The following is a 71,897-nucleotide window of genomic DNA, read 5'->3' as shown; positions in this document are numbered from 1 at the left end:
GCAAGTTTAAGGCCAATCATAGTGACTTAGTAAGGTCCTCAGGAACTTAGCAAGACCCTGTCTCAAAATAAAAAATGTGGCTCAGTGTTTAAACACCCCTGGGTTCAGTACTAAACAAAAGAAAAGAAATATTGGTGCTAATTTTAAAAACTAATTTAAAAAACCCTTCATAACTGAAAACATGAGCTGCTTTAAAACTGTATACTACTTTGGGTTCACAGCAGGAAATTGAAATCATAAGAACTGTATGTATAGATAAGCAATACTGTCTGAATGAGGTAATTTTAACAAAGTGTTCTTTTTTTAACAGATTTAAAGAATTGTATTGCAAGCGCCACCCATACTATTGAGCAGATGTACTGTGATCCTCTCCTTCGTCAGGTAGAATGAAAATGGTGGGAAAAGATTCGTGGCTGTGCTAATGGTAGATACAAGAAAATATATTTCTCTCTGCAACCAAATGGGATTTTCCCTGAGATAAGAATAAACTTGAGCCAATGTGGTGGCACACAACTATTATCCCTGCTACTTAGGAGGCTGAGGCAGGAGGATTGCAAGTTTTAGGCCCACTTGGGTAACTTAGCAAGATGCTGTCTAAAAATAAAAAGAATGGGGCATGTGGCTTAGTGATAGAGTACCCTAGGTTCAGTCCTCAGCACCACACACACCAAAAAAAGAATGAACAAGATAGATACTGTTTCCCTTGATTAGGCTGAAGAAAGCAATGAAAGCAATGTATCTTTTACCTGCAGTAGAACCTAAAACATCCCTGTTTTGATTCTGCCATGTGGTATTTTTTCATCTAGTAGAAAGGTTTGCTATAAAAAAAATTAATAAACATTTCTCACAAAATTGTAATTTAAGGAGTTCAGTGGGGGAAAACTGACTTAGAGACAAGTTATCCATCCTTTTTAGAGTGCCATGGTCCTTTGAGAACCTTTTATAGCAGTGTGCTTTCAAGCTTTATATCTTGAATAACTTAAACTCCAAATGGGAGCCAGGCAGGACAGAAATTCTTATTGTCCACACAAATTTTTGTTCAGAATAGCATTCTGGGCATGGCCTTGCAGAGGCATCTGTGTGAATGGACCACGGGCAGAATGGCTGCAGGAGGAGAGCTCTGCTTCTAGAACGGCAGTGAGCCCAGTTCTGTTGCGTAACAGGAATGTACCATGTGAATCTCGGGGTTTCCCCGTTGTCTCTTTTGTGTTATGTCCAAAATCTTCGCCACCAATGAAAACATGTCAAGGTACTGATTAAGTGTAAGTTTAATTTGATTCTATGACTGACTTTTCTTTCTTTCACCAGTACTTCCTTATACTTTAAGTATTCCTCTGTTTTTTTCCATATTGAAAAAAAAAAATAAACACATACTTTTCAAATGTTGAAACAATCAAGTGAGCTTAGGTGGTATTTATTCATAAGAAGAAATATAAGGAGCATGTGACTAATTTATAATGAAATATGCTAACTTAAATTTTGGTACCAATAAAATAGGAATAGAATGAGATAGCTGCCGGATTTGTTTTTAAGTCCCAAATATGGTAAACATTTTCTCAATATGAATAGCTAAGGCTATTCTGTCTTTAAATAAACTGACTTTTGAATTGGAAGGGTAAATAAACCTAGGTTATCTTTGGTTTTAGATCTATAATCATGGTAGTTTAGAGTTAAAAGAGCTTTCAGAGGGAGGGCAGTTGTGGGGATGGGAAGGATGGTGGAATGAGACAGACATTATTACCCTACATACATGTATGATTGCACTACTGATGTGACTCTGTACCATGGTCAGCCAGAGGAAGGAGAAGTTGTGTTCCATTTGTGTACAATGTGTCAAAATGCATTCTATTGTCATGTATAACTAATTAGAACAAATTAAAAATTAAAGAGCTTTCAGAGAGGTCATCTAATTCAACTGTCTGGTTTTAAAGATTCTGGAACTGAGGTATACTTGATAGATTCCAAGACTATTTTTGTTAGTTTATCTGATAGTTGGAAACAGTTTTGCATTTTAATAATCTAAACTTTATCAGATTACTTTGCTTAATCTGACTGAGAAATTTCCTTTCTGATTTGCAGGTGCCTTATCGCTTACATGCAGTTCTTGTTCATGAAGGACAAGCAAATGCTGGGCACTACTGGGCCTATATCTATAATCAACCCCGGCAGATCTGGCTGAAGTACAATGATATCTCTGTTACTGAATCTTCCTGGGAAGAACTTGAAAGAGATTCCTATGGTGGCCTGAGAAATGTTAGTGCTTACTGTCTGATATATATTAATGACAAGCTACCCCACTTTAATGCAGGTAAAAAGATCTTTAACAGAACCCAAAGATTGGGGAAAATCTGTACCACCCAGGGAGGGGGATGGTCTCATATTTCTTTTGCAGACATTTAAACTATAATTTATTATTATGTAATAATGCATTTAAAAGATAAAAACTGAAAAGAGAATAAAAAGGAAAAAATGAATCTGCTTTCCTACTTCCATCCTTGACCAGTAGTCCCACTCCCCAACAAGTATACAGTGTAGATTTCCTATGTAGTCTTTAAGAAATGTTCTGTGTGTGTGCTAGATTTTGTTTATCTATCCTCTTTCCCTCATTGAACCTGCCATGGGTTATTTTTCTGTTCAGTTCTGCACCTGTTTCATTAATAGAGTATTTTGTGATCTCTATAGTTTAATAAATAGAACCTCATTCTTTTGCACAACTGCATAATAATTCCATTGCATCTAGTACAGTTTATTTGATCACCCTCTCATTGGTAGAGTTTTTAGATTATTTCTAGTTCCCTCCGTCTTTTTAGTGTTACCCTTACACATACTTTTTTGCACCTCCTGGAGAAGAGCTAAATTTTAAAGGCATATTTTCCTAAACAGTCTCATTTCTCATAATACCAAGAGCAGTAATAATTATCACTTAATACATTCTTTCAAATTTATATCTATAATGTCTTATAACTCTAAATGGAACGTAGAATGGAATCCTTATGATTCTCATTTTCCAGTTGGGTAACAAGCTTTCTGGGGGTCTATAATTGTTTAGATTCATGTAGCCATTAAATAAATGTCAGACCCTAGATTTAAATTCAGATCTGACTCCCAATTCAATTTATATTACTCTCTCTTCCTTTCACATCTTCTGTGAGTGGCCTTTATGACCAGCATTTTATGTGTAATATAATAAAAGGCTTTTTCTGGGAGACTGAGGCAGAAGTATGGCATGTTTGAAATAAGCCTGAGTAACTTAATAAAACCCTTTCTCAAAATAAAATAAAAAGGCAGGGGTTTGTAGCTCAGAGTGCTTGCCTAGCATGTGCAAGGCCTTGGATTCAGTCCCTGAACCACCACAGAAAAAAAGGGGTGGGGCAGTGTGGGGAGAAGTTCTTTCTTTTAGTACTCAAACTCTGTTATGTTGCCTAAGTAAGAAAACATGTAAGGCATTTTGTCCAGGCAGCATCATCTTTCTGATATGCTAGTGTGATGGAGGAAGATGGGATGAAGAGAATGTTTATTTAGTAATAACCAGTCTTCAGAATCACATGTTTACAGTGTAAGGGAACAAATAGCTTTTTGTTGGAGTTATTGTGCAAATGACTATGCTAGATATTGATTGTGTGTAGGAGCTTTGCAATTCCTTGCATTGTTCATTTTCATATTATAGAAACAAGCAAGCAGAAACTGTTGTTTGCTTAGTGAAAAAGCTAGTTAATCGTAATCAGTAAGGGAATGTGTTATTCTGCTATAGGTTTTGTTTCAGTTTGGCCACAGAATTAGAAAGAGATTTAATGTGACCTTGTTAAGCTTGCAATTTTTCATGATAGCTTTTTTTTCAGTTCTGGATGAACACAATACCCCCATCTTATTTATTTTATGTGGTGCTGAGTATTGAACCCAGTGTTTCACACACGATAGGCAAGCACTCTACCACTGAGCCACAACCTCAGCCCCTCATCATAGCTTTTAATGAGCCAGATGTTATAGGCCAACTGAACCATTGCTGCATATTTCTTTCTAATAGCAGTTTGATTGTGTGAAACTTGAGGAAATAGTAATGCCTTGAAATTCATATTTAACCCTCTTGAGGTAGGTGGTTGTTCTCATCAATAGTAAGTGCAATGAATGGTTCACCTGATAAAACTTTTTAGCTTGATGTTTCCATTGTATCTATTGGTTTCTTTTTTTTAATTTCCAAGAAACCTTTGTTATACCCAGTGATTGATCATGATTCCAAGTCCTTACTGTGTCATTCATTTCTTCATTCATTTAGCATGTGTTTAATAAGTGCCTACCTACTAATATGCCAGGCACTGTTAGTGATGTGCTGTGTTTTTTGGCCTTATATTGTCAGTATTTCTTTTTTTATCCCACCCACATTTTTTTGTTGGTGCATTATAGTTGTACATAAATGGTGGGATTTGTTGTTACATGAGCATACAAGCACATAGTATAATAATGCAGTTTGACTAGTATAACTCCCCAGCACTTCCCCCTTCTTCCCCTACTCTCGCCCCTTTTCTCAGTTACTCATCAACCTTTGGTTTTCATGAGATCCCCACCCCCAACATTTCTTTTCCTTTTTCCTCTATAGTTCGTGCATATGAGAGAAAACATAACTATCCTTGTCTTTCTGAGATTGACTTCTTTCATTTAACATAATGTTGTTTAGTTCCATTCATTTTCCTGCATGTGACATAATTTCATTTTTTTTTTATGGCTGAGTGAAACTCCATTGTGTGTATATACCACATTTTCCTTATCCATTCATCCATTGATAGGCACCTAGACTGGTTCCATAGTTTGACTGTTGTGAGTTGTGCTGCTACAAACATGGGTATACATGTATCACTGTAGTAGGATGACTTTAATTCTTTAGGATAAATACCGAGGAGTTGTATAGTTGGGTCATATGGTGGTTCCATACCTAGTCTTTTGAGGAGTCTCCATCCTGATTTACATAGTGGTTGTACTAATTTACAATCCCACCAACAGCTTAATGATGTTCCTTTTTTTCCACATTCTCTGCAGCATTTATTATTATTTGTATTCTTGATGTATTGTCAGTATTTTTGATTAATTACATACATATGTGTGGGTTTTTAGTTAGGGGCAAGTCAAAAGATGAAATGTTCTGCTTTCTTCCTTTCTGGAAAGGAACTTTTGATTCTTAGGGATGTTTTCTGGATGGCATTCCATTTAACTGTCTTTGGCTTTTCTCAGAGGCAGCCCCAAATGAAGCAGATCAGATGTTAGAAGAAGTGGAAGCACTGTCTGTTGAACTCAAGCATTACATTCAGGAAGATAACTGGAGGTTTGAGCAGGAAGTAGAAGAGTGGGAAGAAGAGCAGTCTTGTAAAATTCCTCAAATGGAATCCTCCACCAGCTCAACATCACAGGACTTCTCTACCTCACAAGGTATCTGAGAAGGTCTTATGTCTGTGTTCTAATAGCATGTAAGCTGCACACCAGATAGCCCTATATACCTCATCTGACCAAGTGATACCTCTGTCTTTACAATGTTTCATTTATAGTTGGCATTGCATAACCTGATAGAATAAATTGTGACTTTAGAATGTGATTTATGATGAATAGAAATAATATCCAAAAGACTTGCTATCCTTTTTGCGTATAGTTTTGCTAATTTCCCAGGTTGTGAGGGAAACTGTGATAGATTGATAGATAGACTTCTTGAAAACTGTCCTCCAAAGGAAATCTTCCTAACAGGTGGATTTTGGGGGAAGCCTTCTAGGCATAAAGAAATATGAGAAAGTTGGAAGCCCAGTAAATTTTACGGAATCATCAGTGGGTTCTTGCTGAAATAACCATTTCTTGTAATTGCTAGTTTCTTTATAAAAGGTGTGTTAGAGGTGTTGTGTATTAAACTGTGTATCCATTCTGCTTACCTGATATCAGAGTATCCTAGTCATTTTTTATCAGTGGAAGCTAATGTCTTTGTGTGATTCTTTGTCAGAGCCTCCAGCAGCCTCTTCTCATGGGGCCCGTTGCTTGTCATCTGAGCATGCTGTGATTGTGAAGGAACAAACTGCCCAGGCCATTGCAAACACAGCACATGCCTATGAGAAGAGTGGTGTGGAAGCAGCACTGAGTGAGGTGAGACTGATGAGGAGGTCAAGATTCAAGAGGGTCTGACTTTAAACAGTAATTGCCAGCTCTCTCACATTTCTGTTATTCTGTATCTCTTCTGCATTTAACCAACCCCTCTTTATTTCTTCTGTTTTTTTCTTACTCTTTTTCCCACTCTGCTGCCACAGCTTAAGGAAGCTGAACCCAAGAAGCCCATGCCCCAGGAAACAAACCTTGCAGAGCAGTCAGAGCAACCCCCAAAGGCTAATGATGCAAAGTCTGCTGTCCAGCCTAATTCTGAGGTCTCTGAAGTCGAAATTCCCAGTGTGGGAAGGATTCTGGTTAGATCTGATGCAGATGGATATGATGAGGAGGTACAGAGATGAGTGTAGGAATTAGCTGTTTGTTGTCAGTCTTTCTTATGTGACCGTATACTCTCAAAAGGTGTCTGATAGCCAGGCGCGATGGCACTCACCTAAAATCCCAGCAGCTCAGGAGGCTGAAGCAGGAGTATCACAGATTCAGGGCTAGTCTCAGCAACTTAGTGAAGCCCTAAGCAACTTATTAAGACCCTGTCTCATAGTAAAAAGTAAAAAACCACAACAACAACAAAAAAAACGGGGTGTGGCTCAGTGGTTAAGCACCTCTGGGTTTAATCCCTGGTACCAAAAAGAAAAAAAAAAGTGGAAATATAGCTAATATTTTTCATTGAATCAAATAATTAACAAGAAGGCTTATGTGGTTTTGACCTTAATTACTAATTTTTAAAAGAAAATTTTGTTTCTATTGTGCACTGTTTCTCTGTATGTGTACATATATACATGAATATATATATATATATATACATGAATATATATATATATATATATATATATATATATATATTCATACAGGATTATACCTGGGGGAACCATTTCAGAATCCAGATGACTCAGAAAGGTAGAATTTAATTCCTGTTTTGGTACTATGAACAAAAATTGCCTTCTAGGGAATTTTTGTGTTTATATTAGTCCATTGTTTTTCCTCAAAAAAGAAATTTGTCCAATGAGCAAAACAAATCTGGATTAAAGTTGTTTTTGCATTCAATTCTTTTATCAAGAAAACTGTTTGCAAATCTTTATTAAGCAACTGTAGAATCCCAAGGTATTCATTTTAACTACATATAAAACAGTCATGAATCCTGTCTCTTAGATTTCTGGGATTTTTTTTTCCCCTATGGGTGTTTTTGGGTTTTTTGATTTTTTTTTTTTTTGTTTGTTTTGTTTTGTTTTTTCTGAATCCTCATTGGAAGGTTTTCATTGAATAGTCATGTTTGTATAGCTCTTAGTTGCCAGACTGTTTTAATATGCCATTTGTCCTACTAAAACTTTAAAATATTTGTGTCTTTAAGCTATATACCCAAAGTTACAGAACTAAATCACAATTTGGGTCCTAGACAATTCCCCCCAAGAACTATAGTTTAATTCAATTCTTCAGCAGTGCCAAGTTGGAGATGATTTTAAACAATATGTCTTTCTTCATCTTGCTCAATTAGAAATGTGTAATAGAGGAATAGCTCACTTGGGCAAGGTGTTGATGTTCTATAAGGGGCAGAGGCTGTGCATGCACATAGGAATAAGGGTTTGAAACTTGTGTCAGTGCTGGCCAAGGAGCACACTGCTCTACTTTCCTTCAGCACTCTCTTCACCTAGCTTTCATACAGTCTTCTTTGAACCTTTCTTTCCTTTTTCTCTCTGTTTTGTGCCCTCTTGTGGTAGGTGATGCTGAGCCCTGCCATGCAAGGGGTCATCCTGGCCATAGCTAAAGCCCGTCAGACCTTTGACCGAGATGGGTCTGAAGCAGGGCTTATTAAGGTATCTTTTTAAAATTGTATTAATTAAACCAGCTATCATAATATTGGGGCAGTAACTCTATAAATGTGGAGAAATTTTTTTTTTTTTAATATACATCATTCAAGTGAAATACAAAGCTTCCTTTGCTGTCCAGCTAATGAACAAGCTGTCCCATAATAATGTTGGCTCTCTCCTCTTTGCACTAACTCAACCTGTTAGCAGTGCCACTCTCTGTTACACTAGCCTACAGGGGCTATTGCTTTTGTTAAGCGATGTCTATTACTAAAGTGTGGGCGATTCTGTGCCTTTGTGATTTGGGGACCTTATTGTAAGAAAGTATGTTATGGCTTTTTAAGGCATTTGAATAAAATTTAAGATTCTTGAATTAAGTTACATTTGCATGGATTTCTAAAAAAAAATTCAACTAAGTATTTTTTATTTTTTTTTAAGAACTTGGTAAAAATGAATTTCTTATAAGTACAATTTGTGGTGCCAGAATGCTAGGGAGTTTCATCCCTTACAATATGTGGACAACTTAAAAGATTCCCTAGTTGCTTTCATAATTCCTCAGTGAGAAGAATTCTGTAGAATCATCATGGGGTTATGAGACCCTCCAGCCCTTGGGCATCAGTATTTGTGTGCAGAAGTCCACATTGTACCCCTTTCTAACTATTAATTTTGTCTTTAATAGGCATTCCATGAAGAATACTCCAGGCTCTATCAGCTTTCCAAAGAGACACCCACCTCTCACAGTGACCCTCGACTTCAGCATGTCCTTGTCTACTTTTTCCAAAATGAAGCACCCAAAAGAGTAGTAGAACGAACCCTTTTGGAACAGTTTGCAGATAAAAATCTTAGTTATGATGAAAGGTGAGAAGGATACACTCAGGTGATTTGGCCTCCATCTAGATCAGGCCGAACTAATTTCTCTGTGAAGAGATTTGACCTGGCATCCTTTGATTACTTGCTTAACTTTCTCCCACATAGATCAATCAGCATTATGAAGGTGGCTCAGGCTAAACTGAAGGAAATTGGTCCTGATGACATGAACATGGATGAGTACAAGGTAAAGTCTTTTTTTTTTTCCCCCATAAATAAAGTAAAACTATTAATTCTGAATGCAAATGGTACCTGAGGCCAAATTAACAATTTTGTGTTATCACAGACTGACTTGTTCCTGTCCCATCCCCTCCCCTCCCCCAGGAAAGAATGGATAAATGGTCTTTACTTACCCTCAGAATAGCAGGTCTCTTTATATCCATGCTTCTGTTAGAATGATACATTTTCATTTCCTATAAGTACCTACTTGAGCCTTATCCTAGGTAATAAAATTCCTAAAATCACACTTTTGGGTTTTTTAAAAAATGATAGTGTTTTCTAATATGTATTAAAATACATAAGCTATAAATTTTTTTAAGCCATTGTATTCTAAGTAAAACTGTGTTCTACCACCAAGGTATGCTTGCCACACTAAGCATGAAGTGGTTCTGTGTGGCATATAACAGCCTTGTGCTACCATCCTCCCTATATCTGGATGGTCTTGTAAGGATTTAGGTTGTTGATGTAAGCTAGAGCGGAATGACTTTGACACAGCTGTTGAAAATTCAGAGAGTAAATTCTAAAGCTCATGTGAAATATTTCTGCTCCTCAGTGGAAGAAATAGAACATTAGAAACTAAGGTCAATGGTAGACTTATTCTCAATGTCAAATAGTTTTCTCTTTTTTCTTTATTATTATTATTATTTTATTTGTTTATTTATTTATTTTGCAGTACTAGGGATTGAACCCAGGTGTGCTCTGTCATTGAGCTATACCCCCAGTTCTTTTTTTAAATTTTTAAATTTTGAGACAGTGTGTCTCTGAGTTGCCCAGGCTCTCGTGAAACTTGCAATTCTCCTGCCTCAGCCTCCTTAATAGCTGGGATTTTGAGCATGTGCCACTGTGCCCAGCCTTGAATAGGATTTTATCTAAAAATTGTATTTATTGTTTGGGGCCTGGCCATATGTGCTCAGTAAATATTTGTACTGAATTTAAAACTCAGTTATGGGAAATGCAGTAGTAGAGTACTGAGATTAAATCATTAAAATGACTGTCCTTCCTTTTCAGAAGTGGCACGAAGATTATAGTTTGTTTCGAAAGGTGTCTGTGTATCTCCTAACAGGCTTGGAGCTCTATCAAAAAGGAAAGTACGTTGTTAGCCTAAAAAATTGATCAGGACACTGTTACTTACTGATGCTTACTTAGGGATACTAAGAGTCACAGCCATGCATCACCTTCCTTGTCACACAGTAGTACGGTGCTACACTTTTTCCAGTGCTTCACTTCAGTTTTGCTCTGAACATCACAGTTAATTTCCTTCTTCAAGTAATCATAAATTTACTAGTAAAGCAATTCATGGTGCCAGACTGTTTTGGTGGTGTTGGGGATTGAACCTAGGGCCTCCTGCATGCTAGGCAAGTACTGTACCATTGAACCACATTCCTACCTCCCCAGACTTTCTCTGTGATAAATAAAAATGTACTCAGAAAACAAACTTTTTTAGTTGTCATGGGCCCCAGTGAACATCCAGTTCCCTTCTTTGGTTTGAAAGAGGAAAAACTAAGGCCCAAAGAAGTTTCCTGATTTACCTTGGGTTTCTTGACAAATTTTTAAAAGAGCTGAAGATGGCTGTGGTTCTTGGCCCAAAGGCTGTTCCCAGTATGCCAAACTGACTCCATCTTTAAGATTTTTCCATAATTGCAACCAAGTAGATTCTCGTATTAAGGAACAGTTAGGTCTAAGCCCTAGATTTTGATGAAGGAAAACTCAACTGCGGTTTTATCTCCTGCTTTCTAAGGTACCAAGAAGCATTGTCCTACCTGGTGTATGCCTACCAGAGCAATGCTGCTCTGCTAATGAAGGGGCCCCGCAGGGGGGTGAAGGAGTCAGTGATTGCTTTATACCGAAGAAAATGCCTTCTGGTTTGTACTGTTTATGAAGCCTTAAGATGTATGTGTGTGTGTGTATGTGTGTTTATGTCTACTGTTGGAATCATGGTGAGATATAACTTAAAAGAATTATCTCAGACTAGGGTTGTAGCTCAATGGTAGAGTGCTTGCCTAGCATGTGTGAGGTACTGGGTTCAATTCTCAACACCACATATAAATAAATAAAAGTCCATCAACAACAACAACAAAAAGAATTATCTCTAGCAGATTTGCCCCCCCCCCCCAACTCTTGTGAGCAGTTTTACTTTGGGATGGGTTCTTTTACAATACCTTAAGTGAATATCATTCTTCAACCCCTAAGGGAAGTTAAGATGAGAGCCAGCCATTCCTTTCTGTGCCCTTCCTGTGTGCCTGCATTGTGGTTTTGATGGCCTTACTTCCCTGCTAGATGGTGAGTTCACTGAGCAGAGAGGCTTTTCTTATTGAGCTGTTTCCTTGGATCCTGGCAGATAGTGAGCATATGTAAACATGTGTTGAAGGACTGTGGTATTTTTTTCTACTGTTCTGTACTAAACTAACAGATGAAAGCTTTAGGGACTTATATGAAACTCCACTTTAAAAAAAAAAAAACAAAGGTAAGAACCATAAGAATTGGTCCTACTGTCATGTTAGCATTGTTGTCACACACTAGTTAAGACTGAACCTACTCTGGCCTGTTTTGCCTTTGGCAGCAACACAGAAAGGCAGACCTAATCCCTCTGCCTACCCAAAAGTGTAAACCATGCTTATCCTTCAGAGAACAATAGAGGGTCTTGCCTTTCCAATTGTGCTCATGTTCATTTTCCCTGATACCCGGCAGATTTGCCCTTGAGAGGAGTAGGCCATCATTCCTACCACTGCCTGGTCTTGTCAATAGCAAGTGGAGTATGCTAAATCATGACATGGTTATCTCAGCAGTTTCATTTTCTGATTTATACTTTGATTTCTGTATCGGTTATAAGTGTGGCAGGGCTACTTTGAAACTTGAAAAAGGGACACTGTACATGTGACAGATCTGAATTTTATTAGAGCCATGCTTTTATTGCTTTTATTAATCTCTAAATACAGATTGACATCTTGAATATCCTCTGCAGCTTAGAGAGTAGCATAGTAACAGGGATTTAGTCTTTTTCATCTCTGGCTTTCAACCCCTTACATATCAGGCCCCTCCCCAAACAGTTAAACCAAAATTCTCGGGAGGGGACCTGGGCATCTGTGTGTCTTCTGCAGATGATTCTGATGCTCAGTGGAGATTGAGAACTATTAATTCGGTTTTTTGTATAAGCAGATATTAACCATGACCTTGATGTGTAAGTTTAGGGTAGCAGGTCACAAACTAGGTTGCATTAGAATCACTTGAGGAACTTTTATAAAATTCGAATGCTCCAGTCATCTACACGCTAATGAAATCAGCATATTTGGCCTGGAAACCAGGCATCAGTGGTCCCTTTGTCCTAGTACTGGGGATTGAACCCAGGGGTGCTCTACCACAGAGCTACATCTCTGGCCTTTTAAAATTTTATTTTGAAACAGGATCTTGTTCAGTTGCCCAGGTTGCGCTCAAACTTGCGATCTTCATCTCAGCCTTCCCAGTAGCTGGGATTACAGGCATATACCTGCTTCTGTGCCTGGCGGCATTAGTCTCTTTTTTTAAAGATCCCCAGGTGTTTCCATTGTGTAATAAAATGTGGGAACCACTTTTTAAACTCTTATTAAATAGATATTTATCTTTTTCAGACTTTATCTCCCCCCACTCTGTATTTTATCTGTAGGAGCTGAACGCCAGAGCGGCTTCTCTCTTTGAAACAAATGATGACCACTCTGTAACAGAAGGCATTAATGTGATGAATGAATTGATAATTCCCTGTATTCATCTTATCATTAATAATGACATCTCCAAGGATGATTTGGATGCTATTGAGGTCATGAGAAACCATTGGTGCTCTTACCTTGGGCAAGATATTGCAGGTATGTTGTTGTTAGCACTTCTAATAATTTCTGTGGTTTGAGGAATTCTACAAATTACAGTGGTCTCAGGTTTTAGCACTGGTTGTCCAAACCTCTTAGGACATGGGAACTCACCAGTATGTGAGTTAAGTGAATCTGCTGTGTGGAAATAAGAGTCGTGAGCCTGGGCTGTACTCATCTTAGCTTCCCCTTACCTTCTCTGTGACTACTGAAGCACCTCTATAATCACTGCTCTCTGGATTGGTCAGACTTCCATTATTCTGTCATCTGCCCACATCTGAACTTTTTTTATGGTTTAAATTTTAAGATTTTATGCAGTGTGATTACTTGATGTTGCATTTGCTAAATTTTCCTGTGGCTTTAAGTTATAAGAATATCATTAACTGTGATGAATTCAAGATTAATTAGTACACAGAACATCCTTGCTTACCTAGAACTTCTTGGGGAGAGAGCTCAAAGCTAATTATTTTTAGGTGAGTTCAGTAGTCTTGGAAGGTCAGTATATATTCTTTTTTTTTTTTAATTTATTTTTATTGTAAACAAATGGGATACATGTTTTTTCTGTTTGTACATGGAGTAACAGCATACCATTTGCGCAATCATACATTTACATAGAGTAATGATGTTTGATTCATTCTGTTATTTTTTTCCTTCCCCCCCCACCCCTCCCCTCTTTTCCCTCTATACAGTCCCTCCTTCCTCCATTCTTGCCCCCCCCCCCCCACTCGGTCAGTATATATTCTGATACAAATCATCTTTGTTAGTTTCTCACTGATATAAAGATGTTTCAGTGACTTGTTCAAGTATTCAAGTTTGTAGTATTTATTGATGAATTCTGTAATAAGTTGTTACTATGTATTTCCTTTTAATGTTTTCAGTTTATTTAGACCATTTTTAAGCTTTACTTAATGCCACATATACACAATGGTATATTTCTAAGCATTTGAAAGAAAATAGTACCATTATCTGTTTGGTACAGAGTATCATATCCTCTTCCTCAAATATTAAAAGTATGCTTTATTAGAAGACATGTCCTCAATAAAGTGAACACATGCTATGACTGGCAGTATCACATAGCTTACAAGCAGTGACCTAAAGCTTTGGTATATTTGGCAGGTAGATACTTGTTCCTGATTGTCCTAAAGGAATCATTTGTTGTTAGCTTGCCAGCATAATGCTTTGAACTTTGAGATTGGGTAATGAGCTGTCTGAAGACCTTCCCATATAGTTGTAGGCTTATTAATTTTTACTTTGAGATGTATTTAACTCTATGTGTAACCATCCATTTTCCCTACCCAGAAAATCTACAGCTGTGCTTGGGGGAGTTTCTGCCTAGGCTTCTGGATCCTTCTACAGAAATCATCGTCTTAAAGGAGCCTCCAACTATTCGACCCAATTCTCCTTATGACCTTTGTAGCCGATTTGCAGCTGTCATGGAATCGATTCAAGGAGTTTCAACTGTGACAGTGAAATAATCTCCTGTATGTTTGAGGCTCACCTTAGTCTCTGGCTGTCTACCTGTTGCACAGCAGTCTGTTGTCACACTGTTCACCTGGGGAAAGGGATTAGGTGGTCAAGTAAGATTCGGTTTCACACCCCACCCATGTTGTGCATTTAAAGAAGGATTAAAGATAAAATTGCACTTTTTAGGTACAGAATCATGAAAGCTATTTTACTAAGAAAAGACAGGAACAAGTGTATTAAGGTATTGAGTTATGCCTGAAGACCTGAAATGCCTTTGAACCATAATGCTTGGGCTTTTCTAAGCCTCTTGCCTTTTTATCCTGCAGGCCTAAATATTTTTGACAGCAGAAATAAGAGTGATTCATCAGAACCTGAACCAAATGAATAGCTACCAGTTATTTTATCAAATCCAGATGACATTTAAAAATGCTAAATTACAGAATTACAGGAGAGAAGTAATGTTGCTTGGCTTTTGACAGGGGATGATAAAATGGGTGCTGATGAACCTCTCTGTCGTTTTACATGTAGGTAGAATACAAGGTCACATGGCAGTAAGATGCCAAAAAGTCAAAGGAAAACTGCCTTTCCTTCCTTTCTTCTCTCTTTTATATTTTTAAATAAACCAGAAAACCTCATACTTAGTCCTGAGAGAAAGAAAGAAAAGCAACTGAAGACTTTGACAGAATAGCATTGTGAAGCTCCACTAAAGATAGCATTTTAATAGTTGTTAACCATTTAGGCACAGTTTTCTAGTATCTGAAAATTGTCAAGAAGAGTTGTCTAAGGCTACTGCTTACCCAGTAGAACACTTTGATTCCTCTCTTTTTTTGCTTTTAAAATCCAAGGGATGTGGAATTGTAAAAAGAAAAAGAATATCTATCTATATATATATGTATGTGTATATGTAGAGAGAAAACTGTTTTTAAAGGACTTCTAATTGGTAATTATGTTTTAACCAAATTTTAAAGATTAGGGGAGGAATCATGGGAGGGAAGAACACTTAATACAACTATGCAGATTTTATAAATGTGCAATAAAAGTATTTGTTTTACCTTTGATGTGCAGTATGACCCTTATTTAAATACATGTTTCCATTTGAGAAATGGATGAACTCAGTAAGCATTTCAATTTTTTTTCTTTAAAAGAAAAGGGCAGATGGGTCAGAAGATGCCAGCATTTGAAAGAGCAAATGTAGTCAGTTCCCGAGCGGCACTTTCTCATGTCATTTGCCCATTTGCATCACATGTAAGCATATTCACTTGTCAAGTTATAGAATGAAAATACAATTTTTTTCCTTAAAACTGAATTTCTTGTGCCTGGTGTGGTGGTACATGAGCATCCCAAGTTCAAAGCCAGCCTCAGCAACTTAGCAAGGGCCTAAACAACTTAGTGAGACCCTGTCTCAAACTAAAAAATAAAAAGGACTCGGAATGTGACTTAGTGGTTAAGTGCCCCTGGGTTCAACCTACAATTCCAAAAGAACAAAATACTGAATTTCTTGTATTTTGCTTTAATTAGTAGTAGCCCATCTTTTACAGACATTCAGAAGAGCTTTTGTGTTTTAAAGTTCCTTGTAAAGGTTTGTTTTAAGAGAAGTTGTTTTACCCATTTAACTGTTTGAAATTCTATACACCATTTGCCTTTCACTTATTAATCCCTGTCATTATTGAGTACTGTACACAGTGCTTCAGTTATATTATTTAACTTAAAATAATATAGCCCTGGGCCAGGCATGGTGGTGCATATCTGTAATCCTAGTCATTCAGGGACTGAGGCAGGAGGATTCCAAGTTTGAGGCTAACCTTGGCAATTTTAGTGAGACTCAGCCTCAGAATAAAATATACAAAGGGCTTGGCATGTAGCTTAGTAGTGGCAACCCTGGATTCAATCTCCAGTACCATAAATATAAATACCTACATAAAACAACAACCCTGGGATGATGGTAGGAACCATGGTTTTCCAAGGTCAGAATGCGAGCATTGGTGTGTCCGTCTTCATCACCTGTGCTTTTAATGACTTAATTGTGCTTGACAATCTTATAAAATACTTTGTTTTGTCCCTTTTGTATGTTAATTATTTCCTGGTCAGCTATTGGAAATCTACATTTGGCCAAGAAAGGAAGACAGTGTAGTTTCTGTTGCTGTGTGTCTGTATCCTTTGGATCCACTCAGACCACCAGAGGGAGTGCTGAGAACTATTTTCTTTTCCCACATAGTTGGCTGTCTTTAGGTAGAGCATCATTTCCTACAGTGCTCCACAAATTAAGGTCTCAAACTGTTTTTTACTGTCCTCATGCAACCTTTACATTATTTAAGAAAAAAATGGAAAGAGGGAAGGAAAGCAGGAGGAGGATGAAGAAGCAATTTCAATTCCTTAACCTAAAATTGAAAAGTTTGAGCAAGATACTTGACCTCAACGTAAATACCCTTGAGACTAGATTTGCATTTTCCAGTTAACTGGGATTGCAATCCTCTTGTTTGGTTTTGCTGTCTTCAAGAAATAGGAGGCATTTAAACTAATTTTTAACCTACACATTTTAAAAAGTCCAGGTAGTAGGTACATAATAGTTGTTTTGGGTTTGATATGAGGTAACCCCAAAAGATCATTTATAAGACAAAACAGGAATTTTTTAAATGATTTGAATATGAGGTGTGACCTAAACCTGTATTAACCCACTGATATGGATTAACTGGGTGAAAACTGTAGGCAGGTAGGGTGTGGCTGGACCAGATAGGTCACTGGGGGCATGCCAGTGGGTTTATCTTTTGTCCCTGGTAAGCAGAGCCCTCTGCTTCCCTTTTGCCACATCCTGTTTTCCTTCACCATGCTCTTCTGCCATGATGTTCTGTTTCACCTCAGTGCCGAAGCTATAGAGTTAGCCAACAATGGACTGAACCTCTAAAACCAGGAGCCAAATAAACTTTTCTTCTGTGTTCTCATCAAGTCTTTGGTCATATCAATGAAAAAGCTAACTAAAACAGCAAAACAAATTAATAAGTGAACAAGAGGCAAGAATCAGATAGAAAGCCAGGCATATAAGTGCTGAGGTTGGCCTAGAACTTGTGATCGTCTTGCCTCAGGCTCCCAAGTCATGTGAAGCAAGAGGATCACAAGTTCTAGGCCAACCTCAACAACTTAGACCCAGTCTCAAAATTTAAAAAACAAAGAATTAGGGATATAACTCAGAAGTAGAGTACCCTGAGTGAATTCCCAGTGCTGTAAAAAGAAAAGAAAAAAATTGGAATTAGATGGAGAGTTGTGGATGTAGGAGTGGGGCTTAATTGTGCCAGGATTCATGAAGCTATAGTTTACTAATTTTCATTGTTCAATTTATTATATTTCATTGTATGAGTACATCTCACAATTTATTCTACAAATTGTCATTTGACTTATTACCAAATTTTGGCTATTATGCATAATGTTACCAAAAAACATTCATGTAAAAGTTTCATATATATATATGTTTTTTTTTTTTTTAAAGTTGTTGATGGGCCTTTATTTGTTTATATGCAATGCTGAGACACAAACCCAGTGCCTCATACATGCTAAGTGAGTGCTTATCTAGCCACAGCTCCAGCCCCAGGTAGATCTTTTGATGCACACAAAAATGTATTTTTGTTCATTTAAAATTAGTTAATAAAATTAACTAGGTCATAGGAATATCTGGATACAAATATAGATATCATTTTTAGGTACTGCCAGTTTTCCAAAGTGAATATACCAAATTAAGCTCCCACCAGCAGTTTTTGAGTTCCAGTTACTCAATATCCTTGTCAACATTTTGTCAGAAGTTTTAATATTAGCAATTCTGATATATGTTCAGCAATGTCTCATAGCTTTATTTTGCACTTTTCTGCATACCAATGATGTTGAGCATTTCTTTATTATTGTCCTTTGTCTATTGTCTTGTGAAGTACTTAGTTTTTTGCCTATTTTTTGTTACTGTTATGGAACTTATTGTCATTAACTTTTTTATTTGTATGCATTCTATATACTGGTTACAGAACTTTTATTGGTTTTACGTGGGTTGCATATATTTTCTCCCACTCTGTGGCTTTTAACTCTTGATGTCTTGATTAAAAACAAAGTTTTGATGTTAATGTAGCCCACTTTATTAGTCTTTTCCTTCATGATTAGTGCTTATCTTGTCATGTTGAAGAAATTATTGCCCAAGGTAATGAAGATATTCTCCTGGGTTATCCTTTTAAAGTATTACTTTTTGCCTTTCATATTTAATTCATTGACCCAGCATGAAAACATTTTCCTTTTCCCAGTGCTCTGCATTGCCACCTTTATCCTAAGTCTAATGTCTCTGTTCTTTTTTTGAGTTATTTTATCTATTTCATTGACCAATTTGTCTACCAATACAATGTCTTGATTTCCAATCTCATAAATTCTTCAGTTTTGTACTTCAAGATTGTTTTGACTAATGTTGATCCTTTGCATTTCCATGTAAATTTTAGGATTGATTTCACAACTGCACAAAGATCCAGGGATTTTGACAAGGTTTATAGTGACTAGATAATTTTGGAAGAACTGACATTCTAGTGTTGATGTCTGCTGATTTTTTTTTTTCCCCCCCAGTGCTGGGGATTGAACCTAGGGCCTTGTGCTTGCAAGGCAAGCACTCTACCAACTGAGCTATATCCCCAGCCCAGGGATTGGGGATTTGAAACCAGGTGTGCTCTACCACTGAGTTCACAAAATTGCCTAGGCTGACCTTGAACTTGTGATCCTCCTGGCTCAGTCTCCCAAGTAACTAGAATTATAGGTGTGTGCCACTGCACCTGACTAGGTTTTCTTAATTTCTACATAAAGGGCTTCCACATCTTCCAACAGGTTTACTCCTGGACTTTTGATTGTTTTCAAACTATTGTAAATGTCATTTTAAAAATTACTTTCCCTGGTCGTCTAGCGCCTCAATTTTTTTTTTTTTGTCCAGGGGATCAAACACATGGATCTTTTACAATGAGCTTCATCCCCAGCCCTTTTTTATTTTGAGACAGGGTCTAAGTTGCTTAGGGCCTCACTGAACTGCTGAGACTGGCCTTGAACTTATGATTCTGCCTCAGCCTTGCAAGCAGCTGGGATTACAGGCAAAAATTGCATTCTTTATTATTTTTTGCTGATATCTAGAAACAAATTGATGTTATTGTTATCAGCCCTGCAACCAATGATCTTGGTTAAGGATCTTGGTTAACCAATGATTATTAGAATTCACTTATTCTAATAATTTATCTGTAGACTTCTTAATATTTTATACACAAATTATGTTATTTGTGAATGATGACTTTTCTTTCTTTATTTGAATCTTTAAAACTTTTATTATTTTTCTTGCCTGATCTCACTTTGATACAATGCTGAATAGAAATGGTGATGTGAGCATCTTTGTCCCCCAGTATCAGGGGGACAGAAAGTTTTCAACATTAAATATGATGTAGGATTGTTGTAAATTCTACTTACTAGGTAAAGAAAGATCCATCTATTCCTAGTTTGCTAAGAGTGTTATTTTTAATCATGAGTTTTTAAAAAGTTGAAAAAAAGTCTTGAATTTTATCAAATACTTTATGTATATATAGATGTAGGTAAGATTAGTTTCCCAATATTTTGTTACTATTTGAATTACATTTATTGATTGCAAATTTTAAACCAACCATGCCTTGTCAAAATAACCTGATTTGATCATGATTGTTTTTATATGTAGGTAGAATTTTGTTTAGGACTTCTATATGTCTTGGGAGAGAGTGGACTTTAATTTTATTCTTATAATGTTCTTATCATGGTTTTGGTATTAAGATTATTTGAGTTGGGCGAGTTTGGATAAAATAGGGGTTATTTCTTCAGTGTTTGGGAACATTCATCATTGAAATCATCTCAGCCTAGAATAATTGTCATTGTGTGTTTTGTGGGAATGCAAAATTATTGATTCAGTTTCTTTGATATAATATATATTGGGGTTTTTGATTTTTTAAAATTACTACCTCATATCTGTTTTGGAAAATTATTAGAAATTATTTCATTTCATCAGAAATTAAAATTTTATTGACAAAGTTTATAATAGCATGGAGTTTATGTGTATGTGTGTGTGTTTTAATGACTAGTGTTTTTAGTGATGTCTCCCTTTCGTTGCTGATATTGGGTGACTTATATCTTCTTTCTTTTTGGTTAGTATTTTCAGGGGGTTATTAATCTTTTCAAAGAAAAAGTTTCTTTGTTTATTTTTCTCCTGAATACAATCCTGCTTTTTTTTTTTTTTTTTGCAGTGCTGGAGATTGAACCTAGGGCCTTAGTGCTTGCCAAGGCAAGCACTCTACCAACTGAGCTATCTCCCCAGCCCACAATCCTGGTTTTTTAATCCAGAACTCTTCAGCACTGGTTTTTAATCTTGGCTACAGGGCAGAATCAGCTGTGTCACTTTAAAAAACACAGCTGCCAAGGTCTCAACTCTACAGATTTGATATGTCTTGGATTTGTACTGGGCCCTTGACACAGTTAAGTTAAAAAAAAAAAAAATCGCAAGTGATGCTGATAATCACATTCAAGAACCACTCCTTCATAGAACTTTCGTGCCACTAAGAAAGTGACTTTTGTGTTGTCATCCATACTCTGAATTCTGTGGTTTTATGAAAGGTCTGCAGATCAGGTATGGTGACACATACCTGTAATCCTAGAAACTTGGGAGACTGAGGCAGGAGGATCCCAAGTTTGAGGCCAGCCTCAGCAACTTAGAGACCCTGTCTCAAAATGAAAGTGAAAAGAACTGTGGATGTTGCTCACTGGTAGAGCACTCCAGGGTTCAATCCCCAGTACAAGGAAAAAAAAAAGTCTGTAGAATCCCTTCAGGTTTTGTGTGTGTGTGTGTGTTTCTTTTTTTTTTTTTTTTTTTTTTTTTTTTTTGGGTTCTGGGAATTGATCCCAGAGGCACTACATCCCCAGTCCTTTGTATTTTCATTTTGTGACGGAGTCTCACTAAATTGCTGAGAAGGCCTTGAACTTTTGATCCTCCTGCCTCTACCTCTAAAGTAGTTAGAATTACAGTAGCGTTTTATAGTTTTTGATTTAATGTATTTTATCTATTGTACCTTCTTCATGTTAAACTCTGATGGAAACAAAAATGTATCATTTTTCTATATAATTAACCTTTGTAATTACCATAAATGTATCAGTTCTTTAATGTTTTCTCAAAGTCTAAACTATTCAGTCATATTACTTAGTCCTGAACCTGGAAAAAAATTCTCCACTTCTGCCCCTTCACCCCCAACCTCTGCATTCCTTTTTAAATTGTTGATCAATAAACTGACACATGGATCTTCAAGAGAGTATAGCTGGCTTAAGAGATATTTTAAGGACATTTCTAGGTTTTTTTTCCAGCATACTTGATTGCTGCATTGCCTATTAGATTGTTCACTGGTCATGACAACACTTAAGCTCTCTCTCTGTGACAAACAGATCAACAGAATCTGTTCAAGGACTCCAGGTCCCACATGTCAAGACCTGGTCTCTTCCCTATTCAAAATAAAATAAATAAACCTAATTTGTCCCTGATATACCAGCAGAACAAGAAATTGTGATGATAAACAATGAACAGGCATATTAACTCTGAATACCTTTAAGAGATAGAAGCAGTCTAAAGATTTTAGTGACTTGGAATTGGTAAGTGGACACAAGTGGTACCCAGAAGCTGCCAGAAGTGAGCTTTGAAAATTAAATGTGCTGATCCTAGTGTTAATAGCATTCATGGATGGCCAGTTTTCTATCTAGTCCTGATGGTGGACTGGAGGTTTCACTGCTTGCTGAAGGTAATCTTTCTAGCTTAGTATTTCGATTTTTACAGCGAGAATTCCAGTGATGACCTGAAAGTAGTACAGTCATTCATGAAGTCATCTTTTTGTTTTGTTTATTTGTTTTTGAAACAGGGTCTTCATATGCTGTCCAGGCTGGCTCTAAACTTCTGGTTTCAAGTTTTCTTCTTGTGTCAGCCTCCTGAGTAGCTGGCACTACAGGCGTGAGCCATCATGCCCAGCTATGAAGTCATCTTGACTCTACCTAAGGAACAGACAGAGCTGATTCATGAGTCAGGCAGTTGTATAGTTTTCCTGATTTATAAATCACTACTGGATCCATGTTTCTTTTAAGATGTGGCAGGTATAGTGACATTAGAATCTGAGATACCTTATACAGCTGAAACTTCCTGGTGTATCAAATAGTATACTTACAATGCAGTTTTTTTTTTTTTAAGGGTTAAAAGAAAGAATAGACATAAGAATGACTCAGTATAAAGCAGAGCTCCAGATGCAGTTCTCACAGGGAAATTTGTCATGGGGAAAGAATTTTAAGGGTTGTCCTGGCCTGCATAGGACATTATGCATGAATGATCAGGGCATAATGTAGGTATCCAGGGGATTATGGGTCTCTGGTAAATGGATGTGTTCATATTAATCAAACTGACTGGAAGACAGGGTTATTGAAAGGTTCAGGGCTCATGCTGGATATAAAAATTACGGAATCTCATCTGATTCCTTTTCTACATTAGATATATTTTTCTTTGATCATTTTATAAGTGGACTTGATAGAATATGATTCATCGCTGCTACCTTCAAGATGGTCTTTTTGATTTCCCTTCTCTGTCTTTTGACAGCATCTCAAGAAGATCTCATAGCTGTCTTCATGCATAAGTATGAAAACTGATTATTTTTGTGTATTATAGAGTTTAGACCAGGGTACATCCAAAGTTAACTCTCACTGATTTGTTTCAGAGGTTCTCCCCTGTCCCTAGTCCAGGACTCACCCTGAAGTTGAGACAAGAGCAGTAAGGAAGGAGCCATAGGATCTCCTACTTTCCTCCATTCCTTCTCACCCCCAATTTGGCTCCCCTAGACCTGGGGGAGGATATATATGTGATTAACCCTTGGTCCAATGTTCCAATGTCTTCTGGTAGGAATCCAGTGATTAGCTCTTGTATAGGATGTTTTGAGGACTCTTCAGAGAACCGTAGAAAACCTCCCCACTCCATTCCCTGACACCTTTGGCGTTTTCTGACTGGTTTTACATGGTCTCTTAGCTCTAGTTCTCCTCTGCTGCCACTGTCCTATGGGACAGTGTTGCTGGGACTCCCTTCTTCAGAGTCCACTTGGGCTATGGAATGCTCACCTTGCCTCAGTAAGAGGTCAAAGTGCAAGCACTGCCACTATTGTGCCCCAGCCAGCCTGCAGTGGTAGTGGTGCTCAGGCACCCATTTCTAGACCTTTACATCTCAAATCAGATGTTCCCAAGAACTTTGGTGTGCTCCATTCTGGTGGTAGTAGGAATGGGCCCACAGTTTCTGCAGTTTGGTGGCAGTGGGATGGGGTACCAGGCTTCCCACCTGGGAACAACACTGATACAAGTGGTTCTTTTGAGGTATGTCCACACCATTCCTCATAGGGAAGGGTACAGAACATCACAAGACTCTTAACTCATGAATCCCCTTCCTATAATTCTCCTCTATGGAACCTGGATGCATCTCTTCCATAGGCTATTGGGTTCGAGGTTGGCCATTTAGACACCTCTAAGTGGCAATGTGTTGAGCCCCTCTTGAGAGGGAGATGCAAATCACCAACAGCACATGACTTTGAGACTATTCAAAATCTAGGCAACTGAAAAGTCTATTCTACATCTTGTAAATGCAGACGAGGTAAGGAAAATGACTGGTTTGGGAAGATCCATCAATCAATTGGTAGAATGGAAAATGAACTCCAGCTTCTTTCAGCTTCCTGTTAAAGGCCAGTGCCTGCAAACCATCAATTTCCAAACTGAGTTTCTAATTGTGCTAACCCTGGCCAATATGACACACTTTGTAACCAGAAGCTTATGAAACCATTTCCAAGCTTCCTCCCATCCTACATGTATTTAACCGACATCAGATTCCTTCTTAGGGTCCTTTCCCTGGAGTTGGTCTCAGAGGCCCAGAGGGGTAACATGAATATTTTAATAGGGATCTTGTGAAACACCTTAACTACCAACAGTGAAATTTTCAGGCCCAAAGACAGGCTGGTGGGGAAGATAGCAGTGAATCACATAAAATTCTAATTGTATCAAATTTAATAAGTCCCTGAGTTGTTTGTGTTTTCTTTTTACAATATTTTGCACCTAATAAAGCTTTTGACTTGAAATGCTGATTGACTCACATTCCCTTATTTTTCTAGTACACGACTCCACATCTTTCTATGTATAATCACAATAAAAAAATATTTTCAACCTTAGAATAATTTGTCACAGATCTAAATGAGAAAATATGGTGCTGAAGATTGAATTATTTTTATTTTTATTTCTCATTATTTTCCCCTTCAAAGCAGATGAATAAAAACAGTAGCATTTTGCTGGGGAGTGGGGGGTGGGGAAGGCGGATCAGTGGTGCATGCCTGCAATCTCAGTCGGAGGATCATGAGTTCAAAGCCAGTCTCAGCAATTTAGCGAGGCCCTAAGCAACTCAGTAAGACCCTGTCTCTAAATAAAATATAAAAAGGGCTGGGGATGTGACTCAGTGGTTAATCACCCCAGGTTCAATCCCCAGTACCAATTAAAAAAAAAAAAAATGTGTTTTTTAGGTGAACAGTGTCTCCTTCCTCAAACTTTTTGTCTGAAAGTGCATTCTCCAGAATGCCAATAACATTCCCTCCTGGGATGGCGTGCTGTGAATCAGCAGTGCCTGCCACATGTCCATTAAAACAAAACAAAAACAAAACAACAAAAAGCTTTTGTGTCCTTTAGAAGGATAGTTGGGTTGGGAAAACAATATTTTCTTAACAAATCTTTAGTTTGTATTCATTTTTTTTTACAAAGAAAGCTATAATCAGATGCTGATGAAAAAAATGTCTTCGGCACCTGTGAACATGGAATTAATGGGATGATATAGTTTGGGGTAAGCCACCAGCAGGAGCAGGTGAGCCATCTGGCAACAAAGACCCTGATGGAACCTAAACATAAGCACAAAGAAGGTTTGTCTTTGTAGGACTTTGGTTTTTTGTTTTTTTTTTTTTTTTTTTCTACTGCTTCTGTGTTAGTTTTTCCTTTGTACTTGTGGATTTTCTAGATAACCCATCCAGCAAAGCGGTAAAGCAACTGGATGAGGGTGAAGAAAGGTGGCCTCCTGTGGCATCAAAACCTGGGTTCAAGTCCTAACCCAGCTAATTACTGCCTGCCGTGAACATGTTGCCTAAATCCCGAATCTCAATTTCCTCATTAGTAAAACAAATGCAGTAATATCTGCTCTCTTGGCATGAAAAACTTTTCAAGATATGTTAAATAAGATGACCAAGATTCATGAAAGTTAACCCCTACACAACTAAGTCTGTTTTAGGTTGCACAGGGACAAGCTCTTAGAAAACAGGGAGCAAGCCAGGTGTGGTGGCGCATGTCTGTATTCCCAGCAGCTCTGGAGGCTGAAGCAGAAGGATCGTGAGCCAGCCTTGGCAATTTATTGAGGTCCTAAGCAACTCAATGAGACCTTGCCTCTAAATAAAATATTAAAAGAGGCTGGGGGTTTTGCTCAGTGAAGTGCTGCTGAGTTCATTCCCTGGTACCGGGGAAAAAAAAACAGGGAGCAAGTTACTGTTGCAGTCAACTGGGGCTCAGCTCTTGTTCCCAGGTCACATGCTTGGCTTCCCATGATTCTGAGAATAAAGATGAGCATATTCTTTACTGTGGTCTACAGGGCCCCACAAGGTCTGTCTCCCTCCTACCTCACTAGTCTTACCTTATACATTTTCTTCTTTTCATTGGAAACTGCTTTCTACCGTTTACATTTTAAAAGTTACCACTTCCTTTGGGTCCCCACTCATGATTCCCTGACTAGGTCAAGTTCTTCCTATTGCATGGTCTTGTATAACCATGTACCTTTCCAACTTTGTGAAATTTGTTACAGTTATAATTTACACTTATTTGAGTGATTTTACATTAATATCTGTCTCCCCTGTTTGCCCAGATGAGGAGCAGAGATTCATTTTGTCTTATTTACCATTCTTGGTTTCCAACACCGTGCCTGGTATATGGTAGATTCTCAATAAACATTTGTTAAATGAGAGAATAAATGATCAGATGGGTGAGTGATAATTCCTTCTTGCAGACACTGTAGGAACAGGATATTTGAACCACACTCCTCATTGAAACTTGGTCCAAAGAGCTTTGTCATTATTGAGAAGGCATTGGAAGCAGTTTTCTGACAAGCCTTAATGCAGACTGGCCTTTGTACTTAGAGGTGTATTTACCTGGGATATTTGGATTTTTTAAGAAATAAATTTATTTATTTATTTATGGTACCAGGGATTGAACCCAGGGGCGCTTAACCACAGAGCCACATCCTTAGCCCTTTATATTTTTTATTTAGAGACAGGGTCTTGCTAAGTTGCTCAGTGCCTCACTACATTGCTGAGGTTGACTTTGAACTTGCGATTCTCCTGCCTTAGCCTCCGAAGCTGCTGGGATTACTGGTGTGTGCCACCATGTCTGGCTCTGGATTTGTATATGTCAAGTGGATGTACGCAAATGAACATTCTAAAGGGAAAAGAACCTTTCCAAAGAAAATATGAACCCCAGAGAAACCTGCTGTGGGTAGGAAGGTAAAAGTTGCTGAATACAAAGTTGTACCTATACAGACTCCATTTCCTCAGGGAAAAAGTGGTACTTTTCAAAGGAGGGTACCGACCTGGGCTACTTTGGCAAATTTGTTGATGTGTGTACTCCTTCTTGGGCAGTGGCTATCTTGCAATGCTGGGATTATTTTATTGAGAGTCAAAAGGCATCTTGAGGCTTCAGCTCCAGCTTGGGAAGGGAAGTCTCCACACTTCTTTACGGAATCTAGCGTGTATCTGAATGTAGAGAAGTGACCTATTTGGAGAGTCTGGGAACCATCACCTTTCACTGAATTGTCGGCGGTCAGTGGTGTCTTCTTCATGTGATTATGGGAGTGGGAGTTGGGCAATGGGAGCAGGGTGGATATGCAGGATGATTGCGGGAGACGGGTTCAGGAGCAACAGGAGGTTCCTCCTGCAGGATTTGCAGAGGCTCCAGGGTGGGGCAGTCAGGATACAGCCCATCTGTGCAGGTGGGGAAAGCAAAGGAACTGGGATTATTTTTAGGAAAGGGACTTCATTTGCAGACACAGCTTGGGTAGATCTGTTGACATTAGGTTAAATTTTAAGGGGTTTGTAAAGTGATTTTGCATATATTAAATATATTTTCAAGAAGCTGATAAATATGTGATAATGCATACCCACACTGGTTAGTAATGGTCACAGTCAATCTCAGATAAACAGTTGGTCCCAATGCACCCAAGTCTTTTCTCATTTTAGTAGTTAAATTAAGAAGTCCTGTAAAAATCAGAAGGGATTGGTCACCCTATCACTCACTCTGATTATTACCTTCAAGCAAGGAAAAGAGCAGAGCACTCATATAGCCTCATTATGTAGCAAAAACCAAAGTACATCTCCCCTTTGGGACATTAAGAATCTACAAGACAGCAAAGGTCTATTGTGAAGCTCCCTTTCAAATTGTGCACCTGAGGAAGATTGTTATCTAAGGTGCTATTCTGGGTCAAAAATTCATTTTCCTTTGCCAAAGCATCTTTGTCAACTTTTCAAGATATACACACAGTACCTCTTCACATTAGGTTTTCTCTGACGGATGCAACTTTAGTAATAAAATGATCAATCATATAACTAATGATTTTGAAAGCATACTTTTTGGTACCAGGGATTGAAGCCAAGGACACTTTATCTCACTGAGCCACATTCCCAGCCCTTTTTGAGACAGGATCCCTCTAAATTGTTGAGGACCTTGTTAAATTGTTGAGGCTGGCCTCAAAGTTGTGATCCTCCTGCCTCAGCCTCCTGAGTTGCTGGGATTACAGGCGTGTGCCATTGTGCTCTGTTGAAGTACTTTTGTATAAATAAAACTCTCGAATGAGATAAACTTTTGTTAGACACTGTGCCTTTAATTTTCCATTCTGAAGTAAAGATTGCTATATTACCAAGATAATCAAGTTATCAACAAACACTGTGGCAACCTCCCCCCAAAACTAGGTGAGCAAATAGAAAGTGATAAAGGATAAGAAAGAGAAGGGATTCTACTCACATTCGTTTATGGCAGAGATTCCTTGGCAGAAGTCAGTCCTAGATGAGCAGGCTCGTAGGTCTTGGGGTGAGGTGGAAGGAGCCATCAAATTCCTCTGGGAGAGTACAGGATGGTGGGGCTGTGGGATGGGCCATCCAGGGAGAAGGCACATCTTCTTTTCCCAGGCACACAGAGAAGATGAGGAGTAATCCACCAAAAGCCAGGAAAGTACCAGCAGCCCAGCCCAGGTAGAGGGCATCTCCAAACTCCCACCGTGGTACAATCTCAGGGATGCTGTCATCCCAGAAGTCTCGGACTGTGGCATAGGCCACCCAGGAGACGGGAAAGAGGGTAGTGGCTGAAGCTGATGCTTCCAATGACCCTCCCAAGAGGCAGAGCTGCCTCTTGAATTGGATCCTGTGAAACTGGAAGCATTCAGACCCACAGCCAGAAAGCAGAAGGCCCAACAGTCCCAGCCCATGGGAGGCTACCATGAGGATGCGAGATACCTGGAGCTCCTGGGGCAGAGACAAGAAGGACTCAAAGGCTTTGCACACAGTGCCAACTTCTTCCTGATTCACGCAGGCCTCCCAAAGCCCCATAATCCAGGTCTCCATTTCGTTCAATTCCAGATTGAGAGTCTTCCACTGGGGCAGGATAGTGGTGACACAGGAGCAGACCCAGCCAAGGAGAGAAAGGAGCAGTCCCCCAAGCTGGACTCTCCCACGTAAACTCCAGGCCATAACTGTTCCCTCTTCAGAGGCAGAGGAGGATAGGTGCCTCGAGGACTCCTTGGCAGGGACTATTTTCAGGAGGCTGGAGTGGAAAGTTTTGCACATTTGGAGAGGGTTCCTGTATTAGTTTTCTGGGCAGCAGCTGAGGCAGGTGTCAGGAAATTGGCAATGTTTGGGTTTAGGGGGGTGTCCAAGATTGGATGTAGGTGTGGATTCTGGAGGAGGTTCCCATGAAAGGTAAAAAGCCATACAGTAAGCCATCAATATATATTTGATGAATAGGTTCATAAACTTAAAATCACTCCCCATCTCTGAGATTCCAAAAACAATGTTCCAGGAATATACATTGATTTAATCTTTTTTTTTTTTCATTGTGGTGCTGAGGATTGAACCCAGGGCCTTGTACCTGTGAGGCAAGCACTCTACCAACTGAGCTATATCCCCAGTCCCTTGATTTAGTCTTTTTTGGAAGGTAATAGGACTGCATGTTTCATACTTTTAAATATGTGCAAGTTACGATCCAGCACCTTATCTTCAGGAAATTATCTAGTTTTTTTTTTTTTTTGTGAACACAAAGAATTATGAAATGTCTATTGAAATACTGTTAGTAATTATAAATTTTAATACCAGGCAGTCATTTAAAATTTTTTTTTAGTTGTCAATGGACCTTTATTTTATTTTTTATTTACTTATATGTGGTGCTGAGAATTGAACTCAGTGCCTCATATATGCTAGGCAAGCTCTACCACTGAGCCACAACCCTAGCCCCCAGGCAGTCATTTTAAAGTGATGCTGTAGGAGAAATTTTAATGACATGAAAAGATTTTTGATATGTTGTTCTTTTCTATATTTTACACATTTTAATTAAATGGATGTTTTGTGATTTAAAAAAAATTTTTTTTGTACTTATAGATGGACAGCATGTCTTTGTTTATTTTTATGTGGTGCCAAGGATCAAACCCAGTGCTTCACACGTGCTAGGCAAGCACTTTGCCACTGAGCTACAACCCCAGCCCTGATGTTTTGTGATTAAGAAAACATATAGCATAGATTATTGTTGTGCTAACAATTGCTTTTTTATGATTGGTTTGATCTCTCAGCATCAGCAGCTCCATGGAAATCTATCCCGGTGGCCTCACTGTGGTGTTTTTTGGGTTTGGCTTTGTTTTTAAAAATTTTTAAATTTGCTCTTTTTAGTTATATATGACAGTAGTAGAATGTATTTTGACATATCCTACATACATGGATGGTATGTCATTAAGTGTGGTGACCAAAAAGTATATAAATATATAGAATGCAATTTTATTTTTATAAAAAGGGCATTTATGTGTATACATATGGTATATGCATGTGTGTGTATGCAAAATGTTAACCATGGTTATATTGATAGTAGGATTATGGTTAGTTTTTAAAATTTATTTGTGCTTTTCTATGTATTATACAAATTTAATAAATTTATCTTTTTTCTTTTTTTTTGGCACCAGAGATTGAACCCAAGGGCACTTAACCACTGAGCCACATTCCCAGATCTTTTTTTTTTTTTTTTTTTTTTTGGTGCTGGGGATCGAACCCAGGGCCTTGTGCTTATAAGGCAAGCACTCTACCGACTGAGCTATCTCCCCAGCCCCCCCAGACCTTTTTATTTTGAGACGGGGTCTCACAAAGTTGATTAGGGCCTCGCTAAGTTGTAGAAACTGGTCTTAGACTTGTGATCCTTCTGCCTCAGCCTCCTAGGTTGCTTGGATTACAGGCATTAGCCATCATGCCTGACTCATTTAATATTTTTATAAACAGGAAACCCACAAATATTGACATTTTTTAAACAAAATTGGAATTTTCCCAATTCAAGTTACCTACGTAGGCCTATAGCACACCTGAAGGGAAGTGCTTTCTCCCCAGGCAGCTGCAGCTGCTGCTGCTCCTGCTGAGGCATGGGCAGCCAGCAGAGTGAAGGCACCTCCCGAGGAAGGAAGGTTTTGACTTTTCCTGACTGAGGCCTCAAGGTAGTTTGATATGCCAGTGAGCGTCAATGGCACAGGGGAGGAGGCAAGCAGCAGCATCTGGAATGGTCTTTTTTATGTTTTCATAAAATTTCAAACATATGCAAAAGTAGAAAAATGGATAAATCCCACATCTCACTCAGCCTCAAAAATTATCTACTCTTAACAATTTTGTTTCATTGCTTCGTCCATACTCAAACTCATCCCTCACCAAAGAATTTGTGTGTGTTTGCGTGCGCACGGGGGTGCCCTGTGGATTGAGCCCAGGGTCTTACGTATGCTCTGCAAACATTCTACCATTGAGCTATATCTCTACCCCCCAAAATGACTATTTTTTTTTTTTTTTTTTTGGAGCTGTGGGTTCAACCCAGAGCTTTACGAATGCAAGGCAGACACTTTGCCACTGAGCTACATCCCAGCCCCAAATGACTATTTTTTAAAAATATATTTTTTAGTTGCCAATGGACGTTTATTTTATATAAAGGTGGTGCTGAGAATTGAACCCAGTGCCTCACGTATGTTAGGCAAGCACTCCACCAGTGAGCCACAATCCTAGCCCCCCAAAATGACTATTTTGAAGTAATTGGTATGTCCTTTCAAATTGTAGCCTCCTTCTGCTATTTCTTTTTATAACAACAACATAGTAAAGTACTGTGCAAACTTGGAAATGCTGCTTGTACTATTCATGACAACTATTGTGTTTGATACTTTACTTCCATAATACAGATGTGCCACATATGTACGAGCCATGATAGGTTGGGGGGAATCCTAGCATTGCTTTACTGATTTTTCTGCCTTTTTCTGATCTGTGAAAATTTGTGAATAGGGAGACACATAAACCGTGATAAATGTGAACTAGTAAGAAGTCAGTGTGTTTCATCACTGTGACAAATACATGAGAAAACAACTTAGAGGAGGAAAGATTTTGGCTCATCGTTCCAGTTCATGATTGGCTGGCTCCATTGCTTTGGCCTGAGCTGAGGCAGAATTTCAAGGTAAAAGGATGTGGTAGAGGAAAGCTGTTCAGTTCAAGGCACCCAGGAAGGAGATGAAGAAAGGAGAGAGGAGAGAGGAGAGAGACCAGGCATAAGATACAGTCCCTGGGGCATGTCCCAAAGACTCGCTCTCTTTTACCAGGTCCCACCTCGTACACTTTCCACGACCTCCCAAGAATCCATTCAGTTATCAATGGATTAACCCACTGGTGAGACCAGAGCCCCATTGATCCAGTTATTTCCAAACTCTCCACCTCTAAACTTTGCTACTTTGGGGACCAAGTCTTCAACACTTGAATCTTTGGTTATCCAAACCATAACAGGTGAGGGAAAACAAATTCCATTCATTTATTAATTTTTTATTTATTCAAGTATTCATTTATTCCTGCATATGTTGACTATGCATAGTAATTCTTATTCATTCGGTGTGCTTTTTGTTCTTCCTCTGGCTCTTCGTTCTTTTCCTTGGATTCTGAGAAACAGTTTTCACCTTATCATGTGTTCTTTATACTTGAGGAGAGGCATAAACTTATGCTGTTATGTTTGTAGGTCTGTATGGATTGGTCTCCTGAAAGAAGATCAGAGAACCTTAACTGCAAAGTAGCACTTTGAATTCTCTGTTCAGCTTCCTCCTTACAGTAAAATTCCCTGATTGATTCAGACTAGCTACTCTTCTTTCAATATTTCCTCTGCCCTTTGCAACTTGCTAAGAGGTAATAAGTCTGAACCTAATTTTGTATATTTTTTATATTATTCTTCTTAAGGAGTCCTCCTTCTCCTTGCAACCATATAAGATTTAGGTCCCACTAAATCTGGATCCATCCCTCTTCTACTTTCAAAAGAGTAACTATCATATTTTCCTGTGATTATTTATTCATGTTTCTTAGATCTCTAGACCTAGCACAGTTTTTGCCATGTAGAATTACTCAATAAATATGCAATACAAGTTTTCAGAAATTTTATCTGTAGGCCCTTCTTTGTCATTGGGCATTTACTATTAGTGACATTAAAATTTCAAAGTAAGGCTAAGAAATCTACCAAAAGGAAGTTGATTGGTTTTCTATAACGGCCCATCCCAAGATATTATAGCTGTCCTTCAGCAATTTTTCTTTCAATCCATGTTTCATTTCCTTTGCACACAGAAGAGAAAACTGCCCTAGCTTCAATAGGATAAGCAGATTGTCTCACAGACACATAAAATTGGCAGGAATCTTAGAGTTAGTGCCTACTTGAGGTTAGCTCTCCTAAGATACCTTTTTTTCCTAAAAATATATGAAGGATAACATTTTAATCCAACCGTACATGTTTATTTGTAGAAAACATGGAAGGAAAGAAAATAAACACACAGTAAGTCCACCATCAAGAGAAATGCATTCCTTTATATACATGACTATTATCAATTATTTATTTATTTATTTATTTATTTTTTTTGGGTACTGGACGTTGCACCCAGGGGTGGTCTGCCAATGAACTATATCCCAGTGCTTTTCATTTTTTGAGACAGGTTCTCACTAAGTTGCCCAGGCTGGCCTTGAATTTGGGATCCTCCTGTTTCAGTCTCCCCAGTCGCTGGGATTACAGGCATGCACCACTGCCATTGTGCCCGGCTTCAGTTTTTTTTAAAGGGAATCATACACACACACAGTAAAGAACATATTCCAGTATCCAATACTTAATACTTAATCATCTTTCAGTATGAAACTTAATTTTCAAAAGCTTTTAATAAAATTGATTTGTAATCTCTAATAGAAAGCTTTGGGCCATGTCCCAGAGACTCGCTCTCTTTTACCAGGTCCCACCTCGTACACTTTCCACGACCTCCCAAGAATCCATTCAGTTATCAATGGATTAACCCACTGGTGAAACCAGAGCCCCATTGATCCAGTCATTTCCAAAAGCTCCACCTCTAAACTTTGCTACTTTGGGGACCACTCATGCCTGTGGCGCACTCGTGCCTGTAATCTAGCGACTAGGGAGGATGAGGCAGGTTTGAGGCCAGACTCTGCAACTTAGCGAGACCATCCCCCGCCCCCCCCCCAAAAAAAAGGGCGACATGTGGCTCAGCGGTGAAGCACCCCTGGGTTCAATCCCATTACCACCGAAACAAAAACAAAACAAAACAAAAAACAACTAAGTATCTTGTTCTAGAGCACACAGGACTGAAGTTATTTATATCTAAGTAATTATAAATGTCATGTGTCACACAGATGAAATATAATGTGCACAGATGTGATATAAACTATATAATGCAAAGGGCAATTACAAAATATTCTTTTATTTATAACGAGGCGACGCCACTTCGCTGCACAACTCCAGGGGTCACTGTCTAGGCTATGAAAAAAATACTTAACGAGAAAGCTCGAGATGGGCTCCTGGGGTCTTCCAGCTAGATTATTTCACCAGTAAATCTTCCGAAGTTGCGGAAGGTTCACCTGACTGCTTACTAGATAAAAAAACTTCATTTCGTCAAGAGAAAAACTGGCGGGAAACGACAAATTATTTGAAAGCAACTAAGAAGGAAATCGCGTCTGCGCAGTTTGCCAACTCCGGATCCTCGCGGAAGCCCCGCCCGGGACGGCGCGGGGCCTGCTGGGAGCTGTAGTGCGGCCCTGGCTTGCGCGCCGCGCCCAGGGCCCCGCCAGACTGCGTTTCCCAGCAGACCGCGCGCCGAGGCCGCCGGCGGGACTGGAGAGCCGAGGTGGCTGTGAGAAGTGACCCATCCGCGTTGGTTCTTGTGGTGGCGATGGCTTCCTTCGTGACGGAGGTTTTGGCTCATTCGGGGAGCCTGGAGAAGGAGGATCTCGGCACCCGAATCAGCCGCCTGACCCGGAGGGTGGAGGAGATCAAGGTGAGTGCGGCTGGCATCAGCTGACTAGAAAGGTGCGTGGCGTGGATGTTTAGGGACTTAAAGAGAGGAACCGGACTGACAGCAGGTGTCCGCGGAATGGGGCCAGCGGGAGAGGTTGGGCTCGGGGAGTTGCGTGGGAGGAGAGGCGTGTGGATTGGGGAGAGCGCTCGGAGGGGAGTCCAGGGGCGGTCGGAGGGGAGTCCAGGGGCGGTCGGGCGCAGAGGAGGCCTGGGACTGCGGGGAGGAAGGGGTAGTGACTGGGAGCGTCGGGGAGTGGGGTTAGGCTGGGGACGGGTGGGCCCGGGGGAAGGGGAAGAGGAGGCCAGTACAGCGGGAGGTGGAGCTGGAAGCGTCGAGAGGGAGCGTCTGAGAGGGACAGAGGACCGGACCTGTCGCCACATCGGCGAGTGTTCATCTCCTCCACCCAGTCTTCCATTTGTGTGTGGAAATAATAGCTTTGGTAGGATTGCGCCATCCTCCTCCCCAAAATTTCTTTTTGAACTCTGAATATATTTTAAAAATTCTGTTCTTCAGCCCCAAGCACTTGAGGCCGGGCTGAGGGTTATGCTATTGTTATATATGGACCTGCTGCCCATGGCCACACACTTTTGACTTTGTACTGATAGTTGCCAGTATTTGCCCACATCTTCAGTTACTTTCATTGAAACTTTTATGTACCTGCATAAGTCTGGACTTAAGGGAACAAGTTAGGCACACACCACAAAGTCACAAGATAGATTGCTTCCTAACAACTCTTGATCATACGAAAGTGATTTCTGAAATATTAAGTATTCATATCGCTGACGTCTCCATTATATGGCTTTAGGGTTTTTCACCACTGTTTAGCGTTATGGAAAGGACCTATTAAGCTACCTTATGGCACTTAGGCTCCTACCTTTTCCGGTCCTAAGTTGCATTTCCTTTCACTAGTTTCCTTTATCATCTTGAATCTTAAACCAATTGAAATTAACTGTCTGAGGTTCATTCAGGCCCAATTTGTTTTTTCTAGTTCCCAGATTTTACTCATATATCGTGTCTCTATCTTTCTACCATTTCCCATGTATTTCTACCCATTTTTCATCTGCCATCTCCATTGTAGTCTCCTACATTAAAAAATACCTCATTTTCTCTCAGAGAGGTGATCTTTCTCATTTGTTCTTCTGGAAGATTTTGTAACTGTATTACATTTCAGTCGTATTTTTTTGTTACTTCAGCATATAGAATCTTTCCTAGCTAAAAGGAATTTGTTAAAAGCATAATTAATTTTTGTATTGTCCAAAGCATTAAATAATTCAATGCAGGGTACTCAGTAAATCGTTTATAAAGATAATCTGAATTGAAGGAGATAATTAAGCTCATTATTTTAGAGTTTTGAGAGTAGCCCTTAAAATTTTATAGACAAGAAGGTAAAAATGGATTGAGGTATACAGATAGTTGATTTCATTTATCCATTTATCTTTATTTATTTATTTATTTATTTATTTTTTTTTTTTGCGGTGCTGGGGATTGAACTCAGGACCTTGTACTTGCAAGGCAAGCACTCTGCCAACTGAGCTATCTCCCCAGCCCTCCATTTATTTTTGTATTAGATATCTGATTAAAATGGGTGGATACAGTCTGATATAGTTCAACATGAAAACTTTGGCTTCACCTTTCTCTTTTCTAGCATTTGTGCAATTCTTGGGCACATTGGTGTTTGTTAATGTATGGGACCCTTAAAGATGGGAAAAATGTGTTTTTGAAAAAAGCTCATTAACTTGGAAGGAAGGTGAATGCTGTGGGTTGTTAAGAAAATTCCAACATGGACAATGATGCTTGGAAAATAAGCTATAAATATGTTTTTAAAAAGATTTTTTTTGGTTGTCAATGGGTCTTTATTTTATTATTTTATGTGGTGCTGAGAATTGAACCCAGTGCCTCATACATGCTAGGCAAGCACTGAACCACAACTCCAGCCCAGCTATGTATTTTTAGCAGATAGTTCCCTACTCATCTCACTGTCCTATGATTTTTTTTTTTTTTTATTATAGGGTGAGGTATGCAATATGATCAGCAAGAAGTACAGTGAATTCCTGCCTAGTATGCAGAGCGCACAGGACCTTGTTACCCAGGTGGATAAGCTATCTGATGATATTGATCTGCTGAAATCCAGGATAGAGAGTGAGGTAAGAATAGTTTGTTTTAGCAATTTAAAAAAATTTTTGCAGTACTGAGTATTGAAACTCTGGGCCTTGCACATGCCTGGCAGGTGCTCTACTGTTGAACTATACCTCTACTTTCCTAGAATAGTATGGTTATCTTGGGTAGGTTTATAGGGAGGCAGTTCACCTTCCTGATTTCTAAGATAGCTTAGTTCTACACAACTTATCTTTCTTTCTTTCTTTTTTTTTTTTAAAGTACTGGTGATTGAATCCAAGTGTGCTTTACCACTGAGCTACATTGCTAGCCCTTTTTATTTCTTATTTTGAGGCAGAGTCTCACTAAGTTGCTTAGGGCCTTACTAAGTTGCTAAGGCTTTCTTTGAACTTGTGATCCTCCTGCGTCAGCTTCCTGAGTCATTGGGATTACGGGTGAGTGCCTCTGTGCCCAGCGCCCAGCTCTATACAGCTTTTCAAGACCTCACTTTCCTTATTGTTAAATGGAAGTTGAACTAAATGGTTATAGGTAAATTAGAAATATTTTCCAAAACAATTAAGTAACTTTTTTTTTTGTCCTGGGAATTGAACCCAGGTGTGTTTAACCACTGAGCCATATCCACCACCCTCTCTGTTGATCTTTTTATTTATGTATTTTTTTCAAGGGAACCATCTTATTTTACTGATTTTTTATTTTAATTCTATTTCTTAACTCTTCAGGTAATTGAGCTTGGGTTTATGACTCTAGAATATGCTGTAAACATTGTATTCACCCCCATCATGAACCTGATTTTTACTCTCCTGTTCTTGTTGAATATTACCTCTCCAGCCCCACTTGTCCCCTGTCACTAGTAATTCTCCTGTGTGGTTGAATTCTGTTGTAGAGATAATGTTACAGTTTCAGAGGTCTCAGTCTATAGACAGCCAGCTCCATAACTTTGGCCTCATGGTGAGGCAGAATAGCAAGTTGGAAGGGCACGGCAAAGAAGGGATGCTCAGGACATGACATCAGAAAGCAGAGAGAGCTTGTTTTTTTTTTTTTTAATTTTGAGACAGGGTCTTGCTAAGTTGCTTAGGACCTTGCTAAGTTGCTGAGTTTGACCTTGAGCTTGTGATCCCCTGCTTTAGCCTCCCAAGCTGCTGGGATTACAGGTGTGCACCACAGCACTGGGCAAATAATGTCTTTTTTATGGTAAAACGTTTTTAGCTACAGTAAAAAAAATGTCTTACATTTGAATAACACTTAATTAATCTCAGGGGCTGGGGTTTTGGCTCAGTGGTAAAGTGCTTGCCTAGTATGTGCGAGGCCCGGGGTTCGATTCTCAGCACCACATAACAAATAAATAAATAAAATAGAGATATTGTGTCCTTCTATGTCGAAAAAATATTAAAAAAAAATTAATCTCAGGACTTCATTGTTTTTCATAAGATGTAGTAGCTAGACCATTTGGCCTTTCATCTGTTTCTACTTTGAAATACATGCCAGCATTTGTTTGAATGGCCAACATTTTCTTAGATTTGCATCTGGCCTCAACACTTTCAAGTTTCAGTACAATCTTCCTTGTCTTCTGACTGTTTCTTGAAAAGTTGGTTTGGTTTGCCTACCACAATCATTCTACTTGCTGCCATCAAGCTACTTTCCTTGAACATATGTGCCCCTCTTGTACAGTATCAATTTGTGGGCCTAGTGCTTAAAATAATTATATTTTTAAAAATTTTTTTAAATTTAAAATAATTCTTATGTAGAGTCTGGCAGATTTTAGAAGTGTTTACCATGTTTGCTGGGGTCTTATCATCACTCCAGTAAATAGTGGTAAGTAGAAGTAAGCAATCTGGAAACAAATGTCTGCTTTAACAATGAATCCTACTATTATGTACAATTATAATGCATCAATAATAAGTAATAATAATAATTATAAAACTATAAAAAAATCTCCTTTATACTTTTAGAAGTATTTATTTGCTCATGTATTATCTCACCAGGATTTTTTTCACCCTGCAGTTTTCTTTTAGAAAAAAATAAGTATTTAGCTGGGTGCAGTGGTGCACATCTGTATTCCCAGCAGCTCCAGAGGTTGAGGCAAAAGGATCGCAAGTTTGAAGCCAGCGTCAGCAACTTAGAGACTCCCTAAGCAATTTAGTGAGACCCTCTCTCAAAATAGAAAATAAAAGGACTTGGGAATGTGGCTTAGTGGCTAAGTGCCCCTGGTTTCAATCCCCAGTACCCAAAAAATAAAAAAAAGAAAAAGCATTTGGAAGAAAACTTACTGATACTAGATATTTAAATAAAATCTAACCTTAAGTGTCTGTTTCTAAATTATTGCTCATGGATCTTGATACCAAAATCATGATGTTGGGGTATTCTCTAGGTCTTTAACATCAAGAAAAGATATCACACTGTTCCCTATGTGATAGTTATTCAAGAAAGAAAAGTGAACAAATGTTTTTTTCTAAAGTTCTCTGTAGAACTTGAATCACAAATGAGAAAACTCTTGATTACCTAGAAAGTCTAATAGCAACATTCACTCATGATCATTCTAATCATTTTGATTAGAGATTTTTTTTGTAGTTGTAGATAGACAGCATACCTTTATTTGTTTATTTTTATATTGTGCTGAGGATCGAACCCAGTGTCTCACACATGCTAGGCAAGCACTCTGCCACTGAGCCACAGCCCAGATTAGAGTTTTTAATAAAAATAAATAAGGGCATGGTTGCTCATACCCATAATCCCAGTGACTCAGGAGACCAAGGCAGGATTGCAGTTCGAGGCTAGACTTTGCAACTTAGTGAGACCCTGTCTCAAACTAATATAAAAAGGGATGGGTGTACTTAATTGATTATTTGTTCTGTGAGTTAGCAATACAGTGTTAGACCATGCTATTAGAAGTGTAGTGTCTGAGTCAGGCATGGTGGTAGACACCTGTAATCCCAGTGATGTGGGAGACTAAGGCAGGAAGATCACAAGTTTGAGGCCAACTTCAGCATCTTAGTGAGACCCTGTCTCATAAGAAGATCTGGGGATGTAACTTGAGTGATAGGCTGCTCCACATTCAATCCCTAGTATCAAAAAAAATGATGAAGTGACTAAAACAAGACATTATTGGGGTCTTACAGTACATTTTCTGGGCAGATTACAGCTGATGAAATTTGTTCCTTTTGAAAGATGGTTGGTCTGGGTGAAAAGGTTCTGAATAATGTGAAAAAGATATCTATATTTAGGGCTCAAGAAGGAGAATTAAATTTAGTAAGTGAATGTTACAAGGAATTATTCAGTTATTTGGCATATTTATCAAGTACCTGCAAGGTATAAGGTACTGTGATCATTGCTATATAAGATTGTTTTTATTTCAAAGTATGATACTCAGATACAGATGAGTAAAATAGTGTGATGCAGTAGTAAATAGGAGTAATCCAGTTAGAGGAGATGGAACCACGGATGGCTTCCGGTGGGAAATAGTCTCTAAACTAAGACCTGAATGCTAGGTGGTTAGGCCACAAAGGAAGGAAGAGTGTTTTGGGTAGGCATAAGGAATAACACTGCAGAGGTATAGAGGTAATGAGAGTTGCCATTTTTGAGGAGCTGCAAATATTCCATATGACTGATGTTTAGGAAGTATGATGGTAAGGGACATGAGAGGAGATTAGAAAGGTAAGCCAGGACTTTGTATCAGGTTAGTAGTATGGATGACATTGTCAAAGCCATGGAGGAATTTAAGAAGGGAATAACATCAAATTTGAATTTTAGAAATCTCATTCAGCATGCAGTTTGAAGAAAGAACTTGAGGGGAAATGAGCCTGGGAAATGGGAAGGCAGTGTTAAGACGCAGTTAAAATAATCCAGGAAAAATGTTCTGTTGATCTGCTCTAAAGTCAATATGGGCATGGTGAAAAATGGACAAATCTTGGTGACATTTAAGATGTAGGATCTTTGGGATATATTGATGTGGCAAGTGAAAGGTTCAGGGGTCAAGAATAACTGGGGAACTAGCTCATTGATATACCATTTACTGAAACAGAGTACCGAGAAAGAGTAGGTGTTAGTTGAAGATTTGGGAAGTTTAAATTTAAGGTACCTGTAGGATCTCCAGATGGACTTGCACAGATACTTGGATTGTTTTAAGATGAAGGCTAGAGTATTATAAAAACTGAAAGAAAGAAAAAAAGAAAAAAAAGAGACTTTGAAATGGAATGGCTCAAATAAGATACTTTGGTCTTTTTTTAAAAAAATGATATTAGTCTAGGCTAGCAAACTTATTCTATAGCCTAGGGTCTGGCTACCCTAATATATAGTCTATGCCAACGTAGATAATTTTTTATGTTATTTTGAGACAGATTCTCACTAGGTTATCTAGGCTAAACTCAAACTTGCAATCAGCCTGCCTTAATCTCCTGAACTTCTTGGATTATAGGTGTACACCATTGTCCCCAATATAAAGAAAAAAGAAATCTTTCTAATAGTTAAAACTATCTAACTACAGAATGAGTTACCACTTGGCAACAGGGAATGCCTTACTAGTAGTTCAAGTGGATGAACTCTGCTGAAAGATAACTGTTTAAGAATAGAAAATCGTGTGAGGAAATTGTGTTGATGGGGTGCTTTACCACTGAGCTTCATTCTCAGCCATTTGTATTTTTTATTTTTGAGACAGTCTCACTGAGTTGGTTAAGTTGCTGAGGCTGATTTTGAACTTGCAGTCCTCCTGCCTCAGCCTCCCTCGTTGTGGGATTACAGGTGTGTACCACTGGGCCCATCTGGAATGGATATTACATAAGATAAGGGTTTGGACTAAGTGGACCTCTAAATTCTCTCTTAATACCTTCTGTGATATTACTGCAATTGAGACTAGCATTTAAATTTCAACATGAATTATATTGACCTACTAGCTTATTGATTAGCTGTAAAGGTTTTATTTCACAGGTATGGTATATCTTAAAGGAACTTATTTTTTATGTATGAATTAGGTCCGTCGTGATCTTCATGTATCAACTGCTGAATTTTCAGACCTGAAACAACAATTGGAAAGAGACTCAGTAGTCCTCGGTTTGCTTAAACAGCTACAAGAGGTTAGTAAACTCAGCTTAAATTAATGTTTTGGTGGTAAGAAATGTTATTTTTTTCCAGTTGTTCTCATTGTTCAGTGCGTATTTCCTAACAAATTTTTTTTTTCATATTTTATTTTATGTGTTTAATTGGAGATTGAACTGAGAGGTGCTTTACCACTGAGCTACATCCCTAGTTCTTTTTACTTTTTATTTTGAGACAGGATCTCACTAAGTTGCCCAGGCTGGCCTCAATCTCATGATTCTTCTGTCTCAGTTTTCCAAGTCACTGGGATTATAGGCAAGCACCATTGTGTCCTGCTGTTTTTCATATTTTTAAAAACAGACTTGAAATACTAGGACATATTCAATAAAATACCTCATAACCTGGACTTTTCTTTTCAGTTTTCCACTGCTATTGAAGAATATAATTGTGCATTAACAGAGAAGAAATATGTCACCGCTGCTCAGCACCTGGAAGAGGTACTAAATGCTTTCTCTAAAGCATAACCAATTAGTGCTATTCTTGTTCTTAGTATATATTGTGTTCTGTGTATTCTTTGTTATTTTACAAATATACTCTTAATTGCTTTGAGTTCAGATGGTGTGTTTAACACAATGCTTACATTTTACTACCAGGCACAGAAAAGCTTGAAGTTATTAAAATCCAGAAAATGCTTTGATTTAAAAATATTGAAATCTCTCAGCATGGAGCTCACAATACAGAAACAGAACATACTTTATCACCTTGGAGAAGAGTGGCAGAAGTTGATTGTCTGGAAGTTCCCACCATCAAAAGGTGCTTCTGACCTCAGGTGGACTGCTTTGCTTAATCTGTCAGAACCATTTTGACTTCTGAATATATTCTAAATATTTTGTGTTGGAAGATGAGGTTTCATTTATTAGTTGCCCAAGTCTATATTATATCCTTATGTTAAACAAGGAGTCCCTGAAGTGCCCTACTTTACTTTCCTTACACCCCTCTTTCTGTCCCCTCTCTAAGGAAGTGAGGATGGATGATTAGTGGTTGAAGTCTACATGGTGAGGGTGGGGTGGAGGAGGAGGTGGCAGTAGGATGTACCTGTTATCAACAGACCTATTCCCAGCAGTTATCTTGGATGGAAAGCTTAAACTTTAAGAATTTAGCCATTTTCTTGCTGAGGAAAGAAGGCAGGAGGGGCAGAGCAAGGGGGACTATGGGTAGAAGATGGGTTTGACTTAGTTCTGTATCAGTCCTTGGGGGAAATAGGTTTATTTTGAAGGAAGTAATTTTGGAAAAAAATTTTGAATTCTACTCACAAGTAGACTGAAGAGAAGACGGCAGGTGTGTTGAACTTTTTGTTATAACACACTACCTGTTAAACTTGTTTGGCATGTGTATCTTTTTTTTTTTTTTAAAGTCATAGATGGACACAATACCTTTTTTTTCTTATTTATTTTTATGTGATACTGAGGATATAACTCAGTGCCTCACATGTGCTATGCAAATGCTCTACCGCTGAGCTACAACCCCAGCCCAGGCAGATATATTTCTTTTCTTTTTTTTTCTTTTCTTTCTTTTTTTTTTTTTTTTTTTTTACTTTGAATCTGTGTTTATTTCACCTGGGTTTTCAAAGGACTCAGTTCCACATCCTGAAACCCAACAGTGTGTCCAATATTTGGTCCAGGACTGTGACTTCTCAGAATACTCCTCTGGAGTGTTTTAAGGTTTTGGTTATCTTTTTTTTGAGCACTCATTTGGTTTCTCATGCCAGCTTTTTTTTTTTTTTTTTTGGATTCATTGTACACAAATGGGGTACAACTTTGATTTCTCTGGTTGTACATGAAGTAGAGTCACACTGTTTGTGTAATCATACATACATGTACATAGGGTAATGATACTTGTCTAGTTCTATTATCTTTCCTTCCCCCCCTCCCCACCCCTCATTTTCCTCTATACAATCCATCTTTCTTCCATTCTTGCCTCTTCCCCATCCCCCCACCCGTTATGTATCATCATCCACTTATCAGAGAAATCATTCAGCCTTTGGTTTTTTGGGATTGACTTATTTCACTTAGCATGATAGTCTCCAATTCCATTCATTCACCTGCAAATGCTATAATTTTATTCTTCTTTATGGCTGAGTAATATTTCATTGTGTATGTATACCATAGTTTCTTTATCCATTCATCCATCAAGGGGCATCTAGGTTGGTTCCACAGTCTAGCTATTGTTCTGCTATGAACATTGATGTGACTGCATCACTGTAGGATGCTGATTTTAAGTCCTTTGGGTATAGGCCAAGGAGTGGGATAGCTGGGTCAAATGGTGATTCCATTCCACGTTTTCTAAGGAATCTCCCTCCATACTGCTTTCCAGAGTGGCTGCACCAATTTGCAACACCATGAGCAATGTATGAGTGTACCTTTTTCTCTACATCCTCGCCAGGCAGATGTATTTCTTGTTAAAAAAAGAACATAGAAGAGGCGGTCTATAGAACTAGTAACTCATTTTTTGTTCTTTGCTTTCAGTCACTCATTCAGTATATATTTAGTAAGCATTTACTTTAGGCAGTCATCTTTTACAATTAGTTTGTTTCTCTGGATGTACCAAAAGTCATTTCCTGTTTTAAAATAATGCCAGTGACATGCATGGGATAATTAATACTTGGTTACATTAGGACATATTGTAATGAAACCACATGTTTAGAAATCTTAGTAGAGAATAGGCTCTGAGGAGTAGAAGTGGGATCATCATGTATTGCTGAAGCAGCTGATATTTTTTTCCCTTTATTCTTAGATACCAGCAGTTTAGAATCTTGCCTGCAAACAGAACTTCATTTATGTACTGAACAATCCCAGAAGGAGGAGAAGACCCTTATGCCATCCATCAGTTCTGTCCTCTTGGCATTTTCTATTCTCGGAGAACTACACACTAAGCTTAAATCATTTGGTAAAGCATATGGTTTGTTTCATTCACATTGAAGTCTCAGAAGTCCCAGTGTTAAAAGGATGACAAAGAAGATTATAAAATATTCTCTGGAGAGTATTTATGACAATGTTTTGCCTCATGATTCATCAAAAGGATAAAAAGGGCTTGTATCCTTTTTTCCTTTAGGAAAAAAACCTAGTTTATATTTATTTATTTTGTTTTTAAGTAACTGAAAAATCAAAAAATTTCAGTGGGAAAACTTGCAGTGCATAAAATCAAAGTATGTGGATTTTGGTTGTGAGGATGAACTGTGTATTGATAGATAATAGATTTTTTTTTGCATGTTTACTTTTTATAAGTTCATGATTTTTTATCAATATTCATATGATTTTTCAGGTCAGATGCTGCTGAAGTATATCCTTAGGCCTCTGGCATCTTGCCCATCCCTTCATGCAGTGATAGAAAACCAGCCTAATACAGTTATTGTACGTTTTGAATCTCTGATGACTGACTTGGAACATCCATCACCATCTGAAGTTTTTGAAAAGATCCGACTGGTGCTAGAAGTGCTCCAGAAAAAGCTTCTAGGTATGTACCCCCAAAGCAGTGCTTTTATACTTTGGAAAAATAAGTCTTGTTTTAAAAAGTAAGTATTTTAAAGTTGAAATGTCTGTAATGAAAATGAAGGGAAGATCAGAAGTAAGTTATGCCATAGGAACAAACTAATCACCTTCTTATTTCTTGCCTACTTTGCATTTCTTCCCTGTTTTGTATTGACAAGTCTGGTCATCAGTGCTACCTCCAGATTCTGTTATTTATAATTTTATTTTAGTTGAATGCCAGGATCTACTTCTCTTACTGAACTTCTAGTAACATTACATTTTGGGAATCTTGAATTACAGGAGGAAAAATGAACCAAAATGTTGTTTTACATGTTTCAGTGAGGAAATCCCATTAATCTGATGTAAACAAATGGGGTTTAACATTGAAAATAAGTTACATTTTAGCTTAACCTATTGGTTAGATCTTTATTTGCTTTAGAAATAACCAGTTTCTCATTTTTCTGATTATATATATTATAGGATCACATTGGGCTGGGGAGATAGCTCAGCTGGTAGAGTGCTTGCCTCGCAAGCACAAGGCCCTGAGTTCGATCCCCAGTACCGCAAAAAAAAAAAAAAAAAAAAAAAAAAAAAATGTGTTAGGATCACATTGATCATGCAGTCATATATGTACATGAGGTAATAATGTCTGTTTCACTCTACTATCCTTCTTACTTCCATACCCCTTCCTTCACTCCCCTCTACTTAATCTAAAGTAACTCTTCTTCCCTAGCACTGCCCCCCATCCCTTATCGTGAATTAGCATCCACATATCAGGGATTTTTTGGGTTTGGCTTATTTTGCTTAACATTATATTCTCCACCTCCATCCATTTACCAGCAAATGCACTCTACTCTCATGTATAACTAATTAAAACAAATTTAAAAAATTAAAAAAAAGAATTAATGATATCCTGAATATTTTTTTAAAAAAGAAATAACCAGTTTCTATGTTGCTTTGAATCAGTTAAATTTTTTGGTTATCATCCTATTAAAAGTAATAGGCACTGGGTTCAATTCTCAGCACCACATATAAATAAATGAATAAAATAAAGGTCTATCAACTTCTAAAAAAAAAAAGTTCTTTGGTGTTTTATTTTCATACTTTTTTTTTTAAATCAATTTGATTTATCTTCATTTTGCTTTTCTCAGTTGTCTTGCTGAATAGTTCAGTCAACATTCTGGCTCGGGAGAAAATTTAAAAATGCTGTAGCTGGGCATGGTGGCACATGCCTATAATCTCAGTGACTCAAGAGGCTGAGGCAGCAGGATTGTAAGTTTGATGCCAGCCTAACAACTTAGCGAGACCCTGTCTCAAAATAAAAGGAGATTAAAAAAAAAAAAAAAAAAAAGGTCTGGGGATGTGGGGATGTGGCTGAGGTAGAATGCTCCTGGGTTCAATCACAGGACACAGAAAAAGAAAAAAAATGCTGCTATGTTTATCATATACTTTTTAGTTTTATATATATTTAATTTGTCAGTAAAGCTAGAAATTCTTTATATGGTTTTTATTGTTGTTTTGTAGTACTAGGAATTGAACCCAAGGGAACTCTACCACTGAGAAAATCTCTAGCTCTACTCACTTTTTTTTTCTTTCTTTCTTTTTATTGCGGTGCTGGGGATTGAACCCAGGACCTTGTGCTTGCAAGGCAAGCACTCTACCGACTGAGCTATATCCCCAGCCCTCTACTCACCTTTTTAAAAATATTTTGAGACAGGGTCTTGCCATGGTACCCAGGCTGGTCTCAAACTTGCAGTCCTGCGTCACCCTTTCTAGTAACACCATTACACCTGACTTCTTTGTATAGTTTTATCAGGAAGAAATAAAAAAATATAATCCTAAGCTTACATAAACTGCAGAAGTTTAAGGTAGTTTTTCTTGTTCCAAGAGTCTTCACTTGGAAAGAAATGCAATTTTACATTTATTAGTGCGGTACAGTAGTATATAACTTAATCCCAGTGACTCAGGAGGCTGAGACACAGAAATTGCAAGTTTGAGGCCAACTTCAGCAATTTAGCAAAACTCTTTCAAAAATAAAATACAAAAAGGGTTGAGGATGTAGCTGAATGGGAAAGAGCCCCTGGGTTCAATCCCCTGGTACCATAAAACAAAAATAACTGTTTCTATTAGACATAAGCAGTTTTAAACTAGGCATCCAAGAATTGGAAAGATTCAGAGCTGATTAAATCCAGATATCTCTGATGCTTTAATCTCTTCTCTATATCTTTCCCTCAGTTGGTTAGACAGCACCACACCAGGATCACCTATATTTATTTATTTTTTTATTTTTACTTTTTTGGTACCAGGGATTGAACTCAGGGATGCTTAGCCTCTGAACCACATCCCCAGCCCTTCTTTGTATTTTAGTTAGAGACAGGGTTTCGCTGAGTTGCTTAGGGTCTCACTAAGTTGCTGAGGCTGGCTTTGAACTTGGGTTCCTCCTGTCTCAGCCTCCTGAGCCACTGGGATTACAGATGTACACCTGGTTCCTGAGGACCTTTAGTGAGAAGGAGCTCCTTTTAAGGTATTCCATTTTGCCTTGGGGCAAATCTGAGTACCTGGAAGCGTTCTGTTTTGTTTTTAAAAATCTGTACGTCACCCATCTGTACTAAATACTATTACTCAAAGGCACATTTGCTGTTCAGGTGATTCTTTAGAAATTTGTTCAAAATATAGTTCCCTGAAGTATATGTTTTACTCAGTATTATTTCTGTTACATGGAACCATCCAGAACAGGTTTTATTCCTATTATACATGATGGATTTTCATATTCTTTACAATAGCTGTTATTTTCTTTTTTTAAAAAATTTTTATACCTTTGTTTATTTTTATGTGGTGCTGAGGATAGAACCCAGTGCCTCACGTGTGCTAGGCAAGTGCTCTACCACTGAGCTACAGCCCTAGCCCAATAGCTGTTATTTTCTCTACATCTTATTACCAATGTAAACAATTCTTAGTTTTTTTTGAGTGATGTAGTTTTCAGTTGCCCTTATCTTCATTTCTCTTCTGTTGTTGACAGGTTTGGTTTTTCTTTAAAGCCTCTTTCCTTGTCTTATGACCTTCTGGCTGTACCTCACATGATATTTTCTCAGTGTGCTCCTGTCTCTGGTGTGTCTTTCTCTTCTTATAAGGACACCAGTAATATTGAATGAGGAATTTACCATAATGACTTAATTTAACCTTCATTACCCCTTTAAAAGCCCTAATCTCCAAATATAGTAACTTTGGGTGTTAGGACTTCAAAATATGAACTTTGTGGGGACACAGTTTAGTCCTTGGCAAGTCGTTGTGTATTTATATATAATTCGGCAAATTTACATATACCTCGTTTGTATATTCTTTTTTTTTTTTTTTTTGGGTGCTGGGGTTAGAACCCAGGGCCTTGTGCTTACAAGGCAAGCACTCTACCAACTGAGCTATCTCCCCAGCCCCCCTTGTTTGTATATAATTTACATATACCTCAGGTGATATCAGTAGGAAAATGAAGTACATTGCTATTTTGTAATTTTTTTTTTTTTTTTTTTTTGCGGTACTGGGGATTGAACTCAGGGCCTTGTGCTTGTGAGGCAAGCACTCTACCAGCTGAGCTATCTCCCCAGCCCACTATTTTGTATTTTTGACAAATGTAAATGATTTAAAAAAATCCATGCCATAAGATTGATGTTTTGGGCTGTGAATTGACAGTATTTTCTTTATATATTTGAAAGTCCTCTTAGACAAAATGTACCTAAAGTATCATCTAAAGCTAAAGAAAAGTATTTGCATATTTTCAAAAATTGAAGTAGTTGATCTTTGATACTGTTAGAAAGATCTTACGTTTTATGGGTAATATTGTATATTGGTTTAGTTAAAAATCTTTCACATTTTAAAAATATCTTTTCCTCATAATTAACTAAGAAATTTTAACTGAAATAGTAGTTTCTTTTGTCATTCTTCATCTGAAAATTATTTTTTTCCTTTTTTTTTTTTTTTTTTGCTGTGCTGGGGGCCTTGTGCTTGCAAGGCGAGCACTCTACCGACTGAGCTATCTCCCCAGCCCATTATTTTCTTTTTGTATAAGAATCCAATTTAGTTTGTAGCTGGCCAAAGTTAAAAAGTTTAGGTCTTATTAAAATCACATTTTTTGTTGAAACTTGTGATTTCAAATGATTAAGTTTGCTGAAAGTGTTTCTTAAGATTGTCCATTTTAAGCTAAATATGGGGGTACGCAGCTCTAATCCTAGTGACTCGGGAGGGTGGGGCAAGGGGATTGCAAGTTTAAGGCCAGCTGAGATCCTATCTCAAAATAAAAAGTAAAAAGGGCTGAGGATGTAGCCAAGTGGTAAAGTGCCTCCTGGGTTCAATCCTTAGTACTTTAAAAAAAAAAAAGGTACAGAAGTATCTCATCACTACAGGGCTCCCTGTTCCATTTTAAAACTTGAATTTAAATTAATTAAACTTTAAAAAAAATTTGTTCCTCAGTCATACTAGCCATATTTCAAGTGCTTGGTAGCAAAATGTGACTGTTGTTAGTGTATTGGACAATGTAGGCCTAAATTTTGGAAACTAGAAGGTAGCAGAGGTAATATGGTCATCTTCTAAGATTTTTATTCCCCAAGGCCTTTCTTTTTTTTTTTTTTTTTTTTTTTTTTTTTGTGGTGCTGGGGATTGAACCCAGGGCCTTGTGCTTGCGAGGCAGGCACTCTACCAACTGATCTATATCCCCAGCCCCCCAAGGTCTTTCTTGATAATTCAGAACTAGATCCAAAATATTTGGTCCTATTGTTCCTCTGTGTTCTGTACTGGCTGTTGATTCTTAAGTATTATTTATTTATTGTTGGTTCTGGGGATTGACCATTGAACTATATCCCCAGCCCTTTTTATTTTTCTTTTTGAGACAGGGTCTCGCTAAGTTGCTGAGGGCCTCACTAAGTTGTTGAGGCTGGCCTCGAACTTGCAGTTTTCCTACCTCAGCCTCCCCAGTTGCTGGGATTATAGATGTGCACCACCATGCCTTGCAATTAATAGGATATTTAAAATATAATTGTTTCAAAATGTGTTGGAAGTGCAGGCCATATAGCACATCTTGTAGAGTGCCTGCCTCTCATGCTGGAGGCCCGGGTTCAAGTCCCCAGCTCTCTGGGGTTGTGGAAATAACAAACAAAATGTGTTGGAAAACCCTACCATGAGATAAATTACAGATGAGGCACTGAAATATGTTTAGTAGACTAGACATTAACTTTAATATAAAGCATTTGTTGATAATTTACTTAAGGTAAACAGATCCTATATAGAGATGAAAAAATATGTTCATTAGTAAAGTGGGATTTTACTTGTTTTAATTTTTGAGTGCAGATCTTCTAGTGTTGGTCATATATCAGTAGCTTAAAGTAGGTGATCACATGTATGTAGATTGCATATATCTTATTGTTAAAGGGTATAGGCAGTGATTTAGTACACAGAATTCACTTGAGCAGTGAAAATAATCATAATTTTATGTCATGTATTATACAACACAGTTCAGATGGCTTAGAGTTATCTGGGCTGTTTTCTTTCCCATCATCTTAAAATGAAAGAATTCTGGAAAACTGGGCAACTTAAGAATATATCAGCATTGTGAATGGTTTCTTATTTAAAAACTTTTTCTTTTGATTTCAGATTTGCCTCTTGACACTGACTTAGAAATTGAAAAAATATCTACAATCATATTGGCTGAGATGCTTGGTGATGTGATTTGGGAGGACTTGTCTGAGTGTCTCATCAAAAACTGCTTGGTTTATTCTATTCCAACAAATAGCAGCAAGTTACAGCAATATGAGGAGGTAAAGAGCAGAAATATTATAGAAGGTTTTGGGACACTGTTGATTGCTGTTGCTTTGTTTTCTTTTCAGGTCTTGTTCTTTGGTTATACCTTGAAAAAAATTAATACAGAGTAGAAACAGGTTTTTTATAAGTTCATTTCTTTTCTGACTTCTTACCTCTTTGAGGAAGTATGTTTTCTTATTAAGTGTACTTTTAAAATTCTTTTATACTTGTATCAGTTATAGTAGCTTTTGTGGGACACTTGTTGGCTTCTTTTTAGTGTTTCCTTAATACATAAAAAAGTATGTTTACTTTAAAGATTTTGGCATCTTTATCAGAAATTTCTATTGAAGATATTCTTCTTAATGAATTTAAGACTAGAAAACTGTATATTTTTAAACCTAGTGACTGATGGTTTGCTTTAAGACCTAAATGACCATTTGGTTCTTTTTTTTTTTCTGTATATTGGATTTGAAATTTTAACATTGAAATGGAATATATGTATAGTTGACCCCTTGTAGCTGTGGTTTCTGCATCCATGGATTCAACCAACTACTGATTGAAATGTTTGGAAAAAAATTTTCATCTCTACTGAATATGTAAACACTTTTCTTCTTGTTATTATTCCCTAAATAAAGTATAGCAGTTATTTACATGACATTTACATTGTATTGTTGTAAGTAATCTAGAGATGATTTAAAGTATACAGGAGGATGTGTGTAGGTTATATGCAAATATTGTTCCCTTTTTATGCAAAAGACTGAAACTGTCCCTGGATTCTAGTATCTGAAAAGGGTCCTGGAACCAGTCTCCCACATACCGAGTGACGACTGCATATAATTCTTTTCTTTTTCTTATGCTTTCCTCTCCCAGATCATACAGTCCACTGAAGAATTTGAAAATGCCCTAAAGGAGATGAGGTTTTTAAAAGGAGATACTACTGATTTGCTGAAATATGCTCGTAATATCAATTCTCATTTTGCTAACAAGAAGTGCCAGGATGTTATTGTGGCAGCTAGAAATCTAATGACCTCTGAAATCCACAACACTGTGAAGGTATCAGGGTTGTGCTACATTATAATTAGGAATCAGCTCATTTTTGAGACATGTGTGGTAATGTGGAAGAGACTAAGTATGATAGTTGCTGGGCTCATGGAGGCAAATTATTAATCTTCTGAGCATGAGTTTTACTCTCTTTAAAGTGGTCCTAATATCTACTTCTTCTTTGGGAATTATGAGGTTCAGATAAGATAATACATTTGATAGCATTGTATAAACGGAAAAAGCCTACATAAATATAATGGTTTAGTTTTGTTGAAATTAGATTATTTCAGGTTTTAGTTCACAATTTTGTGACATATATACTTAGATTTTATTATGTTTATAATAATTAGAGGTTATATCCTGTTGTGAAAATGATGACTTCATCTCTTAAACTTAATAGAGGGAGACTAGTTTTGAAGATTAAAAAAAAATTAATTAAAACATTAGGGTAGGGCTGGGGTTGTGGCTCAGTGGTAGGACACTTGCCTGGCATGGTTGAGGTACTAGGTTGGAGTCTCAGCACCTCATATAAATAAATAAATAAATAAGTAAATAAACTAAAGGTTGACAACTAAATATATATATATATATATATATATATATATATTTTTTTTTTTTTTTTTTTTTTTTTAATTTAGGGTATAAATAATTGCAAGGACAGTGGACTACTTAATTTACATTAAGGGTAATTTATTCCTTTGACCTTAGATAATTCTGTGCATTTTTTTTTGTTTTTATATCTGGCACATACAAAATAATATTTGTTAAATGCAAGTTATTATTTGATTTAAGACAGACTGAGGTAATCCCTTAATGAAAGATTCTTAGCCATTTTTCTACTGAAACCAAGGGGTCTGGGGTTGCTATTAATCCCTTATTTGCCATGCCCCATTTTTTTGGTACCCTGTTCTCATGTCTATTTCAATGAACTATTTAATTAGCCATATGAAGTCCACAGATATTAACACATTTTAAGGTAATTTTGATTTGTTATGGGAACTGAAATCTCTTCAGTGCCAGGAACTGTGCTGTGGTTTCTTTTAAAGTAAATAGTATTTGATTATGTCAGTCTTGTTACCAAAATTCACTGGCTTCCCATCTCATTTAGAAAAAGACCCACTTGGGCTGGGGAAATAGCTCAGTCAGTAGAGTGCTTGCCTTGTAAGCATAAGGCCCTGGGTTCGATCCCCAGCACCAAAAAAAAAGAAGAGAAAAAAAAGAAAAAGACCCACTAACCTTCCAGTAGCCTACGAGGCTTTTTGTGATCTGTCTCCCATCTCTTCTGACTCCATCTCTTACTGCATTTTTCCTTCAGTGCCCCAGGCACCTTGGATTTATAACCTGTCCTTGAATGTGCCAGGTCCCTACTTGGTTGCAGAATCTTCAAATTTCTTGTTCCCTGTGCTTGTAAGATTTTTATTGGAGATACCACATGACTTTTCTGTTAAAGTCCTTCCTGACCCCACTTGTTTTTTTTAGCGGGGGGTACTGGGTATTGAACCCAGGTCCTGTACATAATAGGCAAACACTGTACCACTGAACTTCGTCCCATCCCTTTTTGAGACATGGTCTCACTAAGTTGCCCAGACTGGTCTTGAAATTGTGATACTCTTGCCTAATCCTGAGTAGGATAATAGACACGCACAACCATGCCCAGCTCTGACTAGTTTTTAGTAATTGTGACTGCCACCTACTTCCTAAACACTTTCCCTGCTTTATATTTTTCTTCATCCAGTATTTGTATATTTATTATTCGTTCCTTTGTAAGAAGTATGCTTCATGAGAGACAGTGTTTTTTGTATTTTTATATCTTTTGTTCTATTTGTTTACTGCGGTATCTCTAGTGAAAGTTCCTGGCACATAACCTCTATGTATTAAATGCTCATCTATTCACTCAATATTTGTTAAATGAATTAGTATCTCAGTGACAGCTTCTTTTTTTTATAGATATACATTTAGTTGTAGATGGACACAATACCTTTATTTTGTTCATTTTTTTTTTTTTTTTAATGTGGTGTCAGGGATTGAACCCAGCGCCTCATGGCATGCTAGACAAGAACTGTAACACTGAGCCACAACCCCAACCTCTCTACACAGCTTCTTGATATAAACATTATTATTACTGAATTGCTTTGTGACTCTAGCCTTGACTTTTTTTTTTTTTTTTTTTTTGAGATAGTGGAGATTGAACCCAGGGGCACTCTACCCCCGAGCTACATCCCCAGCTTTATTTATTTATTTATTAAAAAAATTTCGAGATATGGTATTAACTAAGTTGCCCACACTGACCTCAATCTTATGATCCTTTTGCCTCAGCCTCCTGGTAACTGGGATTGCAGGTGTATGCCACCATGCCTGTCCTGGGCTTAATCTTTTAATCCTGTTGAACTTCATTTTTCTCTTGTGTAATGTAAGATAATTGAACTAGATAATCTCTGAGCTCCCTTTTCAACTTGTTCTGACATTCTAGGAAATTGCATTTTTCTTTTGTACCAACATCCTAATATTTAGCTTCCTTTAGGCCAAGGTTTCTCAGTAGTAGTACTATTTACATTTTGGACCAGATAATTATTTGCTTTGCAGTGAAATGTTTAGCAAAATTCCTGAATTCTGTCTTCATTTGGTTGGATGGTGGTAGCAGCACTCCTGGTTGTGCCAAACAAAAAAATCTCTAGACATTGCCAAAATTGCCCCTGGTTAAGAACTATTGCTCCAGATTTCTATTCTGGTTCTTTCTCTTGGCATTTAGGCCCTGGAGTGAAATCTAAACTGTTCAACTTTGTAAAACTCTTCTTTCCTTTTCTAAAATCATTTCAGCTTAATTACTTTTCGTAGTCTTTATCTAAATTCTAGAACAGTCCCCTAAATATTCTCACTTATTTTCCCAAAAGATCTGTAGAGTTGTTTGAAAAACATCATCAAACTCTCTACCAGGGGTTCTTTCAGTTTAGTCCCAACCAAGTCTAGGAATCCTCATTCTATGTAAATGTTAAGGAGGCTTTTTCAGTTTTGATTTGGAATTTTGTTCATTTTTTTTCAGGGGAGAATACTGGAATCGAATTAGTTTTTCCATAGATTAGTTAACTTATGTGCCTGGTATGAAATAATTTGTTTAATAACATAGTTAATGGAACACAGAATTAGCCTGAGAAAAGATAATTTTAAAAGGTCTTTTTCTCTTCTTCCTTTCTTCTTTCCTCCCTTCCTACACTGGGCAGGGATTGAACCCTGGGATACTCTACCACCAAGCTATATTCCTAGCCCCTTTTTAAAATTTTTTGAGAAAAAACCTCACTAAGTTTCCAAGGCTGCCTTCAGCCTTGCCATCCTCTTCCCTCAGCCTTCTGAGTCACTGGGATTATACCATGCATGACCACATCTAGCTTTACTTTTCTTTTAATTAATTAATTAAAAATTTTTGTCTTTTTGAGACAGGATCTGTGTTGCCCAGCCTGATTTTGACCCTCTGGGTTCAAGTGATCCTCCTGCCTTCTGAGTAGCTGGGACTGCAGGTCCATGCCACTGTGCCCAACTTTGTATACTTTTTCACTTACATGAAGTCTTGAACCCATTGCACAGTTTACTTTTCCATCAAGATTGAGTGTTGAGAACAATTTCATAGTAAAAGGGATTGCTTATTTCTTATCATATACTGTCACCCAAGATTGAGTAGTTGTTAAAATAATGCCATATCTACTCAAATCTTTTAATTATTCCTTAGAACCACAGCTTTATCTTCATGGAAGTCAGCAGGGTCTTATTCTTTGCTGTATGCTTGCATTTGAATTATCCTGAAAACATGTATTTATTATATTTTTATTTGAACCTTAGATCACTCCTGATTCTAAGATAAGTGTGCCAGACTTACCCAGTCCTGATGAGGATAACAAGCTAAAAGCACAAAAAATATCCAAAACTCAGTACAATGAAGCTGCGAATTTAGAACCTGAAAATACGTTGGATCAACATTCCTTTTCTTTGCCTACATGTCGCATCAGTGAATCTGTGAAGAAGTTAATGGAACTTGCCTATCAGACTTTACTAGAGGCAACAACCAGTAGTGACCAATGGTATGAGTTCCAAGTTGTCTGAAAATGGCATTGATTGGTTAAATGCTTATCTGAATAGACATTTATTGAGAAAATTAGCTGAAATTCTTTTTTTTTAATCCTATTTTTTTTCTAGAAAGACACATTGTAGCACACATATATATCAGTCTCTAACTTTTATTTATAATATAGATGTTAGAACAAGGTATAAAAATATATTCACATATGTGGCTGGACATAAAGGTTTATCCCACACTAAAAATTTTTAATCACTTTTTAATAAAACACTATAATATTTAATTTTTACTTTTTATGATGAAAGTGAAATAATTTTAAATGAGAAAGTACATGCAAAGAACTTAGAATATTACCTAGAAATTATTAGTACTCAAATGTTGTCTATTACAGGTGATAGAGGTAATAGTAATAGTTGTAACATATGTTCCAGCTTTCTTTCTTTAGTTTTTTTTACCTTTTGAAATTTACATTACCTAATTAAATTTACTTTTAAATTTACATTTAAATTGTTTATTTTTAAAACACTAATAATTTATTAGTTAGTAAAAGGAAAAGAATGGTACGCATCACAGATCTGGCTTTACCTTTCCAAGATGACTTCTACTTTTTTTTGGGTGCTAGGGATCGAACCCAGGGCCTTGTGCTTACAAGGTAAGCACTCTACCGACTGAGCTATCTCCCCAGCCCCTCCAAGATGACTTCTAATCTACATTGTATTGAAGGTACCTTGGACTCAACTCTACATTTCATATGGAATCTTTTTCTTTAACAAGCTCCTCCTTCTAGATTTCATTGAGACAAAAATGGCAGCAGTAGCCTAAGTTGATTGTAGAGCAGGTTTACAAAAGCCTGTTTAGTTTGAATCTGTGTTTAGCAATTTTTTTTTTTTTTTTTTTTACTTTTTGTCCTCATAGTAGAAAACAATAGTGTAATCATATCACATCTACTGTAGTTTATAATCTCTTCATGCAAACAAACCTACCCTTTATTTTTTATTTTGCTCTGGAAAGAATACGTTTACCAAGGTACATCCCTGGCTTTAATGAATCGTATTTATGAGTCCTTTTAGTTTTAATTATATGCAGGAAGTAAAAATGCATGCTTACTTATAAAGGAAGTATACATTTTTTTGGCAAAATAAATATAAGAGTAACAATTTCTTCTTGGTTTTCTGCTGAATATATCAGGCCAGAAGGTAGAGATACAGGGCAATATTTTAAAAAATTTTTGAGAAAACAAATACAAAACATTTTTATACTGAAAGTTTATAGACATTCATTCTACTAAAAGAAATGATTTTTAATAGGACAAACAAAAACACATGTACAGGGACTGCAGAGTATTCCAACTATTTTGGTAATCAGTGTGGAGATTCCTGTATAAACTAGGAATGGAACTACCATATGATCCAAGTAGCCCAAGCCTTCCTTGGTACTTATCCAAAAAAAAAAAAATATATATATATATATAAATATATATATATATATATATATATATATATATACATACATACCAGCATTTATAGCAGTGCAGTTCGCAATAGCCTAGTGAGGGAACCAGCCTATGTGTCCATCAATAGACGAATGGATTAAAAAAGTGTGGTGTATATATATAGTGAAGTTGTGTCCAGCCATAAAGAAGAGTGAAATTGTGTCATTTGCTGATAAATGGATGGAAGTGGAGAATATCATGCTAAATGAAATAACTGGACTCAGAAAATCAAGGGTCAATGTTTTCTCTCAAAAGTGGAAGCTAGAGAAAAGGAATAAAAAAGTATCTCAGGAAAATAGAAGGGAAACCACTAAAGAGAATAGTGGAAGGGAATGGAGAGGGAGAAAGGAAAGGAGGACATGGAGAGTAACTGGGAAAGGAAATTTACCAAATTATGCTATGCTCATGTACAAATATACCACAGTGAATCCCATTTATATGTATATATAATTATAATGCACTAATTACAATAACAATAATAGAAGGGACAGCAGTAGAGTATGGCAAGCAAATCGGGGGAGGAAGGAATGGAGAGAAAGGGAAGGTACTGGGGAATGAGACTGATTAAATTATGTGCATATAGGAATATGGTATAATGAATTTCACTACTATGTATAATTATAATGCATCAATAAAACAAAAAACAACCTACTGTACAATACCCTCCTTTCTACATTATCAAATGTCAAATAACGTATTAAGCAAAAATTAAATGAATGAATTTAGTCAGTTATCATTTATAATTGGTAGTGAAGGTGTTTTGGAATATAGCAACCATCATCTGTTTTCCTAAATATTTGTGGAATTCCTTTGTGTTATTCAAGGCATACAGGTTAAAATACTCTTGTATAGAGATAAGTGACAAGCCTTATATTTGCTCTTTTTAAATGCGTTTTAATATTTTTGAGGCATTTTAAAGACCAGATTTAAAGGGCAAAAAGTCTTGAGGGCTAGATTCTAGACTAGAAAATGTTGATTTATCTCTTTGCAATGGGAAAGAAGGAAAAAAAGGTGAAAGCTGAAAGTCAGACTGATTCTAAAAGAACCAAGTGATACCTTTTTATTGATACCTTGCCCTTTGCAGTGTGTATCAGTGAGTAGGTGACATTTGCCTGAGGCTTAGCTCCATTTGTAACTGAAAGGATACTCTGGGTAATCGCAGAACACAAAATGATAAATGGAAAAGAGGCTTTGTGTTGAATGCTATGGTTCTAAAAATTATTAATGGATTCAAGTTTTTAGAACTGCAATTTAGTTAGTAAATACTGGTTGAGAATATATTTCCATCTAGATGAGTGGTGTTTTCCAGCAATGATCAAGGCAGGTTTTCTCTGCAACTGTACTTTTAATTGATGACCCTCACTAAAAGTATACTGAGTTTGAAATTTGTTTCCTCATTTACAGTATATCCTTATATATTGGTATTAATTTTTAATTTTCTCTTTAGTGCTGTCCAACTTTTCTACTCAGTGAGGAATATCTTCCATTTGTTCCATGATGTTGTACCAACATATCACAAGTAAGTACTACTTTCTCTCATTTCTGTATAATGTTTTGTTTGTATGTCTAAATGTTTGTCTAATTAAAAATACTATTTTTATATTTTTACCAAAGATGTTTTGGTTACTGAAATTCACAATAAAATGCAGTAAACCATTTTAAAGGACTTAGACACTTACTATTTTAATAACAGAATCTTACAGTATATAATACAAATTTAAAAACTTACCGGTTTTTAATGCCTAGGCCTTTTAAGAATTGCCTTACTTTTCTTGGTTAAAAACCAGAAAGAAGCTAGGTGTGGTGACATACACCTATAATCTCACTTGGGATGCTGAGGCAGGAGGATCACAAATTCAAGGCCAGCCTTAGCAATTTAGTAAGGCCTTAAGCAACTTAGTGAGACACTGTCTCAGAATAAAAAAATTTAAAAGGACTGGGGATATGGCTCAGTGGTAAAGCCCCTATGGGTTCAATCCTCAGAAAGGTCATTATTTCACAGTGCTATACAGTAAACATACTACATTTTCCCTTGACATTTGTAGTTTTGCAGATATAATATACAAAAGAATGCTTTTTAACTGGGAAGAATGATTAGCCACTCTTTATAGCATCTTAGGCTGTGTTTATTTACCTAATGTCTTGGGCTTTAAAGGTTTCTTTTATGTTCTAAAAGGTTACTCAACTGTAAGCCTCCAGGAGTTCTCTCTGTTATTTAAATGAAATGGTTTGGATTTTTTTATAAGTGTTTTTAGTAATATGTCAAGGAAACTATTTCATAGCTAAGGACTCTGCTTTCAAAGAAAAAAATAAATCAGTTTATTATTCGAAATTTTTTTGTTTAAAATTTTGAACAATTCAGATGTCTTTAATTAAACCCACCTGTTTTTATTATTAAAAAGAACTAATTTATTGTGAATCTTATTTTTATTTATATTCTCTTTGCTGTAGTTTAAAATTCTTATTTTGCTGGGTGTGGTGGCACACACCTGTAATCCAGTGACTCAGGAGGCTGAGGCAGGAGGATTACAAGTTTGAGGCCAGCCCTTGCAATTTAGCAAGGCCCTAAGTAGCCTAGCAAGATCCTGTCTCAGAATGAAAAGGGCTGGGGATATAACTTTGATGAAGGGTCCCTGGGTTCAATCCCCAGTACCAAAAAAATAAAAAAAATTATGAAATTCTAGTTTCATTTGTTGTGCAGTCAAGCAAAGGAACAGAGAAAACTTCTGAATCAACTGACCTTGTCCTTAGAGACTCTGAGAGAGTTGACTTAGAACTTTCTGTGGCTCAGAAATATTTTTCTCACTGCCATGGAGTTAGATATGCCTCTCTTTTTCCTTTGTATGATCTTGGGACTTTGTGTTGCACAGTGGTTCCCAAACTTTTTTTAGCATACATCAGAATCTCCTGCCTCTCTTGGAGAACCACTGTCTTATTAGCTTATGTTTCTCAGCTTTGATAGTATTTTAGAATCACTTATGGAGCCTTGGGAAAAAATGTGTGTGTATGTGTGTATATATAAATATATCTGCCCCATACACATGAATTGAATATATATATATATATTTGCCTAGGCCATACTCCTGGAGCTTTTGATATATATATAGGTCTGGTGTAAGACCTAGGTATCTGTGGATTTTTCTTTATCTTTCTTTTTTTTTTTTTTATGGTAGTACTGGAGACTGAAACCAGCAGCACTATACCACAGAGCTACATTCCCTTCCCTTTTTAATTTTTGAAGGGTCTGACTAAACATAAGTATATTTTAAAATTTTCCATGTGACCCTGATCTCTAGTCAATTTTGAAAACTTGTGAATTCAAAATGTTAAATGCTTCATTACATGAATCATATAGGAGTTTGGAAAAGGGGGAGGTAAACCTGTAGTTCCAGAGACTTACCAGAATTAAATTTCAATAGCTTTATGCATAGTTCTGCTAGGTTTCCAGTACAGATAAACATCTTGACTCAGATAAATATCTTGATTCCCTTGATCTTTCTTATTTGTTAATCACTGGGATAGTTTTATAGGGTAAAGTCACACAGGCAGAACAACCTAACTCTGGGAGTAGGAATGGTGAGATTGTGTCTCGTTATGTACAGCATCTACAAAATAGGCAATTATTAAAGCATAGAGACATGACACATTAGAGGAATAGTGACTTTTCATCATCCTCCACTTTAATAATAGATGGTTTCTTTTCTATCCTTCCTCATGGCCTAGGGAAAACCTTCAAAAACTTCCCCAGTTGGCTGCCATTCACCATAACAACTGTATGTATATTGCTCACCACTTGCTGACCCTGGGGCATCAGTTCAGATTACGCCTTGCCCCCATTCTTTGTGATGGCACTACTACTTTTGTGGATCTTGTACCTGGCTTCAGAAGACTTGGTAACTGAAACCTTAAATTTAGGCAAATATTTGGATTATGCAGTTGATCAGCCTAGTATCTTTGTAATTTATAAATGAGGTGGATAGAAATTATTAGGTGGTGGTCCTGCACTGTATTTGAAAGTGGGAGGGCATTTAATTTCCTATGTTTCTGGTTATTTACTTTTATAAAGTGAATGTAGTCGTAATGGAAGCATTACATTTTTTCCCACTTTTTTAATTGGTGCATTATAATTGTACGTATGGATGAGATTTTTTGTTACTTATTTGTACATGCACATAATACAAAACATAGCAGCATCATTTGGCCAGTGTCATTCCCCAGGATGTTCCCCCCTCCCTCCCCACCTCCTACTCCTTGGGCTGTGACAATTATTGGTAAGAGCTCACTAATGCCAGTGCTTATTCTTTTGCAAAACCAAAGACAGTTCTCCCCCATCTCCCTCCCCTTACATCTTCCTTAGTTTTACTTGGGATTGTCAAAAGAAATGAAATGTGGGTTAAATTAATATATTTTCTATAATTATAGACTGAGAAAAGCAGAGAATCTATATGGTTCACTTAGCCTTTCAGTTCTTGACTTTTCCCCTCACTGGTTATAGATATATCAGAATAATAAGTAGCTTTTTTTGTGTACGTAATATTTTTTAGCTGACTTAGACTCTAGGCTAACTATTGAGAAGGATTTTTCTATTTTCCTAAGAGTGGAGTTGGCTAACTGCATTATGATTTTTTTTCTAGTATCCTTAGGGCAGATTTATGATGTTACCTACAATTGTTTTCATATAGATAGAACAGAGATATGGTTTATGCTTGTCTTCTCTTCTGGTTTACTGCAATGTGTAATTGGATAGCTTTTAGAATTTTTGTTTGTTTGTTTTGTTTCCCATCATAGGGACAGAGTGCTTTTTGGCTCAAATGCGGGCACAGAAAGGCGAACTTCTGGAAAGACTGTCAAGTGCTAGGAACTTTTCAAACATGGATGATGAAGAGAATTATTCTGCAGCAAGTAAAGCAATCCGGCAGGTGGGAGGCTCTTGCTAGTGCTGAAATTTGTACTCATCCTTAGTAGATACCCTTCAAAAAAAAAAAAAAAAAAAAAAGCATCGAAGAACCCCTAACCAGTAGCTTTCTTGATTCCCTATAACCTTCACTAGATAATCTGAATACCTTTCACAGTTATGTTTAAAAATGTTCCTTTGCCGTACCAAGACAACAGGAAACTGTCTTTCCATTGACACCATAAGTTGAATAAGTAGTCTGTGTAGCAAGTAGTTGACTCATGAATTGTATTGGTGAAGTTTGAAATATAGGCTTTCATCCATGCTTCTCTCTTAAGTGATTTATCTTTTTGCTATAGTTTTCCCATCCTGGTACTTTTTAGCTGCCAGGAATATAATAAAGGTTAAACATTCAAGAAGCACGTATTATTACCTCACCTTTTCATATACCTCTTTCCCCAGAAACAGGCGTATGATAAATGTAAATCTGGAAAATGTGAGTTGCAACTATCTCCTTCCTGTGTAAACAGCTCTATTCTTCTGACAGGTACTGCACCAACTAAAGAGACTTGGAACTGTGTGGCAAGATATCCTACCAGTGAATATATATTGTAAGGCTATGGGGACTTTACTAAATACAGCAATTTCTGAGATCATTGGCAGAATCACTGCCCTTGAGGTAAGCTTAGGCCATCACATGCCTCATGGACTTGAGATGCAATGCTTATCACAGATTGTGACTTTATTAAAAAAGTGATGGGGCTGGGAAGATAGCTCAGCTGGTAGAGTGTGTGCCTTGCAAGCACAAGGCCCTGAGTTCGATCCCAAGTACCACAAAAAAAAAAAAAAAAAGTCAAAAAAGTGATGTAGAAATCTCATTTTTACTCAACACTTATGATAGAAGAAATTGTCTTTCATGTATGACTCATGCAGTTGTTTTCAGTTTTGTCTTAATTCTCTCTTGCTGGAGACTTGCTAATCTCTTTTATACCTAATTAAGAAAGTACGATTGTTCTACTTCTCAGTCTAGCATCTGCAAATTATGAATACGGAAATTAGAAACTGGGCATTACTCCCAAGATGCATTGTATGGTATTTGCAAGTTAATACCTTCCTTTTGTAAAGTGAATAAAGTCTTATGCAGATAGCACTTTTTCAACAAAACATTGCAATTGGGATTTTGTGTATCATCCTACAAGAAAAATGCCTGGACTTGGCCAAATGAAGCCTCTAAAGCATAGACTCACAAAATTCTTATTTGTAACAATATCCCCTGTTATACTACATTCTCCTGGAGATATAGGTTGTATCTTGTAAGCAAACTAAATTACTGACAATCTGTTGAAACATATTTTGTTGTCATTCTAGCTACAGGAGTATTTTCAGAGAGCTGAGTGAATCTAGTATCTACTAAGGTGTTACTAAATTGGGTAGAAAGCACTTCGCTGTAGGTGACCCACCTGAACAGCCTGTGATTAAGATCTGCTCCACCCTTTTCCTACTACTAAATTGCCCCAATTCTGTTATGTTCCCTTTGTGCAAAACTAGGACATCTCTACTGAAGATGGTGATAGATTGTATTCCTTATGCAAAACCGTGGTAGATGAAGGACCTCAAGTATTTGCACCTCTGTCTGAAGAAAGCAAGAACAAGAAATATCAAGAAGAGGTTCCCATCTATGTGTCAAAATGGATGCCTTTTAAAGAACTGATGATGATGCTACAAGCTAGCTTGCAAGAAATTGGAGATCGGTATGTATAACCCTTCCATAGAGGCGTGTATCTCTGCACAACCACGAAAGAATAATAGTGCCAGTGGCAGCAGTGCTTTTCTTTGTTTCTTAGTATAACTCAGGGAAAAGTTTCGTATTGAATAGCAGTAGTTGAGGACTTTTTGTGGGCTATCATCATGTAAATCTCATTGCTTTCTCATATTTGATAAGACATAGACTTCTCATTCATATTATTTGGATCGTGAACATGTCATTTTGGCATGCAATACAAAGAAAGGGTCTGATATTTATAATAAGTCCAACTGTTTTACACTTGAATGGAAATGTTTACTCACTTTGATCAACAGTGGATGTAATGACTTTGGTATATTAAGAGAGAAATTACTTTTATGTCTTTAATATTCAGCATCAAGTCATTTTTTGATTCACCAGTAGTTTTTCTGCAGGGAGCAAATAGTTTCAGAGAGTAAGCACCATACACTGGAATGGATACTTAAATATAGTGTATAACATTTTTGCCCAACACTATCAATTAATGTGGCTATGCCCCATGAGTGTATGCGCATCTTATCATTATTGTTCAGAGGGCACTCATTCTTCACAAAACAGAATAGAGGTGACTTAGCTACACATGCATTGATGGTTTTGTGTTGATGGTAGTGATTCACGAATATGTATGCCTTGCATAAAGAATTCTCTTATAGGCCATACAGTCAGTCACTTGTCTGCCCGCTTTAGCTTGGTTTACTGTAGGTGTTCAATTATATTAGACCAGTCATCCTACATGTATCTGAGTAGTTTGCAGTGCATATTGTCCATTCTAAAATAACATAAATGAGATTTGTACTTGGAAAAAAAGTCATATCAGGTTACCTTTAATTATATTTATTACAAAGTTTTGATTTATTTATTTATAAATCTGTAATGGGTAAAAAAAAGTTGTCTTTTGGCAATATGCTCCAGAGAACAGAATTTTTCTTTTTCTGCTTTTAAAGGGCTTTCTTGCAGCTTGAGAATAATCATTAGTTCTTTGTTAATGAGAAAAACTATAGTACTGGTACATCTCAACTTCTTTTTTCTCCTTAGGAAGTTTATTTTTCCCCCTGGAGAGTTCAATAAATGCAAGGCTAGTAACTAATTGGGAATATTTTTTACCAAAACAAACAAACCCCCACAAAAACCCCACGTTTAGTCCATGTATAGTTTAAACATTTTAATTGTAAAATATACTTATGAAGTAGTATAGCATAGATAATTATAATCATGGTTTAGAGAAAAAGAATAAATGTTAATATACTTATTACCTAATTAAAATTATAAGCGGTATCTTTGAAGACCCCTATGTGTCCTCCTTCAAATGCTTTTCATTAGAGATAACTGCTCACTTAAATTTTATGTTATTACCTTGCCTTTCTTTATAGTTTTACATTTACACATATTCTTTTTTTAAAAAAAAATTTTTTTGGAACCTTTAGTTATATGTGGTGCTGAAAATCAAACCCAGTGCCTCATACATGCCAGGCAAGCACTCTACAACTGAGCCAGAACCCCAGCCTGGACATTTACACATACTCTTAACAACAAAAAAGATTAGACTTGCCTGCTTTTGAACTTCATATAAGTGGAATTTTTTTTAACTTGCTCCTTTATCCTGTCTTTGAAATTTACTCATGATGGTGTATATAACTGCACTTCATTTTTACTGCTGCAGTACATATCCTGTGGTACACATATTTCATAGTTTATATATCCCATTTCTTCACATTTCCCCAGTATTTGGAATCAGCAGATTTGATAATAAAGTTAGTGTAAAATAATAGCTCATTGTCATTTTAATTTTCCTAAATTCTATTGAGATTAAGCATCTTTTTGTTAGTAATTCATGTTTCTTCTATTGTAAAATGCCTGTTTATTTTTTTTCCCCTATATTCTATAAGGTTGTTTTTTCATTATTGATTTGCAACCAATGAGAAGAGAGTCTAAGGTATTAATGGGTAAATCTGTAAAGAGGAGGAAAGATAACTAGAATTTAATTTATTTCAATTTAAAACAAACATTTGGATGAAATAAATTTTAAATTCATGCTTAAACTTCAGAGACATAATAAGAAATAGAATTCTATCTTTTTTGCAGGTGGGCAGATGGAAAAGGGCCGCTGGCAACTGCATTCTCTTCCAGTGAAGTAAAAGCTTTAATTCGTGCCTTGTTCCAGAACACAGAAAGAAGAGCAGCTGCCCTTGCTAAGATTAAGTAGCTCCATCTTCCTGAGAAAGCTGTATCTTGACTATGTGGATTCCTTTTTGGTGAAATTACTCCCTACAAGGCTTCTTGGAAACACCTTCCAGTTTTGGTGAACCAGATGTCAAGGATGTCTTACCTCCTGGCCTGTTTTGAGACTTTGTTGAAGAACTGGTTATTAAGATGTCAAGTGAAGCACCTCAATTCATTGACTTTCTAGGTGCTCAACTTTGATAAATAAGAAACAGTGGGGCAGTATTTGTGCTGATTCTGGGACTCTCTGGGAGCTGTGTACATTGCAGTTTTAGGCCCTGGCCTTGGATTAAGGAATTCAAGAGATTCTAAGAGGCAGAGTGAAGAATTTATGAAATTAAATAAATATTTTTTGTGGGGGGACAGGGGTACCATATTTGGCTTTGCAGGAATTGGGAGGCCTCCTATAATATTTCTTTCTAGTAAATAATACCTTTCAGAGTTAAAGGGTGAGTGTCTTTGATAACATGGGAACTTTGACAAAAGAGACCAAATTTTCTTCTGTACTTTATTTAAAAATTTGTTTTAATTGTAGATGGACACAACACCCTTATTTTATTTTATTTATTTTTATGTGGTGCTGAGGATCGAACCAAGTGCCTCACATGTGCCAGCCAAGTGCTGTACCACTGAGCCCCAGCCCCAGCCACTGGATTTTAATTGAAGTGTATGACCCTCACAGATGTTCTGACTTGTCATCTCCTTCCTTGTAACTTTGTCTGATACTTTTTCAGAATTCCTAGGTCTTTTAGGACTTTAAATTTTGGAAGGTTTTGCTGTTTCAACTAAATTTTATTTTTTTGTTAGGTCCTCCTCCACTCTCATTCTGACACTCAACTGTTTCTGTAGCTTATCAGATGTCAAAGATTTTAAATTGCCCGCATTCCTTTGGAACGTACATACTGTGAGATGCCAGTGCTGGGCTGTATAACCTGGTCCTTTATTTGGTGGACATGGGTGATCCATCAGCTCAATTTTTGTTTCAAGTCTTTGTTTCCACTGGCAGTATGTATTATGTTTCAGGTGTTATCCCTGATTTCTCTAGGACACTGGATTATATCTCGGTACTAAATAATAGTTTCTCCCCGTGAAACAGGGGTGTGATCTTTACATGCTTTTGAGGCAGGTTCTGTCTGAAGGACGTTTCCAGTATAATGGGCCTGATTTCTTAGTTCTCAGCCTCTTAATCTCCTTGCCCTAAAACATACTGTTTTTCCTTTTGCCTTCTCCCTCTTGTTCTTAGTTCTGATTCAGCCCCTTAGTTCTGATTCAGCCCCATTCTGGTTGCTTGGTCTTTCTTTTCCCATTTACGGATTATAGAAGAACTAAACAGAAATAAGTCCGATTTTCTTATGACAGAACTCAACTGGGTTAACCTCAAGCTATTTGTTTATACTCTGCATGTCCTCCTGTGAGCACTCACAGAAAAAAAAATGGTCTGAACTAGCTTCTATTTTTTGAGAACAAAGAAGCAGACTTTCTTAAGAGGGAAGAAGGGGCTATTTTAAAAGAACATCTGTTCTTGAAAATTCACACAATTTCAGGGAGCATTCTTTGCATTTTTTGGGAATGGGGAAATAAAGGCAGAACTGAAATAAATGCATCACAGAGCTGTTAGATAAATCAGGTTTCTTTTGTTCATAAACTCTATTCCTTGGCTTGACAGGTACAGCAATTTGGGGGTGCGATCTTTTATAACTGAAAAACATGCTTTTCATGCCTTTCCTCCTCCCAGCAACGTGGAAAACTTCATTAACAAAGTTCTTCCTGGGACTGTTTCCCCTGATGAATAGTTCATAAGCATGGTACAGAGCAGGTAGACTTCATCCTCTTTCCTGGCCAAGGCAGCTAATAGCTGATGGTTAAGATGATGTTCAATCTGGGTAGGTAAGAGCCTTGACTTACTGAGTGGATCTATGGTGCAAGAAGAAGAAACCTCTTTCTAAATGCAGTTCAAACTGTACAAGTGACTGAGAAATGAAATTCATGAAAATGTTTCTCAAGATTGTAATAGAAAGAATTGTTAAAAAGACAAGTCTGAAAACAACTTAAATCCATGAGGGGATTTGATAGTGGCTCTTGTTTCTCTGTGAATCCTGAATTGGTTGCCTGATCAGCAATTTCTGAAATGGAGATCCTCCAGATGGCACTCTTTCCTCAGGCCTAGAAGTATCACAAGGCATGTAGGCCTGGTCTCTGGGAATAGAAGCTAGAGAACCTGTCCATTTTACCGAGTTTATATTTTGGTCTTGGTCAGCTCTTGAAAGGTCATTTGACTCTAAACAGCATTTATACTATAAACTTCAGTATGTTGCTGAATAATCACTTGTGAGTAGTTATTCATTCTTTGATTAATAACATTTAAGCGGAGATGGAAAATCCCTTTGCCATGCTTGCCAATAATTATCACTCGAGATGATTCCCAGCATTTTTGTGGCATTTCATTCTATTTTCTAATTTCCCAAGATTTTGTCTTCTGAAAGTGCTAAGTGGTACACACAAATACACAGATACACACCCTAGAGTATTTTTGTGATCATAAAAAAAACTGGCCCCAGCACCCCAAAAAAAAAAAAAAAAAAAAAAAAAACTGGCCCAAAGAAGTAGTTTGTCCAAGCTCCATGCCTTTTTTGTGCTATTGATAAATGACGTATATAGGAGTGACTTCATAGTGATGGGAGATAGCCAGAAATGCAAGAAGGTAAACCTGTTGGCCATTACCTTTTGTGCAAAAAGTTTTGGCATGAAATGGTCTTTCTGAATTTTTTTTTTTTTTAAGTTTTGATGGATGTTTGTTTTTATATGTGGTGTTGAGAATCAAACCCATTGTCTCACATGCTAAGCAAGTTCTCTACAGCTAAGTTACAACTCCAGCCCTGAATTGTATTTTGATGCTTATATTCTTCCTAATCATAAAACTGATTCTGAACCTTTGTTTTGTGATAATTTCCTCCTGAAAAATAGGCATTTTGCCAAAGCTTAAAATTTCCTAAAAATTGCAAAGCCACAGTGTTGAGAATTTCAGTTATTGTATGATTTAGATAAATTCCTCACTTTGTTGGGAGAAGTTTGGTTAAGAATTTCATGATATCACAAGCTATGACTAGAAATAGCATTAGATGTCTCCAAATCAAGTTATGAAATCTCTACCTAGAGGTTGGGGAGAAGGGCAATAATTCTGATGAGCTATGTTTAAGTTCTTCACTCCTCTTCAGAAGTCAGGTGTCCTAGTTTTTTTGTTTAGCACAGAGACTGGGGTAGGAATTAATGGGTCTTAGCTATTGAAGAAGACAGTAGTACCAAGGCCAGAAATACCTATGTCCTCCTGTGCCACAGGCTTAAGACTTTCTGTGTTCATTTCACTTAACATTATTGGGTGGCAGACTCTGTTCAAAGCACTATATGACAAGGACAAGTGCAAAACAAATTTCGTTCACTCTTACAGTTTAATTTTAGTGATAAAGACAAATTAGAAACAAAATTTAAATAAAGAGTATGTTTTTTTGTTTTTTTTTTTTTTTGCAGTGCTCGGGATTGAACCTAGGGCCTTGTGCTTGCAAGGCAAGCACTCTACCAACTGAGCTATATCCCCAGCCCAAAGAGTATGTTTAAAGATAGTAAGTGCTAGGGGGGAAAAAGTACTTGCAGGGTGATTGAGGATTAGGAGCTCTGGAGGAGAAGAAGCAGGAGCCAGTGGCAATTCTACATAGGATGGTGAGTCAGTGCACGATCTTGGGAAGGTTAGCTAACTGTGGATATTTTGGTGGAGACAACTAAGCCTTCTTTGCAGACTTTAAGATAGAAGGTGTACTTGTGAGCTCTGAATAGTGGAGAGTTAGGGAGCCAGTAGAAGGCAAAAAGGTGATGAGGACAGAGAAGTAAACAAGATCACAGAAGCAAGTGCCACACACTAGCAAGTGCCATATAGTGTATTTCAAACTTGGGCTCATTCTCTGGTCTGTGAACTTTGTTTCTTGTTTTTTCTCCTCACTTCTGTATCCAGGAGCTTCCTGCATTCCTCCATTTCTCCCCATCCCAGTTTTCCCTTCAATCTTACCCTATATCCATTCCATTCCCATTCCCTGAATACTGAGTATTAAGAATTATATATCTCAAAAGCAACTGACAGCCAGCTCACACCTCTACTTCTCCTTTGTCTCATTCCCTCTTTCCCAGTCACTTGCTTCAGTTAACCCTTTCCTTCTCCTTTTTCACTGATCAGACCCATTCCCCTCATAAAGTCCCTCGAAATCATGTTTTTTGTTTGTTTTTGGTACCAGGGATTGAACTCGGGGCACTCAACCACTAAGCCACATCCCCAGCCCTTTTTCGTATTTTATTTAGGAACAGGGTCTTACTGAATTGCTTAGAGCCTCCCTAAGTTGCTGAAGCTGGCTTTGGACTCGAAATCCTCGTGCCTCAGCCTCTGGAGCCACTGGGATTACAGGCATGTGCCACCATGCCTGGCTGAAATAATGTTTTTTATAAACCTCAGCATATTCTTGGCTTTGACCTTCCTGATATTATTTTTTCCATATTGACACTATTCTTACAGTTTTGCTTATTAGTGACCTGTTTGGATTTTGGGGATTGATTTTTGTTGTTTTATAGAATGAATTGCTGATTGCCATCTGCAGCTGTACTTTCTTATAGTATCATAATATTTTAAGGTCAGGTTTTTCATCTTGAAAGACCCTCTCCCCACATCCCTTTTTATCCACATTATTATGATGTCTTTATTTATTTATTTTTTAAAATATATTTTAGATGTTGATAGACCTTTATTTTATTCATTTATTTATATGTGGTGCAGAGAATCAAACCTAGTGCCTCACACATGCAAGGCAAGCACTCTACCACTGAGCCACAACCTCAGCTGATGTCTTTATTTTAAAGGCTATAGCCATGAGATCATTTCTGGTATTTTTCTGTGCACTTTGAAGT

General features: G+C 37.3%; 3 protein-coding genes across 12 annotated transcripts in view; 2 read left to right on the top strand and 1 right to left on the bottom strand.

Annotated features, from left to right (window-relative positions):
• Usp28 (ubiquitin specific peptidase 28) overlaps positions 1-15,373 on the top strand; it is a 65,519-nt gene extending 50,146 nt beyond the window's left edge. For 3 of the 9 annotated variants that reach the window (XM_047516862.1, XM_047516864.1, XM_047516861.1), the window contains 12 exons: positions 311-381; positions 2,080-2,308; positions 5,224-5,418; positions 5,975-6,114; positions 6,276-6,461; positions 7,845-7,940; positions 8,611-8,789; positions 8,907-8,985; positions 10,026-10,105; positions 10,756-10,879; positions 12,658-12,853; positions 14,153-15,373. In XM_047516862.1, coding sequence (XP_047372818.1) covers positions 311-381; positions 2,080-2,308; positions 5,224-5,418; positions 5,975-6,114; positions 6,276-6,461; positions 7,845-7,940; positions 8,611-8,789; positions 8,907-8,985; positions 10,026-10,105; positions 10,756-10,879; positions 12,658-12,853; positions 14,153-14,328 — 1,751 coding nt within the window. In that variant the 3' untranslated portion in view covers positions 14,329-15,373. The remainder of the gene's footprint in view (positions 1-310; positions 382-2,079; positions 2,309-5,223; positions 5,419-5,974; positions 6,115-6,275; positions 6,462-7,844; positions 7,941-8,610; positions 8,790-8,906; positions 8,986-10,025; positions 10,106-10,755; positions 10,880-12,657; positions 12,854-14,152) is intronic. The other 6 variants (XM_047516870.1, XM_047516869.1, XM_047516868.1 and 3 more) reach the window with 3 other exon arrangements.
• A 13,091-nt stretch (positions 15,374-28,464) lies between these two features.
• Cldn25 (claudin 25) lies at positions 28,465-29,148 on the bottom strand. Its single transcript, XM_047515763.1, has one exon. The coding sequence runs from the start codon at positions 29,146-29,148 to the stop codon at positions 28,465-28,467; it is 684 nt and encodes a 227-aa protein (XP_047371719.1).
• A 5,669-nt stretch (positions 29,149-34,817) lies between these two features.
• On the top strand, positions 34,818-70,330 carry Zw10 (zw10 kinetochore protein). Of its 2 annotated transcripts, XM_047519488.1 has the most exons (16): positions 34,818-34,982; positions 37,013-37,147; positions 42,083-42,184; positions 42,566-42,643; positions 42,800-42,959; positions 44,940-45,092; positions 45,468-45,659; positions 51,311-51,474; positions 52,328-52,510; positions 56,330-56,568; positions 59,504-59,575; positions 61,780-61,949; positions 62,845-62,975; positions 63,498-63,629; positions 64,499-64,701; positions 66,816-70,329. In XM_047519488.1, the coding sequence occupies exons 1-16, from the start codon at positions 34,878-34,880 to the stop codon at positions 66,934-66,936; spliced, it is 2,340 nt and encodes a 779-aa protein (XP_047375444.1). In that variant the 5' UTR covers positions 34,818-34,877; the 3' UTR covers positions 66,937-70,329. The 2 variants fall into 2 exon arrangements, with proteins under 2 accessions (XP_047375444.1, XP_047375445.1); XM_047519489.1 differs by lacking the exon at positions 37,013-37,147 and having other exon boundaries at positions 66,816-70,330.
• Positions 70,331-71,897: the final 1,567 nt, after the last annotated feature.

This window comes from Sciurus carolinensis, chromosome 11 (genome assembly GCF_902686445.1).
Source record: "Sciurus carolinensis chromosome 11, mSciCar1.2, whole genome shotgun sequence".
NCBI classification, from domain to species: domain Eukaryota; kingdom Metazoa; phylum Chordata; class Mammalia; order Rodentia; family Sciuridae; genus Sciurus; species Sciurus carolinensis.
This window is presented reverse-complemented; position numbering and strand designations above follow the sequence as displayed.

Bases quoted from the DNA above. Each gene is read 5' to 3' on its own strand.
- Cldn25 (XM_047515763.1), bottom strand. From the start codon at position 29,148: ATGGCCTGGAGTTTACGTGGGAGAGTCCAGCTTGGGGGACTGCTCCTT.
- Zw10 (XM_047519488.1), top strand. From the start codon at position 34,878: ATGGCTTCCTTCGTGACGGAGGTTTTGGCTCATTCGGGGAGCCTGGAG. The intron at 42,185-42,565 runs GTTAGTAAACTC...TTTTCTTTTCAG, and splicing joins TGCTTAAACAGCTACAAGAG to TTTTCCACTGCTATTGAAGA. The intron at 61,950-62,844 runs GTAACTGAAACC...TTCCCATCATAG, and splicing joins ACCTGGCTTCAGAAGACTTG to GGACAGAGTGCTTTTTGGCT.